Below are 72,089 nucleotides of genomic sequence, written 5' to 3'. Positions count from 1 at the left end.
GTAAATACTTGTTACCGGAAAAGCATTGGTATGGCGTAGAAGTAGTCGAGTCCTGTCTTGACTCTAATTTCTTCATGACGAGCACCATCTTCTTCTGAGAATAAGTCAAGATAGCAATACTTCTCCAAAGTACCTAAACCACCAATTAAGCACAATATGGTCCCCAAACTTATTGGGTCCGAAGTAGTTAGTCCAACTACAATATATATAGGTTAAGATCACTCAATTATGTGCAAATAGATATAAGTTTTACTTTCAAGCACACCTTAACCTTTTAATGGATACGCCTGATTTACCATATACATATATTGGATCAAAGATACGATATACACGGCATGTGCATCTACACATAGTAGATATGCCTACACAAGCCTATCAAAATCCAAGGATATACAATTTGGACAAATGAACACATAATTTTCTATTACAGAACATTCATGTTGTCCAATAATGGATCAGGGTGACAAATCAACATATGGTAGCACCCCAAGTTCAACACATGAGCCGGTCAAGGCATCAAACCATGTAAGGTATGCATTTTGCACAACCTTACATGCATGTCTCACCCTAGTAGATGTATAAGTGTAGGTAATATGATTATAACTCCCACAACATTATGAAATAAATAGTGAGAGCTCAAAGACATGCATGCGAGATTACCGGGTGAGACATGAATTTCTCGGCAAGTTAAGTAGGTCAAATGAAGACAAGGCCGAAATAAAATGACCATGGAAAACACTACCAAGCCAGAGATACCATGTGTGAGAGAACACAATGGCATTTAGAATTATCAGTGGTGGTAGGTGCCACACGAGCACAAAGGTCGTTTTATACTCACACAAGTGTGATATGGGAGTTCAACCATAAGCATAATGTTTAGATGTCATACATTAACATCCCAATTATTTAGATCATAGTGTGGAGAAATAATTCGAAAGGCATGCATCAACCATGCCCTTCGTTTAGATACGATCTAGTGGCTAGGCCATGAGTATTAGTGTAGTAGGACATCATACTCACGCACATCTAAGGGATTTAGACGCCAACAGGATTATAATGCGAATTAAGACATGTGGAGCATGACACGCCACACAGTTATAGAATAACCCCATGTGGTAGATTCTGAGTGGCATACATCGAATGTTTTATCTTACCAGGGGATGTGACGTGCACAAAGCATATCACACTCCCATAATGTGATAATCCATGTATCTATCATACAAGGCAATCAATCATCCAACTAAGCTGATAAGAGGATGCCAATTTGACCTTCGGATGGCTTTGACATCAAACGAAATGATTGGATAATCTTGCACCGTGAATACCAGATGGAGTCCAATACAGATATACACATTTTGGGTTAGTGACGTGCGTAGAGCAGAACACTCCCCCTTAATGTGATGAGCTATTAACATCTCAAAAGACCCACACATCGGTGCAGCTAGGATGCAAGTAATGATCAGGACTACACACAACTATATGACATACATAACAACCTACACATGATAGATAACACATAACAATCATACTAGTAGGCGCAACATGTCAAAGTACATGCTAGGTACCAAACCTACACATCAGAAGGAGTGAGGCAGGCAACTTACAATGTAAACAATTTAAGTACAAGTTACCGCAAAGAGGCACATTGGATATGGGATATGGGCTCGATAATCCAAATGACTTGGCTTGAGATAATACGAATGATGAAGAGTCCTTAAATCTTCATTGTGTATCCAAGTCTCCAATGTCCTCCAAAGCCACCTATTGATCAAGTTTGAGCTTGTTGGTCCCCAACTACGTTGGGTCCTAATAGGTTAGTCACAATAGGCTTGGCAACCCAAATGGTTCTTTTCTTGACACCATTTTGAGTACCAACAAACTTGGAAAACACATTGCCAACTTTATCCTTCCCAAGGGAATAGCTATCATCAATAGTGATTGGGTTGGATAAGTTACCTTTCGTGCAAGACGAAGTGACGTGGCCCTTCTCACGACATAAGTAGCAACATCTACCCTTTGTTTTCTTCCCAGTTGATTTCTCACCTCGGGGAGTGTTGGCTTGGGTCTTATTGGGAAGAGGCATTCCTTCAACTTTTAGCTGAGTGTGTGATTGAGTTTGTGGCCGCTTCCCTTGTTGCTTGTGACTTTGAGACTTCGTCTTCAGAGGGCAAGATCTAACATGGTGCCCTTTAACTTTGCACTTGAAGCAAATGATTTTGGCAGAATTCTTAACTTGTTCTAGGCCACTCTTGTTCTTGTTTGAGTTTACTCCAACATCATTTTTGTCATTCGGAGATGTTTTCTCACACAGGACATTGTTGAGTGTGGACATCCCTTCATGACACTGCTCCAAGTCTTTCTTCAAAGAAGTGACTTGGGCCTTGAGCTCTTCGATTTCCTCTGCACAGTTAGTGTCAATGCAAGTACTAGAGGAAGTGTAAGCTTCAATGTTAGAGCAACAAGACAAGGAAAGTAATTCATCACACGAGGTAGCAACATTATGAGTAGACGAATTACGAGGACTAGCACATGGAAATGTAGTACTTTGACTAGAAGTAGTGCCATTGTCCACATGAGGCTCACTTGATGTTACCTTGGTGATGTTAGCCTCATGAGCTAACTTTTGCACATTATGGGATGTTAGAAGATTGGCATGAGAGCTTGTGAGCATTACATGGTTTTCTTCCAACTTCCCATAATTGCTAGTTAGTAAAGCAAGTTGAGCACGTAGCTCAACATTCTCCTTCAATGTTGATACTTCAAAAGATATAGGGTTAGATGTACAAGTATCATCAACAATATGAGAGGAGTAAGTAGCGATTAGAGACTTCTCATGAGTAGATTGAAGCTCCTCATAGATCTTAGAGGTTTTGATGAGCTCTCCCTTGACATTCTTGCATTCAAGGAGAAGGACCTCAAAATCCTTTTTAAGTTTATCATGAGGAACTTCCATCTCTCCTTTTGAAGATCTTAAGTCTCTACATGCTTGATGACTCTTCTCAAGTTCATGTTCAAGTTGTTCACTTTCAGCTTGTTCATGATTAAGTGAATCATTACAATTTTCAGAGTAAGCAAGAAAATCTTGGAACCTTTGAAGAGCGTTATTTTTAGCTTTATGAAGAACTTTACTCATCACATAGATATTTTCAGTCAAGTCATCATCATCATCCTCATCACAAATATCATCGTTATTGCACAGGGAAGATGATACCTCATTATTACCTCTTGCCATGAGGCACATGTGAACTGGATGAGTTGATGATGATTCTTTTGGTGAATCAGATTCTTCATTAGTCAAAAGTACTTCATATTTCTTTATTTCCCCTAAATGATTAGTCATAGAACAACTAGGGAGAAACAAGATATTTTGATCAAGAGGACACGGGAGAGCAGGCATATCACCACAGACATTTGTCGAGGGATCTTTAGGTGAAATGCATGACCTATCAGCACAATAATTTACACTATGTGTGGTGCTAGATATGCTCGTGTCCATAGAGGCTATGACATTTTCATCAACATGTATTTCTTCACTCACCATGTCATTACCTTGTGAGATTGAAGATGCTGAGGTGTGCAAGCAATTGGATATGGAAGTAGTGGTGGACTCTTTATGATCGAAAAGAGTGAAGAGCTCATGCACCAACTCCTTCATCTAATATCATCTTCATCTAGATTGGACCCACCATATATATCTTCAAGTTTAGTCCAAACTTCATGAGCTGACTTGCAAGTCGAGATAGACTTAAACACTTCACGACTTATGGTTCGATGAATGGCAAGAAAAGCCTCACAATCAAGATACATTTCATTAGTAGATGAAGATGCATCATCCTTTTTGTCGGCAATCCCTACAAGAACAATTCGTAAAGTATTTGGGCCCATGGCCCGAAAGTGACGAAGCATACGAATTCTCCATAGGGTATAATTTGTGCCATCAAAGTCAAAGGTGTCATTGTGCACTAATCCAATAGTCGACATCGATACTCTCTAGGTCGTGAAACCTAATTAAAGAGAGACCGTCCCCTGATACCAATTGAAAAGACCTCGATGAGGCCTAGAGGGGGGTGAATAGGCTATTTAAAAACTTCTTCGGATTTGGCTTAAATCTAATGCGGAAATAAACTAAGACGATACTTGTCAAGCACAAATCCTAAATGCACTAGGCACTGCAACGTGTATCAACAACACGATCTACCAAGATGGAACAATACAGTTACTAACCAACCCAAGTAAGTTACACAAACTTACTTGAGCTATATCACACGATAAGTAGGTGAACCACACAAGATACTAGATCACACTATAGCACACGATATATCAAAAGCTGCAAGTGTGAACGTGTAGATATAGAGGGTATGCTTCAATGATTAATCTTGTACAAGAAATAGCCAACACAATATAATGAGCACAAACAATATGCGATGTATGTATGCTCAAGTAACACAAGTAAACCACAAGTAAGGAGTTAGGGTTAAGGATAACCAAGGTCACTGAGACGAAGATGTATCCCGATGTTCACTTCCTTGGAGGGAAGCTAGTCACCGTTAGAGAGGTGGATGTTACCACGAAGGCACCAACGCCACGAAGGCTCACCCTATTATCCCTTTGAGATAACACCACGAAGGCGTTTCTCAACCACTAGTGGTAAGCCTTTGAGGTGGCTTCCAAACCCTCACAAACTTTTCCGGAGGTAATCACACGGATTGATTCCTCTACGAAGAACTCCTACCGCCTAGGAGTCTCCAACATCCAAGAGTAACAAGATCACGGGGAATGCTCAAAACTTGCTCAAATATCAAATAGCTTGGGTTGAGAGAAGGAGAGGGAGACGATCTATCTTTTGATTGGAACAACTCTCAAGGGGGCTCACAAATGCTCTTGGGATCTAAGATTTGGTGTGAGCAAATGTATGTGGGGTAGAAATGTGTTCTTATGAGGATATGGCTGTGTTGGGCACCCAAACACGAAGTGGGAGGGGGGTATATATAGTGGGGAGAGTAAAACAGCCGTTGGGGACACTTTAAGTCAGACAGGGGTCGGACATCCGACAGTTTCTCGGATGTCCGGACGCCCACAAGGTGTCGGATGTCCGACAGTGGTCGGTCGTCCGAGAGATGTATATATATCTGGAGTCACTGTGTAGTTGAACAGGAACCGGACGTCCGGAGGAGGCCGGAAATCCGAGTTATATAACTCAAGTTTCTCTGGTGCAAAGTTCCGGATTTCCGAAGCTGGTCGGACGTCCGGCCCTCGGATGTCCGGAGGGAGCCGGAAGTCCGAGTTATATGGCTCAAGTTTCTCTGGTGCATAGTTCCGGATTTCCGAAGCTGGTCAGACGTCCGGGCCTCGGACGTTCGGAGGAAGCCGGAAGTCTGAGTTATATGGCTCTGATTTCTCTGGTATAGGATTTTGGATTTCCGAAGCAGTCGGCTGTCCGGCCCTCGGACGTCCGGAGGAAGCCGGATGTCCAAGGCACTGGTTCTGTTTTCTGATAACAGCAGAGCAATGGAGATGTGGTATGAGCAGAACAGTGGATATCTGGTTTGAGCAAGTTCATCACAAAACCTGCGATCCCCTCTTAATAGTGCAGGATACCTAAAGACTCAAGAATTATAAAAGGGGTACCGATGATCCATACTTGAGTGTATACTTTTATTCCCTGATCATCACTCCGCACCACTAACGTCAAAGGGACTGACACCTTTGAGTTAGCCCTTTCACTTGAGCTTGATGTTGTTGTTCCTTCTTGGCTCAAGTTGAAAGCAAGACATGATGAAGTCTTCAAGTAGCTCTCCCATACACAATGTGGAAAGCCTAGCTTATGTATTTATCTTCATTTGTCCACCATGTGAACATCCACAAGAATCAAACATGTAGTGCTCAGGAATGCTTATCTTGATCTTGTCCTTGTTAGCACATGAGCTTGTCCTTATCAACACATGATCATTCACAATAGCTTATAGGGGATTAGTGATTAGTTATCTATATGTGTGTTGTCAGCAACACCAAAACACGATTAAGGGCATGACTGCACTTTCAAGCGTGTGTGAAGAAGTACACCCCTACAGGGTTATGATATATTCGAATAGTCGCGTCCGCGGATATGAACTACATGGAAACATAAGTTGTTCATAGACAACTATAATGGCTACTCATAAAAATGTCAAGATAAGTGTGAGTGTCGTGGATGGCATTTCCGTAGGATGACGAAATGATTCCATGATGGTGTATTGTTGTGGAGTTAGTGGACTCGTGTGCGAGAAAACAAAGTTGTTAAAATTGTTTAAAATTGAAGTTTGTCTAGCCAAGAGTCAAAGCTGGCTTTCTGCATGGAACCCCACAACTCCCTGTTGATACATTGCATGAGTAGATAGATTATAGTAAAGTCTTGTTGAGTACTTTTGTACTCACTTTTGCTTCATAATTTGTTGCAGAGGTTGCTAATGACTCTAATGGTGGGTTCTATCTAGACGTTGACGACGACGTGTAGCTAGTGTCCCAGCTATGATCTGGCCCTAGGTTGGGTCTGTACATAGTCAGGCCATGTGCCTTTTACCTTTCCCTCTGTCTGTACTCAGACAGTTTTAATCTTCCGCTGGCTTGTAAGATTTGTTTGAATAACTTGTGATGATGGGTCGTGAGACCCCTATCTGTGTAATATTATGTGTGGGGCTCTTCCGAGCCTTCTAAATAAAGTTTGTATGTTTATGGTTGTGTTGTGATGCCATCGATGTATCTATGCATAACGGTATGCCATGCGTACATGTGTTGTACTTGATATGCATGGGGTTCGAACACCTAGTCGTATACCCTAGTAGCACTTCTTACGGGGAAATGCCCCTTTGTGATTCCACCGAGCCATGGTAGTTCGCTACTGCTCCAGACACATTGGTTGACCGGCATGTGCCCTTCTTAGTTGTTTTGTCTGTCCCTTTGGGGAAATGTCACGCGGTGTAATGGAGTCCTTGTAGCTTGCTACGACTCGTCTACACTCACTGATGACCGACACCTGCTTTGCTGGGTCATGTATGCATGTCCCTGTACGGAACTACCACTTAAGTTTATGACTAGACATGTCGATCCGGGTTCTTTGACATCGGAATGCTAGCAACACAATTGCATACGCGAGTCAAAAGGCGCAAACTGTCCCGGCTGAGGTAAGGCTGCAGTCGTGGGGATAACCGTGCATGAGACCACAAAGCGATGTGATGTGTTACAGGCTGGATTCCTATGGCTTAGGATCGGGGTCTCGGCAACGTTGGTATCAGAGCCTGACTGACTGTAGGATTACTAAGCCAAACTGGCCGAAGTTGAGTCTAGAATTGCTTTAGTTATATATAAGGGAATTGTTTGTGGAAGGGAACGTAAGATTCTTGCTTCTCTTCTCAGGTCATTCTATTCTAGTCATCCTCGTCTTTTCTGCGGGGATTAAGAACTAGGTTACTTATCTTTCTCTCAGGATCGTGTATTGCTGATCGGTAGATTATAGGACAATGAGTCGAGAGTTACTCCGGGTTTCTTTTATTCCAAGGAAAAGAAAGTAAGTTTTGATGACCATGGAATTGTACTTGATAGTTAAGTGGTTATGCCATCCTATCTTTTGTGGGTTGCCTCAAAATTGATTTTGAGCATTTACAGCCGTTATGCTGCCCAATTTTGTCTTCAGAGCTCTAATGCCTTTGCATTACGCTCTATTTTCATATGCATGGCCGTCCTTCTCGTCAGGTGGTCCGTCTGACCAGGTGCATTGATGTGCCGGGTCACACGGCCATGCTAGTCAGAATGATGTCAGTACCCGGTTACCACTGGTACCCAGAGTATACAGTGGAGGAGCAGTACCGGGATTTTAATCAGATTCAGTATCTTTGCACTGTTAGGGTATTCCCAGATTACCCTGGAGCCGAGGAGCCGATCCATTGGTCTTATGGATTGGAGGTTACTGTTGACATGGCAATACAAGATGCTGCCTATTCAATGTTGACCATTATGAGGGCCAGACATGCAATGCTGCAGAATTCAGAGTTCTGCTATGTTCCTGCCTCTCAGCTAAGAGAAGAAGGATACCTCAGTGGGGTCTACTTTGATTCCTCTGTGGAGGATCCGTTGCTGCAGTCCACCGCTGAGATGCTAGAGAATAGAGACAGGGATGCTCGTGCCCTTCGTATGGAGCTCTATGCTGCACTTGCCCGCCTGTGGACGGCTTTGACACAAGTCGCACCTGTAGTCCAGACAGGGTATGGAGATATGGAGATGTTGAACCATGTTAGGGCCCATCTTCTAGCTCATGTTGTCTGGCCTGCTATAGGAGGAGTCACCCCTCTTCGGGGACCTCTACTACCACCAGTCAGAGGACCAAGGCCACACCCGTGTCCTTATGGTTCCGAGGGGTCTCGGGCTCGAGTATTTCCTGATCCGCAGGTTGAGCTCCCAGGCCATGGAGGCAACCTTTATGAGATGTTCTATGTGGATGCCTGAACCCGTGAGTGGAAGAGTAGTATGGTAGTAGCTGTACTTCCACAGTCCTGTGCGTCTTGTGGAGTATGCTTATGACGTCAGATGAATTCCGGAGGCATAGATAAATAATGTATAGGAAGCTTGGAAAGCCTCTTATGAGTAGTATCATCTTTTTTAGTAGTTTGCTCTTCGGGTTGAGGTTGTACTAAACTATGTAATGGTGTGCATGAACCCTGGTGTATATGTAACAGTTGCTTGTTACCATGTTGTTCGGATGTTCATTTCCGCATTCCATGTGTTCAGTGCATTCTTAATCCATAGGTGGTATTGATGTTGATATTGGTCTAAGCTGTGAGTTTGTTTGTCAGGATGGTGTTCACCAGGCTGAACCGCGCCCCTGCTCATGAGCAGGGAGAGGGTAGTCAAGCACCGCAGGAGGAATTGCCTCACCCGCCTTCCCTGGCGGAAGTTATGCTTGAGGCGGAAAGAAACAAAAGGGAGACCAACCGTCTGCTAGAGCGTATTGAGCAAAATACGGCTCGTCAGCCGAGCAATGATGCAGTGTCCCTCAATGACTTCGTGAAGCTGAATCCTCCGAAGTTCCATCACTCCATCGATCCCCTCGACGCTGATGACTGGTTGTGCAGTATATCGCGCAAGATTTTCTGTGCAAATATTTCTGAGGCCGACAAGGTGACCTTTGCGGCGTACTTTCTGGAAAGACCCGCCAATCTGTGGTGGGAGAACTTTGAAGCTATGTGTCCTGCCGGACCAGCAGCCACATGGGCGGACTGTAGTGCAGCCTTCCGTCTGCACCATATTCCAGAGGGTCTGATGGGCAGAAAGAGAGAGAAGTTATGTGCCTTCACCCAGGGAAAATTGACCGTGGATGCTTATAGCCGCGAGTTTGGTAACCTCGCCCGCTATGCAACTGAAGAGGTGTCAACTGATGCCAAGAAGCAAGCAAGATTCCGCAAGGGTCTAAGCCCTGAACTTCGTCGTGACCTGCACCTCCACGAATGTACAAGCTTTCAAGCTCTTGTCAACAAGACGATCATTGCCGAGACTGGTCATACCGACTATGAAGCCACTATGTGAAGCCAACTCCTACATGTGGCCGCGTGAACTATGTTTCAGCAGAAGAAGCTGCAGAGGATCCCCATGTTATATTGGGTACGCTCCTTGTCAATCATCACCTAGTGTCTGCTCTTTTTGACACCGGGTCATTTCATTCCTTCATTTCACAAAGTTATGCATAGTTGCATAACATGTCCTTTTGTGATATGCCAATCCCATTGGTTTTCCAAACCCCTGGTCGTAAGTGGAAAACCTCGAGGATAACCTATTACAATGAAATTCTAGTAGATAGGCTAGTTTTTCTAGCATCTTTGATAGCCTTAAAATCTTCGGATATCAATATCATCTTGGGTATGGACTGGATGTCAGCCCATTATGCCAAGATTGATACTCATTCTAGAAATGTTCAGCTTACCCATTCCTCAGGTGAGATAGTTAATGTCTCTACTCGAGTTGCCAAATGCCAACTCTATTCCCTCAATGCAAATCCTCTTCCAAAACTTGAAGACATTCCGGTAGTCCGTGACTTTCCGGATGTTTTTCCAGAAGAACTGCCACGAATTCCACCTGACAGGGATGTAGAGTTTGTGATAGACCTTGTTCCGGGAACTGTTCCAATAGCCAGAAGACCTTATAAGATGGCACCCCTGGAGCTAGCCGAACTTAAGAAGCAACTAGATGAGGCGTTGAATAAAGGTTTCATTCGTCCTAGCTCTTCCCCTTGGGCTAGCCCCGTCCTCTTCGTCAAGAAGAAACACAGAACAGATCGGATGGTTGTAGATTATCGACCAGTTAACCTCGTCACCATAAAGAACAAGTATCCGCTCCCCAGGATCAACGATCTGTATGATCAGCTCGCTGGATCCTCAGTCTTCTCTAAAATGGATTTGAGGTTGGGTTACCATCAAATCAAGATCAAGAACGGGGACATTCCAAAAATGGCTTTTGTCACTCGTTATGGCCCATACGAGTACACCGTCATGTCCTTCGGTTTAACCAATGCCCCAGCCACCTTCTCTCTCTTGATGAATTCAATCTTCATGGAGTATTTGGATAAGTTCGTCGTAGTATACCTCGATGATATTCTCATCTACTCGAAGAACGAACAAGAACATGCCGAGCATCTAAGGCTGGTATTGATGAAACTTCGAGAGCACCACCTTTATGCCAAGTTTTCAAAATGTGAATTCTGGTTACCAGAAGTGACATATCTAGGCCACGTAATCTCTGGTAAGGGTATTGCTGTCAATCCCGAGAACGTTCAAGCCGTCCTTGATTGGACTCAACCTGAATCGGTTTAGCAAGTTAGGAGTTTCCTTGGCCTAGCGAGCTATTGTTGCCGCTTTGTCGAGAATTTCTCCAAGGTTGCAAAGCCTCTAACTGAACTCCTCAAGAAAGAAAAAAAGTTCGAGTGGACACCACAGTGTGAGCATAGTTTTTAGGAACTGAAAAGACGCCTGACTTCCGCACGTGTGTTGCTACCACAAGATTTTTCTAAGGACTTTGTTATCTATTGCGACGCCTCGCGACAAGGATTAGGTTGCATTCTCATGCAGGATCGTCATGTGATTGCATACGCATCTCGATAGTTGCATCCGCATGAGGATAATTATCCCACACAGGATCTTGAGCTTGCAGCTGTAGTCCATGCACTTAAAACCTGGCGACATTGTCTTCTTGGTAATCGTTGCAAAATATTCACTCATCACCAAAGTCTGAAATATATCTTCACCCAGCCGGATTTGAATCTCAGGCAAAGACGGTGAGTTGAGTTTATCACAGATTACGACTTAGGGATAACTTACACCCCGGGGAAGGCCAATGTTATGGATGATGCACTAAGTCGTAAGTCTTATTGTAACAATCTGATGTTACAACGAGGTCAACCACATCTCTATGAGGAATTTCGAAAGTTAAATCTTCACATTGTTCCTCAAGGATTCTTTTCTAACCTGGTGGCGAAACCTACTCTTGGGGATGAAATCAGAGCCGTGCGGACTTATGATAAGGGTATATCCCGGATCAAGGAGAATATTGCTAGTGGAAACGCTAGGGATTTCTCTATCAATGCGCAAGGTGTCGTGTTCTTTCAGAACCGTCTGGTGGTTCCTAAGAGCAAACGTCTGCGGCAGTTGATACTCAAGGAGGCTCATGATTCTCCTCTCACCATTCATCCTGGTAGTACTAAGATGTATCAGGACCTACGCCAGAGGTTTTGGTGGACTAGGATGAAGAGAGAAATTGATGAGTTCATTGCTAAATGCAACGTTTGTCGTCGAGTTAAGGCAGAACATTAAAGGCCTGCTGGCACCCTTCAACCTTTAGCTATTCCTGAATGGAAATGGGATAAAGACAGTATGGATTTCATCACTGGATTTCCCAAGACCAAAAAAGGAAATAATGCTATCTTTGTGGTCATTGACCGTCTTTCCAAAGTAGTTCATTTTCTTCCAGTTCGTGAGAGTATAACAGCTAGCCAGCTAGCAGAGTTATATATCTCTCGAATAGTGTCTCTTCATGGTGTTCCTCTGGAGATTAACTCAGACCGTGGAAGTATTTTTACTTCTTGCTTCTGGGAAAGTTTTCAGAATGCCATGGGGACTCACTTATGTTTTAGCACTGCTTTCCGTCCTCAATCAAGTGGACAAGTAGAAAGAGTGAATCAAATTCCAGAAGATATGCTCTGAGCTTGTGTTATATCGTTCGGTATGAATTGGGAGAAATGCCTTCCATTCGCCGAATTTGCTTATAACAATAGTTATCAATCAAGCTTGGGCAAAGCCCCTTTTGAAGTTCTCTATGGACGAAGATGTCGAACACCTCTTAATTGGTCAGAAACCGGAGAGAGGCAACTCTTTGGTCCGGATATGATCCAGGATGCAGAAGAGCAAGTTCGCATTATTCGTGAAAAGTTGAAAACAGCCCAGTCTCGTCAAAATAGACAATATGATCGTCATCATAAGGTTGTGACCTTTGAAGTTGACGAGAAGGCTTACCTTCGGGTTACACCTCTGAAGGGTACCCATCGTTTCGGTATCAAGGGCAACTTCGCTCCTCGTTATATCGGTCCTTTTCGCATTCTTGCCAAACAAGGAGAAGTTGCCTACCAATTGGAACGTCCTCCGCATCTTTCCAAGGTTCATGATGTATTCCACGTCTCGCAACTCAGGCGTTGCTTTTCGGATCCTATCCGTGAAGTGGACCACGAAACGCTTGATCTCCAAGATAACCTTTCATACCGAGAATACCCTGTTCGTATTCTTGATCAAACTGAGCGTACCACTCGACGTCGAAGCCTCAAGTTGCTTAAAGTTCAATGGTCAAATCATTCTAGAAAAGAGAGGATCATCTATGACTTAAGTATCCCGTGCTATTCCCGACGACTTCCAAATCTCGGGAAGAGATTCTTTTGAGTGGGGGTGAGTTTTCACATCCCTGATCCCTAATAGAGTATAGCAAGTTTGTGCTCATGTCTTCTTCATTGCATCCAAGAAAATGAAATGAAATTAGAAGCAAAGCAAAGAAAAAAACAAACAATAGGAACTCTATATTCAAAAGCAATTCAAATTTGGTGGCAAATTAAAAATTCCAAAATAGCCATTAGAAAAGTTCATCATTTCTGATAAATGTTGAAAACAAAATATCAGGGGTGAAATATATTTTCAAAGTGCTTTTGGCATTGTAAATTAAAGATAAAAACTACTGAAATCAACTATATAATTGATATCAAATAATCCAAAGTTTTCAAAAATATTGAAAACTTTTATATATGTTTGGAAATATTCCAAATAACACTTCAGCATGTTTCAAACTATTTTAGGAATAGTTTGGAGCCAAAAATAAAACAAAACCATATCGGAAATGTTTTAACAGAAACAGAAAAGAGAAAAAAATGGAAAAAGGGTTATTAGACGCTTACCTTGGCCCAGGCCCATAACCTTCCCTTCTGTCATCTTCCTCCTTCGCCAGTCGGAGCAAGAGCTGGCCGCAGCTTCTCCCGGCGCGCGCATGCACTTGTGTGCATGCCTGGCTTGCCCGGATGAGCTGGAGGGGGTGGATAAGCCTCCCCGAGCTCGTTCCCATCCTCTCTCCCTCCTCATTCGCCCCCTGTCCTCTCCTCTCTCGGCCGCCATTGCTGCGAGCTTGAGCTCGAGCTAGACATTGCTCCGGTCGTCGATTCACCGAATCCAGTGCCTCCCCGAGCAGCCTGAGCATCCCCTCGTCACCGCAGTGAGCTCCGGAGTGATTCCCCCCATTTTCCCCCTCTCTTTCCCGAGCTCTAGGCCTAGATTAACCGGAGCCCGACGAGGACCGCCGCTGTAGCTCGTCGCCGGTGACCCTACGGTGACCGGTTGGTTCATCCGAGGCCTGCAACAGCTTCAGCTCGTCTCGTAGGTGCTTTAGGAGCCCATCCCCGTGCGTTTTGCCCCCATTTCCGATGACATCGATGATGGCCGAGCTTTGGCCGCTGCCAAGCTCGTTGCTGGCTTCGATTCTGGCCACCCCAGCCCCTGGGGTTTGCTCCATCGTGCGCGCCATCGAGTGGTCGTTCTTCCAGTGCCCTCCATCGTGCGTTTGGTCATCGGAGACGCGTTTTCGACGTCCTCCGCCGTCTCTGGTGCTGCTGGAGGCTCATCGCCGGCGAGATCGACCTTGTCGCCGGTGGGTTCAACCTCCTGAGCCTATGACAGGTGGGGCCAGCCCCTGAGTAGTTAAGTTTAAGTTAATGAAAATAAATAAATAATTAAATCCCTAACCAGCTACTGACATGTGGGTCCAGCCATGTTAATTAGCTAATTAAGTATAAACTTAATCTAAATCTGGCCAGAGTCACTGACCAGTGGGTCCCACTGGTCAGGTTTGACTTTTATCGGCCAGGTGACCTGCTGATGTCATGCTGATGCAATAAATCTAATTCTGATTTTAATATAATTCCAGAATATTTGCAAAACTTTGGAAATTCATAGAAATTTGAATATAACTCCAAATCAGACAACTAATATATGCAAATTGATCAGAAAAATTCAATAAACACAATGGTGCTACTTTCATGCATGAAAAACAAAGTTATGAAACAACATTAGGTCAAATCAATTAAATGATTAAGATGAATATGCCATTTCAAATGATATTTGGATTTGGATTTCAAACCAGATGCAAACTAAGGTTTCACCAACCACATTCAAACATATCACCTTTCATTTCATGCCATGTTCATGCATAATGACTGTTGCATATGATTGTTAATATTTGTATGTTGTTATTCTGTAGGCCTCGCCCCTTCGGACACGACTGATTATCCGACTGACGGATATCACCCCTCTGCTGAGCAACAAGGCAAGCAACCATTTTGATCATCCCAATAAATCCCATGTTCTCGCTCCTGCTCTTACTTATTGCATTATGTCAAAATGCTTTCAATGCTTTTACCATGTTAGTTGAACCCTCTCCTTTGCATGACCTGTCCTTGTCACAGTAATTAGCTGAACCTTGCAACCTACCATACCTGGTAGATGCTTGAGCCATGATGTGCCTTATCCTGCTATGCATGCTATGCTTAGAGTTGTGTATGGTCTGTCATCTGGGTGATGAAAAAGATCGTCAGAATGTGTTTGGTTAATAAAGGTTGTGTGTTGAACCTGATTTGGTAAAGGTACCGGTGAAAGGCTATGTAGGAGTACATGGCGGGTTGTTTCATCGGAACCGTCCATAGGAACTGAGTTCCGTGTATGTAATCCAAGACTAGATACTACCACACGTTGGGATACTTAATTGACCCTCTCGACTTATTAATCGCCTAGTACTCGGTCGAGGAGTTGCATGTAGTTTCGGGTGTTTATAGTCATGTTGGAGGCCGTGCATAGTGCTGACCTTAGAGGTGGGCTATGATGCGGTAGGCAGTGGCACGGTGTACCAAGTGGCACCCGAATGGTGGGCTTGGGAACCCTGCGCACATCGTTTGGGAGCCGTGGCAGAAACCTCGGCCGGACTTCCGTGCGGGTTACCCTCAGATAGGCAATAAACCTGGACTAGGTATTAGTGTGGTTAACAGTCGTGGCCGACTCCCTCACTGGGCTTCCGCCTTAAGGTTGCCGAGGTGCATGACGTGCACATAGCGATAAGTGGTGAGAGCGTGTGTGAAGAAGTACACCCCTGTAGGGTTATGATCTATTCGAATAGCCGCGTCCGCGCATATGGACTACTTGGAAACGTATGTTGTTCATAGACAAGTATAATGGCTACTCATAAAAATGTCAAGATAAGTGTGAGTGTCGTGGATGTTATTTCCGTAGGGTGACGAAATGATTCCATGATGGTGTATTGTTGTGGAGTTAGTGGACTCGTGTGCGAGAAAACAAAGTTGTTAAAACTATTTAAAATTGTAGTTTGTCTAGCCAAGAGTCAAAGTTGGCTTTCTGCATGAAACCCCACAACTCCTTGTTGATACATTGCACGAGTAGATAGATTATCCTAAAGTCTTGTTGAGTACTTTTGTACTCACGTTTGCTTAATAATTTGTTGCAGAGGTTGTTAATGACTCTAATGGTGGGTTCTATCTAGACGTTGACGGCGACGAGTAGATGGTGTCCCAGCTACAATCTGGCCCTAGGTTGGGTCTGTAGATAGTAAGGCCATGTACCTTTTACCTTTCCATTTGTCTGTACTCAGACAATTTTAATCTTCCGCTGGCTTGTAAGACTTGTTTGAATGACTTGTGATGATGGGTTGTGAGACCCCTATGTGTGTAATATTATGTGCGAGGCTCTTCCGAGCCTTCTAAATAAAGTTTGTATGTTTATGGTTGTGTTGTGATGCCATCGATGTATCTATGCATATCGGTATGCCATGCGTACGCGTGTTGTACTTGATATGCATGGGGTTCGAACACCTAGTTGTATTCCCTAGTAGCACTCCTTACGGGAAATGCCCCTTTGTGATTCCACCGAGCCATGGTAGTTTGCTATTGCTCCAAACACATTGGTTGATCGGCATGTGTCCTTCTTAGCTACTATGTTTGTCCCTTTGGGGAAATGTCATGCGGTGTAATGGAGTCCTTGTAGCTTGCTACGACTCGTCTACACTCGCCGATGACCGACACCTGCTTTGCTGGATCGTGTATGCGTGTCCCTGTACGGAACTGCCACTTAAGTTTATGACTAGACATGTCGATCCGGGTTCTTTGACATCGGAATGCTAGCGACACAATTGCATATGCGAGTCAAAAGGCACAAACGGTCCCAGTTGATGTAAGGCTGCAGCCGTGGGGATAACCGTGCATGAGACCGCAAAGCGATGTGATGTGTTACACGCTGGATTCCTATGGCTTAGGATCGGGGTCCCGACACTATGAGAATAGAGCAAGCCTTTGTTTTCTGTTTTGTTCAGTCAGCGAGAGGTTTAGTTAGCACGCCACGAGCACACAGACTTGGCTGCCTTCGGATGAAGCTGGTTCCTTTTAGACAGTTGAGCATGTCGCCCAGGGATATGTTGTGGAACCGTGAGATTGTTGGTGTTGTTTTATTTTGGTCACCGCCACACCGAGTTTCTTGGGGACCACCAAGACCGCATGTACCAGTACCATCGCCGAAGACCCGTGTACCACTACGCCAAATGTACGACTACCGTCGACAAGATCGCGAGTATCACAATTTCCACGGCGACCCATGTACAACTACACCACTATGACTCGACCCGCTCCGAGAGGCATGCTTCAAAGGTATACCGTCGAGATGATACCCGTGGATGAATGCATTGTTGTATGAGAGGCGATGTTGTCTGTTTCGTAGATGCCATGCTAGTTGCATGTTGTCCCTCTTTTGTAGTGCCCCCAACATGGGAACCCGATAACTGGGATCACCCCATCAATCGTGGCATGACACGCTCACGCTCACAAGTCATTGGCACCGGTACCTCATCGGGTTATCAGGACCGGAACGTTGTCGTGGCATCGTTTCCGTTTTGCCACCATGGTTCCCTTTTGTTCGCCATGGCGACATATGCTTCATATCATTCTTGCCAGTGTTTTCATTAAATTGCATACAAGTTGCATTCATGGTACGATATCTTGTGGTGCACGTATGTTTTAACCGTAGCTTCCTTAGAGATGACCTATATGTGTAAACCGACTAGAATGAAGTGTACAATCATATGCTTCACCTCTTGCCATGTGAACAACATTTTAAAATTGTCGGGTACCTAAATGGGAGTGAATTAAATATATAAACGTGGAGTTTCGTCTTCTTAACTTAATGTGTAGTGTGTGATTGTTGTGAATTGCCATGCCATACCTTGCATAATTGAAATGGACATGCGTCATGTTAGGTTGTACATCATGACATGCATATGAGCGGTGAATATCGTGTGTTCATTCTTGTTTCCAATTTTCTTCGTCTCGATAGAGTTTCGCAAGCATGTCAGAATGTGAGGATCCATTCGACTACGTCGGTTCGTCTTCTTCACGAAGTCGTTCTTCTTACAAGCGGGATCACATGCAAGATGATCATTTCCCTAGTAATGGTATCTACGGAAATGGTCATCTTGCCTTTGATCCGGCTTGGAAGAAGAATGAATCCGTGAAGTAGATGAACCAACGTAGTCGAACGGATCCTCACATTCCGACACGCTTGCGGAACTCTATCAAGAAGAAGCCAACCAGAAACAAGAATCAACACACGGTATTCACCATGACGCATGCACGATATGATGCACATCACATATAATGCATGATGGCTTTCAATTATGCAAGGCATGGCATGGCAATTCACAACAATCAAGCACTACACATTAGGTGAAGCTCGATATGCAACGAGTTACATATTGCATACGAATTATTTAGTTCACTCCCGTTTAGGTACACGACAATATTAATTGTTTTTTTAAACATGGCAAGAGGTGAAGCACAAATAAACTACCTATCTAGGCATTTTAAATGAGGTCGGAAACGTCATATAGCATCAACGAAACGTACCCATGCATTAATTAAGAAATCTGTCCAGATCTCAACTAACATGTTTTAATGTTTGTTAAACAGTAGAATAAAGAGGTTCACGTGATTCTACATGTCATTCTAGTCTATTTATTTATATATATCTCAACTCCAACGGAGTTATGATCTAAAAGATACGTGCAACGCATAATGTTATGCTATGAATGCTACATGCATGCAATGACAGCCACGACACGTCCCTGTTCTAACAACCTATGTCGGTGCAAAAGAATAAATGTGCGGATGTGTGGAACATGCAAAAAATTGTCGAGGAACAAATATGAGTGTGTGCAAAATAAAAGGAAAAATAGATGAAAAAAATTGGGGACCCTGGGAATTGAACCCAAGACCTCCTAGATGTGGATCAACAGGATTACGAGTGTGACATGTACATGCTAGTGATTACAAAGGATCGTGGTTGTAGATAAAAGATATGCACTACTTGATACGCTGAAAATACAAATAAATGCAGTCGTGGGGATATGATCCCAAGACCTCCAGGATGTAGCACTGCTGAGCTAACCATCTCGCTAACGCACTATTTACGGAAGATATCAGCGGGGACAGAATATAACATCACCATGGCAAAACGGATCTAGGACAAAACTGAATTTCAGTTACATAGGAGTTGGATCACATTGGGCAAGCAGAGAGGCCAGAGGCCATGGCAAAGAGAAGCTAAGAGGGGCCAGGGTTTTGATGGATCCGGGCATGGGGGTCGAGGCCGGAGGTCGGGGATGGGGCGCCGGACCCATTCCTTGTCGCACCTAGCTCCGGTTCGAGGCGGCCACGAAATGAGCCCCTGCTCTGATCGTTCCTGATCTCTTACGAAAATACAGAGACATCATAGGTTAGAGAGGCGGAGGGAAAATGGAGAGAGGAGAAGAGAGGGCAAGGGGGAGGCGCGGCCAGGACCTGCTGCGCTCCTCTGTTGTGCTCGCCGGTGCGGTGGTGAGTCAGCAGATCAAGGGGAGGCGGACCTCCACGACAACGGCCATGGATCCTATAGCTACAAAAAAACAGAGAGAGGGAGAGCTCTAAATTAGAGAAAACGAAAGCAGAGAGGAGGAAGAGAGAGAGAGGAGCGGGGGAGCTCCGGCATGGGACGACGGCCATCTCCGGTGAGGCTCGAGGCGACGCTGCTCCAAATAATGGTGATGGATGCACCTGCTGCTAAGCGAGAGAGAAAAGAGAGAGGTGTGAGGTTGAGAGAACAGAAGAAACAAAGATGGGAGACCAGAGGAAGAGCACGGGGCAACCTGCTGACTTCGGCCTGCGCGCAACGGACGCGTCCGCACATGCTGCTGCTGCTGCAAGGAGGAGGAGAAGATCGAGCTCCCCGGGTGCGTGCTTGCCCGAGGAAGTAGGAGCATCTCAGGAGGTTCTGGCCATAGACAGGTAGCAGGGGAGGGCGAACTCGGGCGCCTCGGCCTCTCGATTTGGTGGAGCGGGAGCTCGGTTGTGGCTATGGGCTAGCTCTGGTTGGATAAAGTCACACAACAAGGAGGAGGGGTAGGTCGGGAGGAGATACCGAGGGAGAGGGTGGCGGCGGCGCTGAGACAAACAGAGGGAAGCCCTAGAAATTAGGGATGGTCACACGTCTATATATAGGTAAAGGAGGGGAGGCTAGGGGCGTTTTTGGACCCTCGGATCTCGATCGGACGGCTCCGCTTGCGTCCTACGATCGGGTAGGCTAGATGGGTGGTGTTGCGCTGTGTAGAATAGGTTGGGCTGAAAAGAGAAGGAGATTTGCGGCCCGGCAACGATATTTTAAACACTGAAAAACGTCCTACGAAACACCAATGACGGTGCCGCTACGGTCGACCGTTTGGGTATCAAACGGACTCTGATTGCGACGAAATTTGACAACCAGTCTTGCTACACTATAACAAGACCGCACGCCAAGTTTCAACCCAATCCGAGAATATTTTTCATGCACTTTTAAAAACAATAATTAAATGATGACGCAGGCGCATGTGTGTGATTGGTCTCAAAATGGTCAACGACAATAAGGATGCATGTGTTCAAAACTGGCGGGAACAAAGTGCCGATTGATGTGATGATGAATGCGACAAACAAATAAATCACAAGGCGGCAATGGAATAAAAGGGGAATCTTCTAGAGCATCGGTTCCGGACTATTACAACTCTCCTACACTAACAAGAGATCTCGCCACGAGATCTAAGAATTAAAGGGGGAGAGGAAGACAAAGAGCAAAAGGTAAGCTTAGTTGCTTCTTGAAAAACGAGTGAAACCAACGATCCTTGAAGGTTGCAAAGGTGTTGAAGAATGACATGAAGAACAAGCAAGAATCAAACAAAATTTCGGCAGCACTTCGATAGGAAAGAGGGCCAAATTTGATAAGATGGAAAGATCTCGACAAGATTCAAAACAACCCAACTAAATTGATAAGCAAGGAAATAATATGATCTTGATGATACGAGACGATAGATTTAAAGAGAGCAACATCAGCACAACTCCAGAACAAGAGAATAGAAACTAGATCATTAGGAAGAAGAATGGACAAGAAAATGACAAGTTCTACCATAATTGAATTTGACGAACAAGCTGCAAGAAGAATTGAACGGATTTTTTGGCAAACCAACCAATAAAAGAAAAAGCTTATAGTGAGCTTATGAAAACCATCTCGAAATTATGAGGTGACAACCCACCACTAACAGAAACAAGGATTCTTGGGAGCAGCAAGAAATGCAAAACTTCTTACCCCAAGAGGATACATTGAGAACTTGGATTAAAGAGAAGTACCGCAATAGCTACAATCCTTAGGAAAAGCTTTAGGTGAAACCCAAACCAAGATAGCTCAATCAAGAAATCATGGGTTGAAAATATCTCATGATTGAAGGAATTGGTGGGTTTAAATATCTCATTCTTGAAATAAATTCACTTTGAGGTTGCTCATAAATAAAGAATGGTATAACAACACCTCAAAGGATAAAGGAGGAAGAATTGCACTTCGAAATGCAAGAGAAGGAATACTTGAGGTTCTCCAACAAAAATCTTGAAGAACACCTTGAGAATGGAATATACCCTAAACAAACCACCATGAAGAACCTCCGGAACAAAAGAATGAGGTAAGGAAATGAAGGATGAAAGAATAATATTATGGCCTTGCAAAGATTTAGATGGAACTTCGCGAAGAGAAACTTGAGAAAATACTTGGAACTCCGGAAAGGAAAAGATAAGCAAATTAGAATCAGTATTTGACATCATGAGCCACTTCAGAAGAAGAATTGAAATCACCTTGACGAAACAAGAATACGAATTATGTAATGCTTATCCTTCATCAAGTTAAATTGATGACAAGGAATGGATTTAGCATATCACTTATTCTTCTTCAAAAGACAAAAGAGCAATAGATAAGGCACACACTTGAAGAATTGTTGGAAGAAACACCGGTAAGAATTTGGAACGAAAGAGGATAACACAAATGAGCTGGGCTACACAAGGTCAAAGAGAGCATTATTCAATTAGAGAATGCTTGAACAAGCCACTCGTAATAATTCACAAATGAATGGGAAAAATTGAAGGCAACCAAGTCGCGACAGAAGAGCTATGCAGATTCTCACAGCTGAGAAGTGGAGTTCAATCCCGGTGACCTCGTGTACCTCCGCGTCACACGTGTCAAGGGAACCATGCGTTTCCACGTCAAGGGGAAACTTGCTCCAAGATTCATTGAACCTTTTAAGATCACGGCAAGGCGTGGAGAAGTTGCTTACCAGTTGGAGTTACCTTTGGAACATTTGGGTGTGCACAACGTCTTCCATGTGTCACAACTTTGGAAGTATCTGCAAGCATCGAACCGTCCAGATATTTATAAGGACATTGACCATCAAGCCATCGACTTCCAAATAGATCTCACTTATCGTGAGAGGCCGATCAGCATCATGGACGAAGCAGAGCGTTACACCTGAAGCCGCACCATCAAGTACTTCAAGGTTCAGTGGAGCAACCACACCAAAGCTGAAGCAACCTCGGAGAATGAAGACTATCTCCTTCCGAATTTCCGCACCTTTTTAGCACCTAGCTCAGGAATCTCGGGGACGAGATTCTTGTAAGGGGGATAGGTCTGTCACACCCTATTTTTACTTCACTTCAACTCTAGTTTTTAAATTTTGAATTTATCAAAACTTTTTAAATAAATGCTATGAGTGCCATGATTGTCACAGTTTGTATGTATGCTTGAATGAGTGGATCCAAAAACCATATTTTTATAGCATGTTATTTTCAAAATATTCCTTTTATCACTTTGACTATTTCAAAACCTTGCTTTGCGTTTGCACTACAAGTCCCTGATGCCAAGGGAGTGCCTTTACCCAAAGATGGTAATCTGGTTTTAGAACTATTTTTACTCTCCAATATCATAAAATAATTAATTTATAAAATATTTTCCTATTTTATTTGCATGTCCATTTCTGAGGCCAGAAATGATATTTCTATTAGAAAAATTACTTTTCTGCCATAGAAAAATCTGAGAAAATTTGGAGATACTCAGAGGACATATATTTTCCATACATAATATTTTCAACCCCTATTTATGTTCAAAGCATTTGAGCAAATCCAAAAAATCCTATTATGCCTGTCTTAACCTTTTGAAATATTTCCAATTAATTCCCATAATATTCCAGCATTCTCCCCAAGCTTTATCTGGTGGCCATGCCAAGTTCCACCTCATTTAAAGGTGGTTTGGTTCACCAAATAATCCTAAAACCCTCTTTGTTCATAATCAAGTTGGAGAAACTCTACATAGCAAAGATTGTTCAAATGGCTTGAATTTTTGCAGGAGTGCTCAACACCCCAAATAAGGAGCCTTTGCCAAAAATTGGATTTTTATTGATTAATTTATCTACATTCCCTTTGGAAGGGACATATGTGCCCATTTGGGGATGATTTCAAGTTTGCACCGCCAAACTTGTCCAATGAAGCTCGAATTTGGTGGAGCATCCTATATTTGCATCAAACTTAATCTTGTTAACTTTCATCACTATTGGTGAAGTGTAGCCACCCTAAACACGTGTCGAACACCTTCTGCCAGCTTAGTAAAACAACACTTACCTCACTCTACACCCATGCACTTTCCTTCAAACTCATAGACCAAGCAACCAACACCACTCCTCAAGTACAGACGAGTGGCCCCTCTCTGGTTCCAAGCAGAAGAGACAAAATCTCCATTTTAGTTCCTGGCTCAAGCCTGGCATCATCCCTTTAATCACTCCCTTTGACCCATAGTGAGTCTCTCGGCTCTCAAACGGCTAGGGATCATCTAATCCCACCCCAGGACACACCAGACATAGCCAAGGCACCCCAGAGCGTGATAGCATGCCGTGGCATGCCAAAACTGCGCTCTCGGCACGTTATATGGCACACCCGAGGCAAAGGTGGCCAGCCCCGGCCGGTTCAAGCCTCCCCTCGATGCCTTTCCACGCCTCGGACAACCTTCCTGCATCATGGCAGCCTCAAGGCCCCTCCTCCCCCGCTCTGTTGGCCGGAGCGACGCATGCCCGCGCACGCCAGATTCGGCCAAAAGAACGCGGCCACGCATGCACACGCACTCCATGCTCTCTCTCCCTCTCAGTGAGTCACAGGGGTCATAAACCGCGTCCGCAATACCGTGGTTTCGACCCTCAGCTCTCTGCGCCTCTCCTGTGAGCCATGGTGAAACCACCGGTGCTTCCCACTTGGTGAAGCGTCGAGGGCCTATAAATAGGCCTCCCCCTCGCTCATGCACCCTCACTAGACTCCTCCAGAGCCTAAACCGAGCCCCTAGCCACCCCATTCGAGCACGGCGAGCTCCGGTGCTCGAGATCGACTGAGGCCCCGCCGCTTCGGAGCTCCATCGATCTCGAGCTATAGGCCCGCTCACGCGCTCCTCTCACCTCCTTCGTGACTGTAGTGAGCTCAGGGAGCTTCCCCACCTCTTCCATGAGCTAATCCCTGCCCGTAGCACCCACTTCATCCACCTCCCGAATCGGCTCCGACGCTGCCACCTCATCCCGCTCCGCCGCTGCCACCTCATCGCCGGTGAACCAGAGCTTCCCCGTCGACCTTTCGACCACCAACAGGTAGGCGGCGACGTGCTAGTTCCGTTTATGCCGTCCTTGGTGCTTGAGGGCGTCGGTGTCACCGCCGGCGTGCCTCCCCTCCCCTTTGTCCAGAGGTCGAAGACCACCCCGACAGGTGTGCCCCACCTGTCGGTGGCTCATCTCTCTCCCTCTCTCCTCTCTCACCCGCTGACCGCAGGGGCCCGCACGTCAGGTTTGAACCTGACGGCGCGCGCACCTGGGCTGGCTGGCTAGCTTGCCAGCTGGGCTGGGCCGACCACAGGCCAATGCTGAGCCCTTTTTCATATTTTTTAATTATGTTTTAAAAGATATTTGTAGAATTTGTTATTCAACTAAATTTAATTATTTTTCCACCACAATTCTTCTAAAAATGAGTAGAATTTAATGAAGCTATTAGGAAAATATTTATCACAACTTTCCTGTATAGCTATGATTAAAAGGGCTTATTTTGAATACTTCAGCTTCTGTTAAATTGATTTTAAAAATAATCTTTTCACCAAAACCAGAGACAAATATTTTTAAAACTATAATATAGAATTATCAGAATAGAATAACATTTTAAAAGTGAGTTTGTGTTCTGTTTTTGAGTGAGCTACTTATTATTCTATTATTTACTATGATGATAGATTCCATGTTTGACGAAGGAGTTAGACTCGAAGAGGATCCGAAGACCCAGGATACTTAGCAGATCAAGGCGAGCAGCCCTTTGACCATGTTTGAGCAAAATATTATTTGCATGCTAGTAGAGCAATTATTCCCATTGCATATGATCATGAGTATTCGGTAAATCATCGGTATGATGTTACCGATGGCTCTTCCGGAGCACTTGCATTTGAGCATGATCCTACCACCTATGAGGGTCATGCTAATATTATAATGACAAGTAGAGCTAAGCATAGCAGAAGCATGAGCATGATGATGGTAAATATCAAAGGTTTATGAAAACCCCGTCGGGTGCCACTAATGCCCGAGGGCGATGATGAGTTAGGTGGCCACTTGTGAAGAAGTGGTGCACGGGGTATATTTGGTGTGAGTGGTTTCGGAAACAGGATTAGATTTATGATATGTTGATCGTCCCAACCTTACATGTGCGACCACGTTACCCCTTTGTGGGACGGGGCTTTGTTGATTACTTTGGTCGATGCTAGCAAAGAGTCACATTACTAGTGGCGGGAGTGATATGTGGTCACTCTCGTGACGGGGTCATACCAGGTAGGTCCCGGATGGATGATACTATCCAGAGTCGGTGCTCATAAGCCGTACATCACGTGGGCTCGATACCAACCGAGTGGATTTCTTTGTCTAGTATCGTCAGGGGAAAGGCAATGATCGGGTACTTACATCGGGTATGTTATATAACGTGAGTCGTGGATGACACGGAAGTTTCCCGGATCTCGGGGGTACAGCGTAAAACCTCTACAAAGTGTTAAATTATTCAAATAGTCGTGTCCAGGGTCAAGGACAGTTGGGTGGTGCTGCTTAAACTACGTCCAGTCGTTTCCGCATAAACCAAGTGTGTGTGTGTGTGTGTGTGTGTGTGTGTGTGTGTGTGTGTTCAAGGAGTTGTCTGAGTAAGAGTTGATATGACCAAGTTTGGTGAATTGGCATATTGGGTGATCCCGAAGTGTTCCTCCTACGACAAACATGTTGATATCTGTAACTTGTTCTTCTAAATACCATCTAGGTTATGTTGCACATCCAACTATGATCATGTTTATTTACAATGAAGTTGCTATCCACCAATACTGCATATTACTTGTTATCATACCAACTAAGTTATCCCTATCATGGGATGTTGGCGTGTACATTCAAAGTACTCACTGGCTTGCCACTGCTTATGTTATTGACCAGACATGGAAGGATCGGAGTTTGGAGAAGAATTCGTCATCGGAGACAGACTTGCGAACTAGGACGTTTCCAGTCAGAATGCCTGTTGGGGTATGCTGATGGCATGGGTACCCGCCTAGCCCCAAGATTTCCGCTAGTAGATGTATCGGTGTGATTTGGACTTATAGGCCCTACCTATGTGAACTTGACCTTGATGGTCATTTGATGTACTATTTTGGTATGTTGGATGAAAGACTCTTAATATTCAGTATCTGTGTGTTCGGTGAGCATTGATCCATGGGATCACTGAGCACGTTTATTCGGTGATCTCGACTTGTAAGTCGGGGTCCCCGCAAAACTAGTATCAAAGCCATCTTGACTATAGAAAGCCTTAGGTAGCATGGACGATAGCCGAGACGAGTAGTAGACTCAGCCCTTACACTTGAGATTTTCTACACCCTACTACCATTTCATACCACCCTCAAAAATTTCTAGCCCTCTCCTACAACCTTGTAAATGGCCGCCGTACCTGAGATGCTTCTGGAGACGGCCTTTCCCCTACTCTTGGGAGACAACCCTGAGAAGTGTCAAGTACGCCGCACGCCCATTTTTCTCTACCACGAGCACTGGGTCAACGCCGACACAAAAGAATATCACATGGACGTGATAGTGAAGGATAACGACTCCCCAACTAGTTGGTTCTTTGAAGGACCACAGATGGAGAATCTGATGTTGGCAGTGGAGATAGTCGCACCAGAGGCGCTCGTGCGTCTCCGGGACATCCATCCCGAGATGACCAACAAGCCGGCTACTCGTCACCTGCCTTTTATTATGGAAGGGATTGATGGGAGCTGGATGCTTAACCCATCCTCGGAGGACGGGACGCCACTCAGGTTTCAGACCTACCTCAGCCTCTCCGCCGACACATTGACTCACCTTATGATCAAGGAGTCCGTGACGCTTCGCCAAGAACTGCACCAAGTCAAGGACCTACTTCACGTGGAAGGAGCACCCGAAGGGCAGTCAGCCATTGCCTTCCGAGGGGGAATACCGTCGCTCCAGGCCACTCCTATTCAGAGTTGCCGTCTGACCATAGAAGAGCTCCTCACCGCTTCGCCAACAAAGAGACGTCGTGATGGACCGCTCCCATCTCCCACACCTCTGAAGGAGGAAGGTACCGATGAGGATGAAGACGGAGATCCTGCTGAGGCTGCATATAAGACCGAGCAGTACGCTGCTTAGAGGAACGTCTTAGGCAATTAGGAGTCTCCCCATGCGTAGTTGAGTCCGTGTATCGGTTCATGAGAACCATGAGTGTGTGATCATGTTTGATGCAAGCCGCATCTCTGCCTTAGGCAGCTTGTAAGCGGCTACATCACTTGCTTTAATTCAATGCATTAGTTTTCTCAAAACCATTATTCGACTCGCACACTAGCAGAGTACAAAACACCCTTATCTAGGAGCATCATCCCTTATGATTCCCCGACCACTTCGGCATATTGACCTCTCTGCTCCCCAAACAAGATGGTGATTTCAACTCGCACCAGCACCTTCGGCAACCCCAGCACTGCCACTTCTGGCCAGCAGCAGGGAACCGGTATGACCGCTCAAGCTGGAGATCACCTCGACCAGCAGCAAGGCGACATTCCCCCACCACCGCCTCCTCCGGAGAGCCTGACAGTAGCTCAGTTCCTCCAAGCTCTCCGAGAGGAACATCAAGCCAACAATGTTGCCATACAACAGCTGGCTCAAGTCTTAGTGAACAATCCGCCACAGAACGGAAATGGCAACAGTCGCTCTACTCTGTTTGAGTTTATGAGAACTACACCTCCTATATTCATGGAGACAACTGAACCATTGGATGCCGATGACTGGATCCGCACCATCAAAGACCTCCTCGCGTTGGTCAAGTGCACCGATGACTGCGAGTAAGTCCTTTATGCTTCTCACTATCTCGGAAGCACGGCCAGAGCTTGGTGGAACAGATTCCAGATCATGAGAGAAGGGCAGCTATCACTTGAGATGTATTCAAGGAAGGATTCCGCGCCGCTCACATTCCCCCTGAAATGATGACCATTAAGAAGCGGGTATTCCGAGCCTTGAGGCAAGGCAGTGGAACAGTCAAGGAATACCTGCAAAAGTTTAACCTACTGTCAAGATATGCACCGGATGACGTCAACACTATAGCCGCAAAGGTGGAACGCTTTATGGAAGGACTGCAGTAGTCGCTTCAGTATCAGCTGGTTGTTTGTGAATGTTGGACCTTCTGCGATCTGGTGAACAAGGCCCTCATGCTGGAGGATAAGCGTCGTGCAATGGATTGTACCCGTAAGCACAAGCTGATGGGTAATGGAGGACTTAGTAACCAGAAGCCACGCCCATGGCAGTCAACCCCAGCAAGACCCAACTATCAGCAACAACAGTCCAAGGCACCAACGTTCCGCCAAACTACCAGCCCCGGCAGCAAGTCAACACCAAGCGAGCAATCATCCCTCCCAATAATAGTGGAGTCAAGCCCAACATCCCAGGGCAGGTTACCTGCTTCGGATGTGGACAGACTGGCACTACTCTAGGCAGTGCCCCAACAAGAAGCCCGATGCACCGCGCCCCAATGCGCCTAATCAAGGACAAGGTCAAGGAGCGCCAGGCAGCAACCAAGCTCCCCGCAACCAGCAGTACCATAGCAGGGGACACATTAATCACATTTGTGCAGAAGAAGCACAAGAAGACCCGGACTGCATTCTGGGTACGTTTCTCCTCAACTCCACCCCAGCAACAGTATTGTTTGATTGTGGTGCTTCGCATTCTTTTGTTACTCGAAATTTTGCGGAAAAGTGTGGTTTCAAGCCTACCCTCCTTAATGGGCAATTTACAGTACATACCCCGGGAGCAGTGCTAAGGACCAACCTAGGATGTAGAGGAGTCCGGATCAACATTAATGGGATAAGCTTCACATGAGATCTCATCGCCATTAAGTCGCAAGGCTTGGACGTGATCCTTGGAATGGATTGGTTTGACAAGCACCAAAGCATATTGGACTGTGCCAAAAGGGATATTACCATGATGAGCGACCAAGGGGTCAGAGTCAAGTATGTCCCTGAGCCTACATCCACTCAAGTTCCTCAGGTAAATTGCCTATCGGAAGAAGAGTTGGACCGAGTGCCAATAGTCTGTGAGTACGTGGATGTCTTTCCTAGTGAGCTGCCAGGGATGCCTCCTGACCGAGACATCGAGTTCATCATTGAGCTCATGCTCGGATCAAGGCCTATCTATAAGAAGCCTTATAGGATGAGGTCCGAAGAACTAGCACAGTTGAAGAAGCAGTTGGATGAGCAACTCAAGAAGGGATTCATCCGTTCGAGTGCATCACCTTGGGGATCACCTGTTCTGTTCGTGTCTTAGAAGGATGGGACTATCAGACTCTGCATCGATTACCATTCTCTCAATGAAGTCACGACCAAGAACAAGTACCCACTCCCCAAGATTGAAGACCTATTTGACCAGTTGAATGGTGACACGGTATTTTCCAAGATCAACCTCAGATCTGGATATTACCAACTGAAGATCCGACCCGAGGACATACCTAAGACGGCAATCGTAATCCGGTACGGTCTGTACGAGTGCAGAGTCATATCATTTGGGTTGACCAATGCCCCAGCATACTTCATGTACCTCATGAACAAAGACTTCATGGAATACCTGGATAAGTTTGTCGTCGTCTTCATCGATGACATATTAATCTTCTCCAAGTCCGAAGAAGAACATGAGCAACACTTGAGGCTAGTGTTGGAAAAGCTTGAGAGCACCAGCTTTATGCCAAGTTTAGCAAATGCAAATTTTGGTTGCATGAAGTTGGATTCTTGGGTCATACCATGACGGCAAACGTATTAGCGGTCGATCCTTCCAAGATTACCACGTTAACCAACTGGGAGTCGCCAATCGATGTGAAGGAAGTCAAAAGCTTCCTCGGACTCACGGGATACTACCTCAAGTTCTTGGAAGGATTCTCCCGCATCGCCCGGCCAATGACTCACCTCTTGAAGAAGGGTAAAAAGTTCAAATGGACGTCGGAGTGCGAAGAAAGCTTCCATGAGTTGAAGAAGAGATTGACTACCGCCCCGGTATTGGCTACTCCGGATATCAACAAGGATTTTGTGATATACTGTGATGCCTTTAGAACCGGGCTCGATAGAGTCCTAATGCAAGACGGCAGGGTCGTGGCTTACCTGTCACGGCAACTGCGCCCGCATGAGGAGAACTACGCCATGCATGATCTCTAGTTGGCAGTCATAGTGCATGCCCTAAAGACATGGCGACATTACCTTCTGGGGAAGCGATGTGAAATATATACCGACCACAAGAGTCTGAAGTATATCTTTACTCAAAGGGAATTGAATATGAGGCAGCGAAGGTGGTTGGAGCTAATCGAAGACTACGACCTCAACATTCAATACCACCTCGGTAAGGCCAAATGGTGGCCGATGCCTTAAGGCAGAAGGCCAGCACCTTGAATGTTATGCTCCAGGAAAGGCTACCTGCCTTATATGAAGAGCTGGAAAGCTTCAGATTGGAGCTAGTTGAACCGGGATTCCTAGCTAACCTCGAAGTCAAAAACACTCTAGCAGACGACATGAAGGAGGCCCAGAAGGGCACAAGAGCATTGAAGGAATCAAGAAGAAGATCCAGGAAGGCAAGGCACGAGAATTCGTAGTGGATGAACAAGGAGTAGTGTGGTTTGGGAAACATTTATGCGTACCCGACAGGGCTGAACTCAAGGATTTGATCCTGCAAGAAGCCCATGACACAGCCTACTCTATTCACCCCGGTGGCACCAAGATGTATCAAGACCTCCGGGAAAGATTCTGGTGGCATGGCATGAAGAGGGAAATAGTGTCCTATATCACCAAGTGTGACGTGTGCGAGCAAGTCAAGGCTAAGCACCAACGACCTGCTGGATTGCTACAACCTCTCCATGTGCCCGAATGGAAGTGGGACAAAGTCGGCATGGACTTCATCACCGGTCTGCCCATATCAAGCAAATGGCACAACTCCATATGGGTCATTGTCGACCACCTAACCAAGGTGGCCATTTTATTCCGGTCAACACCACTTACGATGGTAGCCAATTGGCTAGCCTGTATATCCATCGTATTGTGAGCCTCCATGGAGTTCCCAAGGAAATTGTATCTGACAGAGGCACGCAATTCACCTCAAGTTTCTGGCAGAAGTTCCAAGAGGCTCTCGGAAACAAGCTCTCTTTCAGCACCGCCTTGCACTCGCGGACGGGCGGACAGACAGAGCGAGTGAATCAAATACTTGAGGATATGCTTCGCGCTTGTGTATTAGCACATGGGATCAAATGGGAAGACCGTCTGCCGTTTGCTGAGTTCTCATACAACAACAGCTACTAGTCCAGTCTCCAGATGGCCCCATTTGAAGTGCTATATGGACGGAAGTGCCGCAGCCTGCTCAGCTGGTCAGAAACTGGTGAATGGTTGATTTTCGGGCCGGAAGTTCTTCGTGAAGCAGAAGTGAAAGTGCAACTTGTCCGGGAAAACTTGAAGGCAACCAAGTCGCGATAGAAGAGCTATGTGGATTCTCACCGCAGAGAAGTGGAGTTCAATCCCGGAGACCAGGTGTACCTCCGCGTCACACCTCTCAAGGGAACCAAGTGTTTCCATGTTAAAGGGAAACTTGCTCCAAGGTTCACTGGACACTTTAAGATCATGGCAAGGCATGGAGAAGTCGCTTACCGGTTGGAGCTAGCTCCGGAACTTTCGGGTGTGCACAATGTCTTCCACGTGTCACAACTTCGGAAGTGTCCGCAAGCACCGAACCGTCCAGATCTTTGTAAGAACATTGACCATCAAGCCATTGACCTCCAACCAGATCTCACTTATCGTGAGAGGACGATCCGCATCCTGGACAAAGCAAAGCATTGCACCAGAAGCCGCACCATCAAGTACTTCAAGGTTCAGTGGAGCAACCACACCGAAGCCGGAGCAACCTCGGAGCGTGAAGACTATCTGCGATCTGAATTTCCGCAACTTTTTAGCACCTAGCTTAGGAATCTCGGGAACGAGATTCTTGTAAGGGGGATAGGTCTGTCACACCCTGTTTTTACTTCACTTCAACTGTAGTTTTCAAAATCTGAATTTATTAATACTTTATAAACAAATGATATGAGTGCCATGATTGTCATTTTTTGTATGTATACTTGAATGAGTGGATCCAAAAACCATATTTTTATAGCATGTTATTTTCAAAAGATTCCTTTTCTCATTTTGACTATTTCAAAACCTTGCTTTGGGTTTGCACTACAAGTCTCTCATGTCAAGGGAGTGCCTTTACCCAAAGATGGTAATCTAGTTTTAGAACTATTTTTACTCTCCAACATCATAAAATAATTATTTTATAAAATATGTTCCTATTTTATTTGCATGTCCATTTCTGAGGCCAGAAATGATATTTCTGTATGAAAAATTACTTTTCTACCTTAGAAAAATCTGAGAAAATTTGGAGATACTCACAGGACATATATTTTCCACACATAAGATTTTAAACCCCTATTTATGTTCAAAATATTTGAGCAAATCCTGAAAGCCTATACTTTCTATCTTAACCTTTTGAAATTATTTCCAATTAATTCCCATAAAATTCCAGCATTCTCCCAAGCTATATCTGGTGGCCATGCCAAGTTTCACCTCATTTCAAGGTGGTTTGGTTCACCAAATAATCCTAAAACCCTCTTTGTCCAGAATCAAGTTGGAGCAACTCTACATAGCAAAGTTTGTTCAAATGGCTTGAAATTTGCAAGACTGCTCAACACCCCCAAATAAGGAGCCTCTGCCAAAAATGGGATTTGTAGGGATTAATTTACCCATATTCCCTTTGGAAGGGACACATCTGCCCATTTGGGGATGATTTCAAGTTTGCATTGCCAAACTTGTCCAATGAAGCTCAAATTTGGTGGAGCATCCTATTTTTGCATCAAACTTAATCCTCTTAACTTTCATCACCAGTGGTGAAGTGTAGATACCCCAAACACCTGTCGAACACCTTCTGCCAGCTTAGTAAAACAACACTTACCTCACTCTACACCCATGCACTTTACTTCAAACTCATAGACCAAGCAACCAGCACCACTCCTCAACTGCAGACGAGTGGCCCCTCTCTGGTTCCAAGCAGAAGAGCCAAAATCTCCATTTTAGTTCCTGGCTCAAGCGTGTCATCATCTCTTTAATCACTCCCTTTGACCCACGGTGATTCTCTCGGCTCGCAAACGGCTAGGGATCATCTAACCCCACCCCAGGACACACCAGACACAGCCAAGGCACCCAAGAGCGTGACAGCATGCCATGGCATGCCAAAACTATGCTCTGGGTGCGCCAGAGGGCGCACCAGAGGCAAAGGTGGCCAACCCCGTCTGGTTGAAGCCTCCCCTCGATGCCTCTCCACATCCCCGATAACCTTCCTGCATCAGGGCACCCTCACGGCCCCTCCTCCCCCACTCTATTGGCCGGAGAGAAGCATGCCCGCGCGTGCCAGATTCGGCCAGAAGAACGCGGCGACGCATGCACGTGCACTCCTCACTCTCTCTCTCCCTCTCAGTGAGTCACAGGGGTCCTAAACCGCGTCCGCAAATACCGTGGTTTCGACCCCGAGCTCTCTCTCCCTCTCCTGCGAGCCATGGTGAAACCACTGGCGCTTCCCGCTTGGTGCACCGTCGAGGTCCTATAAATAGGCATTCCCCCTTGCTCCTGCACCCTCACTCCACTCCTCTAGAGCCTAACTTGAGCCCCTAACCACCCCATTCGAGCACAGTGAGCTCCATTGCTCGAGATCGACCCAGGCCCCACTGCTTCGGAGCTCCGTCGATCTCGAGCTACAGGCCAGGGCTCGCGCTCCTCTCACCTCCCCCATGACCGTAGTGAGCTCGGGGAGCTTCCCCACCTCTTCCTCGAGCTAATCCCACCCAGTAGCACCCACTTCATCCACCTCCCAAATCGGCTCCGCCACTGCCACCTCGTCATCGGTGAACCAGAGCATCCCCATTGACCTTTCAACCACGAGCAAGTAGGAGGCGACGTGCTGGTTCCATTTCTGCCATTGTTGGGGCATGAGGGCATCGGTATCGCTGCCGGCGTGCCTTCCCTCCCCTCTGTCCAGGGGTGGAAGACGACCCCGACAGGTGTGCCCCACCTGTCGGTGGCTCATCTCTCTCCCTCTCTCCTTTCTCAGCCGCTTACTGCAGGGGCCCGCGCGCCTAAGCTGGCTGGCTGGCTGGCCAGCTGGGCTGGCCCAGCCACAGGCCGAGCCTGGCCAGGGCTGAGCCCTTTTTCATTTTTGTTTTAATTCTGTTTTAAAAGATTTTTGTAGAATTTGTTATTCAACTAAATTAGTTATTTTTCCACTACAATTCTTGTACAAATGAGTAGGATTTAATAGAGCTGTTAGGCAAATTTCTATGACAACTTTCCTGTAGAGCTATGATTAAAAGGGCTTATTTTGAATACTTTAGCTTCTGTTAAATTGATTTTAAAAATAATCTTTTCACCAAAACCAGAGATAAATATTTTTTAAACTATAATATAGAATTATCAAAATAGAATATTTTAAAAGTGAGTTTGTGTTCTGTTTTTGAGCGAGCTACTTATTATTTTATTATTTACTATGATGATAGATTCCACGTTTGACGAAGGAGCCACGTTTGATGAAGGAGTTGGACTCGAGGACCCCGAAGACCCCGGATACTTAGCTGATCAAGGCAAGCACCCCTTTGACCATGTTTGAGCAAAATATTATTTGCATGCTAGTACAGCAATTATTCCCATTGCATATGATCATGAGTATTTGATAAATCATCGGTATGATGTTACCGATGACTCCTCCGGAGCACTTGCATTTGAGCATGATCCTACGACCTATGAGGGTCACGCTAATATTATGTTGAAAAGTAGAGCTAAGCATAGCAGAAGCATGAGCATGATGATGGTAAATGTCAAAGGTTTACGAAAACCCCGTCGGGTGCCACTAATGCCCGAGTGCAATGATGAGTTAGGTGGCCACTTGTGAAGAAGTGGTGCACCGGGTATATTTGGTGTGAGTGGTTTCGAAAACAGGATTAGACTTATGATCTGTCGAACGTCCCAACCTTACGTGTGCGACCATCTTACCCCTTTATGGGATAGGGATTTGTTGATTACTTTGGTCGGTGCTAGCAAAGAGCCACATTACTAGTGGCGGGAGTGATATGTGGTCACTCTCATGACGGGGTCGTACCAAGTAGGTCGACTATGCCATTTTTACGTGTTCCGGGCACAGCGTTGGTCCCCGCGTGGATGATACTGTCCAGAGTCGGTGCTCGTAAGACGTACATCATGTGGGCTGGGTACCAATCGAGTGGAACTCTTTGTCTAGTATCGTCAGGGGAAAGACAATGATCGGTTACTTACCTCAGGTATGTTATATACCGGGAGTCATGGATGACATGGAAGATTCCCGGATCTCGTGCGTACAGCGTACAACCCTTGCAGAGTGTTAAACAATTTGAATAGTCGTGTCCACGGTCAAGGACAGTTGGGTGGTGCTGCTTAAACTACTTCAAGTCGTTTCCGCATAAACCAAGTGTGTGTGTGTGTGTGTGTGTGTGTATTTTCAAGGAGTTATCTGAGTAAGAGTTGATATGACCAAGTTTGGTGACTTGGCATATTGGGTGAACCCGAAGTGTTCCGCCCACGACACACATGTTGATATCTGTAACTTGTTGTTCTAAATACCATCTAGCTTATGTTGCACATCCATCTACGATCATGTTTATTTACAATCAAGTTGCTACCCACCAATACTACATATTACTTGTTATCATACCAACTGCATTATCCATATCATGGATTGTTTGCGAGTAGATTCAAAGTACTCACTGGCTTGCCACTGGTTATGTTATTGACCAGACATGGAAGGACCGGAGTTTGGAGAAGAATTCGTCATCGGAGACGGACTTGCGAACTAGGACGCTTCCCAGTCAGAATGCATGTTGGTGTAGGCTGATGGCATGGGCACCTGCTTAGCCCCAAGATTTCTGCTATTAGATGTATCGGTGTGATTTGGCCTTATAGGCCCTACCTATGTGAACTTGACCTTGATGGTCATTTTATGTACTACTTCGGTATGTTGGATGAAAGACTCTTAATATTCAGTATTTGTGTGTTTGTGAGTATTGATCCGTGGGATCACTGAGCGCGTTCATTCGGCAATCTCGACTTGTAAGTCGGGGTCCCCACAATGATACATGAGAACGAAGAGATCATGATCAACCCGAAGAATTTAGAACATATGGGGATATTAGAAATGGATGGAATACATGAGAAAAAATGAATGGAATACATGAGAATGAAGAGATCTTGAGCCGCCTAACGGAAAACTTGGATGAGGCACCAGAATAATTGAGAGTCGAACGAAGAGACAACAATTGAGAAGAATTTGAGAACGAAACATAAAAGCTAAGAATGAAGATATCTTCTGAAATGATGGCCTTCGGAGGATCAAGGAATTAAAACAACTCTGAAACGCATTGGATAGATATGAAAAGAATTCTCATGATTAAGACAATTGAGATGATAACATGAAACTTAGATGACAATCTTCAAAAGCATGGACCAAGATTTAAGAGAAACAATCCTTCGGTCTTCCAAGCTGAGAATGATGACAAGAAACAACACCATGAATTACTGAGACACTCCGGAACAATGAATAAGGAAAAGTTGAACCAATTATGAAAATAATTGAATAGATCTTGAAGAAGGAATATGTCTAATGGAATCCATACTTATAACATATTTGAAAAGAATTAGAGATCTCTGGAAAAGATTAGAAGAGCCAGGAAAGATCCTGGGAAAGAACATGTGGGTGATAGGCCCACTCAAAAGAAACCACCATTAAAACAATTGCTAAGAGAGAGAGATATTGCACCGGTACAAATGAAAACTTGATGAGGTGAGAACCTTAAAATAATTGAAAGGATTGAAAACAAGAAACTCTAAGATATTTCCAACACTCCGGGTCGAATAGAGAGGATAGAAGGAGAATTTCCAACACGAGAAAGCACTAGCGAATGAAAAGGATAAGATGAACATTGAAAGCTTGAATTGAATCCATCGGAGAAGAAAACAAGAATTAGGAACGATGAACTTGAAACTCCAAATAATTTTCACAATGAATCACCAGCTACGACATGGAAGAGAAGATAGCGGAAGCAACAATCAAATGAAATGAACTTGGATGATAATTGAATCATCGAAGAAAAAGGGCGGGAGGGCGGGAAAAACAAGACAACTTGGGACAGATGAGATAAAATCCGGAAAGAAATGAGAGATTGATCTTGAAAATATTTGGACAAGATTGAAATAACTTGAAGAGGAACACTCCAGTTGAAAAGAATCGACATGATGACTCCGGTTGACAACAATTGATAAGACAATTTGATTGAGCAAAAGAATTAGCACTCTCATAGAAATGTGAGAATTTCACTTAGAAATGATATGAAATCACCACTTGACATAGAAGAAACTCGAATTACCGTACTCCAACAAAACAAAGGATGAGGCTTATGAAACAAGCCGGAACAAATTCATGACAGAGATTTCGTTCGATATTTTCGTGGTAAGGTTCCCACGGGCTCGATCATACATTGGATTGTCATATTGAAATGACGCTTGAATATGCTCCCTAGGCATAGAGAACTACAAGGCTTGTCGAAGCATACTGATGACATATATCGAGACTATCCTCTTTAAAAAATGACCGTGAACAAACGAATCCACTAGATGTCGAACCCCAACCTCAAATAATGCATCTATTGGAAGATTGTCCTATAAGTAACTACTTGAATTCCCACCTAAGAACTCCCGAACTTTTTTGGTCATGCAATTGGGTCCATGGATACAAGGAGTAAAATACATCACTCAACTCCTAGCAATAACACTACCCGTCCATCCTTGCTATCCCAGGCTGCCGGCCTCGAACCCATCCTAGATCGATGATGAAGAAGAAGAAGAAACTCCAAATAGAACAATCATCGCGCTCACATCAGATTATCGATTTACGTGTACCTACAACTGGTGTTGTTGTAATCTATGAGCCATAGGGACTCAGCAGACTCATTTTCAAAGGTATCATGACTAGCAAAGCTTCATGGGTGAGGGATGGTTAAGTGGTGAGGCTGCAGCAAGCGACTAAGCATTTATTTGAGGTGGCTAACTTACGAGTACAAGAATAAAGAGGGGGAGTGATCTACGCATAATCGGACGTGAACAAATGATGATCAAATGAATGATCGTGAACACCTACTTACGTCAGACATAACCCCAGCGTGTCCTCAATCGAGGAAGCAGCTCTCAAAAGAAACAATCACGGTTACGCACACATTTGGCATATTTTTAATTAAGCTTACTTCAATTTATCTAGAACCAGATGTTAAACAAAGTTTCCAAGTCCGCCACATAACGCAGGCACGGATTTCTGAAAGATCTAACCTTGCAGGGCTGCTCCAACTAGTCCATCAGAAATTACCACAAGCCGCATAGAAAGCCTCGATCACGAAACTCGTGATCTCCTTGATTCCTTAGTGGAAAACCTCAACTCTGAGATAGCCCAAAGCATCACCGGAATCCCTATGCACAAGATATTTCGTAGAAGGTAAATCAAGTCCAACAAGGACACCCAACATGTTGACGAACCCGATAGGAGCCACGTACCTCGTTCTCAGAACACGACCGGATGGGAAAGCCTACGAGTAAAACCAAACCTCGATTTGCCCCATGGTGGCCATTCAGTTTGCCCTTTTTGGACCAACACTCATGAGGAACACTGGCTCGGGGGTTAATTAATTACTTTGTGGGTACCGACGGCTCCCTATGCTTTTTTATTAGTTATTAGGCAAATGTAGTACCAAAGTTGGGCCTTGCCACACAAGCTTTAACTAAGACGGATTATCAAGGGGGTCCTCATAACAACCCCGAGCGTGTTAGGACCGCTAAATTATGGAATATAACACCAGTATCCAAAACTAAGGCGGAAAAGGTTTAACAAAACATCAGCCTAGAAGGCCAAGCCTTCCACCTTTTACCAAGTATATAGGTGCATTACATTAAGTACCTATTATAGGATGATACAACAAAGAACACATGTTTTCACATGGAAGCAACTACACCTGCAACTAGCAACGCCATCAGAAGGCTGAGCAAGCAGCAACATAGCCAAACAGTGGTTTGCTAGGTTGTAGAAAGGTTAAAGGTTTTCATGGCAATGTTGAGAGGCTGGCATTTAAGTGGTAGGCGACAAGACATATCGATAGAAACGACACAACTAGTATGCCATTGATAGTAATGGTATCTAGGGAAATAGTCATCTTGCATGTGATCCTTCTTGGAAGAAGAATGGATCCGTGAAGCAGATGAACCAACTTAGTCAGACGGATCCTCAAATTCCGACACGCTTGCGGAACTCTATCGAGACAAAGCCAACCAAAAACAAGAATCAACACACGATATTCACCATGGCACATGCACGATATGATGCACAACACATATGATGCATGATGGGTTTCAATTATGCAAGGCATGGCATGGAAATTCACAACAATCAAGCAATTCACATTAAATGAAGCTCAATATGCAACGAGTTACATATTAACGAAACTCCACATACAAATTATTTAGTTCACTCCCGTTAGGTGCACGTCACTATTAAATGGTGTTTTAAACATAGCAAGAGGTGAAGCACAAATAAAGTACCTATCTTGTCATTTTAAATGAGGTAGGAAACGACATATAGCATCTCTGAAATGACCCCATACATTAATTAAGAAATCTGTCTTGATCTGAACTAACATGATTTAATGTTTGTTAAGCAGCAGAATAAAGAGGTTCATGTGATGCTACACGTCATTCTAGTCGATTTATATATAGCTCAACTCCAACGGAGTTACAGTCCAAAAGATATGTGCAACACATGATGTTATGCCATGAATGCAACATGCATGCAATGATAGCCCTGACACGTCCCGGTTCTAACAACTCATGTCGGTGCAAAAGAATAAAGGCGCAGATGTGCACAACAAGCGTAAAAATGTCGGGGAACAAATATGAGTGTGTGCAAAATAAAAGGAAAATAAATGACAAAATTTGGGCACCCTCGGAATTGATCCCAAGACCTCCGCGATGTCGATCAACATGATAACCAGTGTAACATGTACATGCTAGTGATTAGAAATGGTCGTGGATGTAGATAAAACAGATGCACTACTTGATACTCTGAAAACACAAATAAATGCAGAAGTAAAAAAACGCAACCATGGGGATTTGATCCAAAGATCTCCAGGATGTAGCACTGTTGTGCTAACCATCATGGCTAACGTACTATTTACGGAGGATATCAGCGACGACAGAATATAACATCACCATGGAAAAACAGATCTACGACAAAACTGAATTTGAGTTACTCGGGAGCTGGCTCACATCGGGTAAGCAGAGAGGTCGGAGGCCATGGCGAAGAGAAGTTGAGAGGTGCCGGGGTTTTGATGGATCCAGGCATGAGGGTCGAGGCCGGAGGTCGGGGATGGGGTGCCTGACCCATTCCTTGTGGCAGCTAGCTCCGGTTCGAGGCGGCCATGAAAGGAGCCCCTGCTTTGTTTGTTCCTGATCTCTTATGAAAAGAGAGAGACAACAGAGGTTAGAGAGGCAGAGGGAAATGAAGAGAGGAGAAGAGAGGGGAAGGGGGAGGCGTGGCCAGGACCTGCTGCGCTCCTGCGTTGTGCTCGCCGATGCGATGGTGAGGCAGCAGATCGGGCGGGAGGCGGAGCTCCACAACGACGGCCATGGCTCATGTAGCTGCAAAAAAAACAGAGAGAGGGAGAGCTCTGAGAGAGAGAAAAACGAGAGCAGGGAGGAGGAAGAGAGAGAGGAGTGAGGGAGCTCTGTCCTGGGACGATGGGCATCTACGGCGAGGCTCGAGGCGGCGCTGCTCCAAACAATGGCGACGGATGCACCTGCTGCTGAGTGAGAGAGAAAAGAGAGAGATGTGAGGTTTAGAGAAGAGAAGAAACAGAGATGGAAGAGCAGAGGAAAAGCACGGGGCCACCTGCCAGCTTTGGCCTGCACGCGACGGCGCGTCTGCAGATGTTGTTGCTGCTGATGTCTACGCACGCTTCTATTCTTGTAGACTTTGTTGGGCCTCCAAGCGCACAGGTTTGTAGGACAGCAGCAATTTCCCTCAAGTGGATTACCTAAGGTTTATCGAACTCAGGGAAGTAGAGGTTGAAGATGGTCTCTCTCAAGAAACCCTGCAATTAAGATACAAGAAGTCTCTTGTGTCCCCAACACACCTAATACAATTGTCAGTTGTATAGGTGCACTAGTTCGGCAAAGAGATGTTAAAAGGCAAGTGATATGGATGGTAAAACAAGGTATTGTAAATCTGAAATAAAAAATGGCAGCAAGGTAGCAAGTGACAAAAGTGAGCATAAACAGTGTAACAATGGTGAGAAACAAGGCATAGGCTTCATACTTTCACTAGTGGCAACTCCCAACAACATTAACATAGTCTAATCACATGATATTTCCACTAAAACATGCAATGGAGACGTAGTCGGAGGTCATTCCTTTGTGATCAAGAGAGGACGAGAATTATGTAGGGCTACAAAGCACACCTTAGAGTTCATAGTTCTCATCTATGGATTTCTCAATGTCACCGCGGCCATCCAAAGAGAGTACCACAATCACCACAACGTATCTCAAGGATAGTCAAAGACAAGCACCAAGAGACTCTCAATCTTCAATCAATTCACAAAAGAGGAAATCACTCATGAAAATATTCTTCTAATCCATGTCCAATAGACCGCTATCACCTTGGTCTCGGGGATTCTACTAGATAAGATCAAGTGAGTACATCAATCCAATACATAGAAGAAGGGGAAACATCATGGGATGACCCTTGGTTAACATAGCTTATGATCACAATCAAGATCACATCATGGGAGAGAGAATTAACCACCTAGCTATTGTAGAAGACCTCAGCCCCGAGGACGAACTACTCCCGCTTCATGGAGGGAGGAGGCAACGTCGATGGAGATGAATCTGGGGGCACTTCCCCATCCAGGCAGGGCACCGACACAGGATTTCTGGTCCCCCGAAACTTGTTGGCGATGGCGGCAGAGATCAGAATTTCTTCTGGAGAAAAGGGTTCCGGAATCAGGGTTTCCTCCACGGGGGTAAAAATAGGAGCCAAGGTACGGCACGAGAGGGGGTGGGACCCACCTAGACAACCTCCCTGCGTAGCCAGGGGCACGCCGCACCACCAGGGATCCTGGGGGCCTAGTGACCCCCCTCTGGCCCTCCTTCGGCCGTGTGGAGTCTTCTGGAACGCTGATTTTTTATATATTTTTGTGGAATTTTTCGAGCACTTTAAATATGGGTATAAACCTTCAATTCACATACATAAACAGATAGAAACTAGCACTGGGTGCACTAATTTAGTAGGTTAGTCCAAATATGTTGAAAAAGGTATGGAAGTGTACAAAACACATAGCAATATCACCCAAAACTTGCATGGAGCAAGCAGAAATTATAGATACATTTGGGACGTATTAGCTGTTGCAAGGAGGAGGAGGAGATCGAGCTCCTCGGATGCATGCTCGCGCGAGGAGGCAGGAGTATGTCGGGTGGTTCTCGCCGCAGACGGATAGGAGGGGAGGGCGAACTCGGGTGCCTCAGCCTCTCGATTGGGTGGAGCGGGAGCTCGGCTGTGGCTGCGGGCTAGCTCTGGTTGGATGCGGTCGCACAATGAGGAGGAGGGGTTGGTCGGGAGGAGATCCGGAGGGAGAGGGTGGTGGCGGCGCTAAGACAAAAAGAGGGAATCCCTAGAAATTAGGGATGGTCACACGTCTATATATAGGTAAAGGAGGGGAGGCTAGGGGCATTTTCGGACCCTCCAATCTTGATCGGACGGCTCCGGTTGCATCCTAGGATTGGGTAGGCTAGATGGGTGGTGTTGGGCTGTGTAGAATAGGTTGGGCTGAGAAGAGAGGGAGATTTTGCGGCCCGGCAACAAAATTTTGAACACTCGAAAATGTCCGACGATACACCGGTGATGGTGCCGCTACAATCGACCGTTCGGTATCAAACGGACTCCGATTGCGACGAAATTTAACAGGAGGTCTAGCTACACTATAATAAGACCGCACGCCACTTTCAACCCAATCCGAGAATATTTTTCACACACTTTTATAATAAATAATTAAATGATGCCGCGGGCGCGCGTGTGTGTGCTTGGTCAAAATGGCCAACGACGAAAACGGAGAGAACCGGCAACTAATAACGGATGCAAGTTTTGAAAACTGGTGGCAACAAAGTGCCGATGCAATGAGGATGATGCGAATGATGCCATGATGAATGCGACAAACAAATAAATCACAAGGCAACAATGGAATGAAACGGGAATCTTCTGGAGCGTCGGTTCCGGGTTGTTCCAGTGAGGCACTGAGGCAAGAGGAAATATGGATCCGTTAGCGCTCTCGTGTCCCTTGGCTTCGTTAAGGGGATCGGAATATGGCATACTACCATGCACAAGGAGCGCAACGGTAGCATATTAATAGAATTGCCAATCTTCTCGTTCAGATGGGTCTTTTTGTGCGTCTGAAGATGAAGACAAGGCATAGGTGCAGGTGTTCTATCAGAACTTATATATGACGCGAAGGTTTCATGATATGAACGAGCTGCCTCAGTTTATTCCAGAGCGAGTTAACGGCAATATGAATGTGTTCTTGGATAAACATTTCGTGCCGAAGGAGGTTCATACTGCTTTATTCCAGATGTCACCCTCCAAAGCTTCGGGTATTGATGGTTTTACTACAGGTCCAACGGCATTGGGACCTGATTAAAGGTGACCTTGTGTCGGCTAGTCTTGGGTTTCTGAATGGTGGTAACTTACCGGTGGGGTTTAATGATACATCTATCACTCTTATTTCGAAGGTAAGAAGTCCACAATCTATAAGTCAATACCGGCCCATCTCTCTATGTCCAGTGTTCCATAAGATTGCGGCCAAGATGATCACTAATCGATTGAAGGAGATCATGGATGCAGTGGTGGGAGAGGAACAAAGTGCATTTGTCCTTGGCCACTAGATTATCTATAATGTGGTAGTTTCTTTTGTAAGTGGTCATACTATGAGGAGGTGGAAAAAGGGAAGAATTATACATGTGATGTGAAGTTGGATATGATGAAAGCTTATGACTGTGTTGAATGGCACAATTTGGATGCAATCATGTTGAAACTCGGTTTTTGCGGTCAGTTTGTGAACCTGGTGATGCGTTGTGTGTCCTCGGTCAGGTTCACGATGAGAGTGAATGGGGAGCTCCTACCAACTTTAATACCTTCATGCGGATTGCGGCAAGGAGATCCCATGTCACCCTTCCTCTTTATGTTGTGTGCTGAAGGGCTTACTTCTCTACTCAGTTATTATCCCAATATTGACAGAGGTATAAGAGTATCCTTCCGAGCACCGTGTGTGGGTCATTTATTATTTACTGATGATTGTCTTATCTTTATTAGTGCAACACAGAAGAGTGTTGACAAGTCGGATGAAATCTTATTCATATATGCGATGTGTTCCGATCAGTCTGTGAACAGAGATAAGAGTGCAGTTTTTTCTCGCCCAATACTCCTACCGATCGAAGACAATCTCTAAAACTTGTCCTCGTTATCTAGGTCGAGGCGTTCAGTGATAAATACCTTGGTTGGCCAACCACGGTGGGACGGATTACTAGTGATACATTTGATCATATTGGAGAGAAATCCAGGAGGAAGATGTGTGGTTGGGCTGAAAGACTTCTGGCATGCGTAGGGAGAGAGACACTGATTAAGTCGGTTATTTAAGCAAACCTAAACTTTAGCATGACCTAATTTAGGTTAACAAAAAAGGTTTATAAAATCCTCACTGCCAGCATGGCAAAATTTTGGTGGAGCGGTTCCCTTGATCGCAGATCGTTGCATTGGATAGCGTCGGGCAAGCTTGCATTGTCTAACGGCCGTGGTGGCATGGGTTTTCGTGACCTTGAATTGTTCAATTTGGCGCTTTTAGGCAAGCACGGCTGGAGGTTTCTTACTATCCCAAACTCGTTGTGTGCAAGGGTCATGAAGGGGCTCTCCTTCCCGACTATGAGTTCATGCAAGCTCCTGTTCCGCGGTCAGCATCGGCGATCTGGCGAGCCATTGTCGCGGGCAGGGAAGCACTCACAGTAGGATTGACTAAAAGGGTGGGTGATGGCAGTACTATTTCTATGTGGGAGGATCATGAAGAGTCCCCCTGGTCTACCCACCTTGTTACCCTCGGTCATACTAGGGGGGCACTACACTCAGTACAGTTGATCATCTCATTGATTCTTAAAAGTGGACATGGAGGCAAGAGGTCATTCGTCATTTTTTCATCTTGCCGGAAGCTGAAGCCATTTTGAATATCCCACTACACTCTGGCGGTGGTGATGATTTCCTTGCCTGGGCCTATGAAAGGAGTGGCATCTATTCTATCAAATATGCATACCATGCTCTCGTGACTCGGAAATAGCATATTGATCTAGAGGAAGGAACGGTTACCAACACCTCACAGACTCACGAACAGATGTGGAAGTTGTTCTGGAAGCTCAAGGTTTTACCGAAGGTGCATGTATTCTAGTGGAGAGTTGTTCGTGGTATCCTTCCAGATGATTGCACTCTTCGATGTCGTCATATCGAAGTCATCAGTAGATGCAATGTATGCTTTGCGATGGATGAGGATCTGATGCACGCCCTAGTGCATTGCTCTCATGCCACTTTGTTCTGGGAACAAGCACATGCGCTATTTGGCATACGAAGGCCTCACTTGCACCCAGATACATGGACTCGGGATATTCTATGCGATGGGAAGTTTTCTGATGTCTAGAGGGCTCAGATGATCTCGGTCATGTGGTCTATTTGGCATTCAAGAAATAGGGTTACTCATGATGACGAGCAGCTCGACACTCTTACTTCTGTCAAGCGTATATGGGAGGATCTGGCAGTACTAGACATACCCCAGTCCCATGCTTCTATTCTTTCAGGACATGGCTGGGAATCTCCTGGTGCACGGGTGGTCAAGATCAACACAGACGCGGCTATAAGCATGGATTCTGGCAAGGTTGTGTTGGGGAACATTGCATGGGAAACAAAAAATTTCCTAGGCACACATAAGATCTATCCATGATGATGATCATCTACAAGAGGAGAGATCGGATGCACACACCCTTGTAGATCGCTATGCGGGAAGCGTTAAGAAATGCGGTTGATGTAGTCGAACGTATTCGCGATCCAAATCGCAAGCCGTCTCGTGATCCAATCATGATCTAGTGTCGAACGGACGACACCTCTGTGTTCTGCACACGTGCAGCTCAATAATGATCTCCGCCTTCTTGATCCAGCAAGAGGGGCAAAGAGGTAGCTGAGTTCTCTGACAGCACGACGGTGTGGCGGCTGTATTGGAGAAGTTGATCCGGGAGGGCTACGTCGTGCACCACCAAATCAACCTACGGGATATGACGAACTAGTGGAGGGAGAGGGCCTATCATGGCTTGTGTGCTCAGCTAGGCCATATCCCCTCCACTATATATTGGAGGGAGGGAGGGGTGGCACCCTAGGGAAAAAGCCCAAGGGTTGGCCGGCGGCACAAGGGGGAGGAGTCCTCCTCCAATTCGGTTTGGTGGAGGACGACTCCCCTCCCTAGTGGGATTACCCCTTCCCCTTTTGTATTTTGGCCGAATAAGCCTATTGGGTTGGCCGCCCAGCCCACCAGGGGCTGGTGCGCCACCATTAGGCCTACTTGGTCCCCCTTCAGATGGGTGGCCCCTCTCGGTGAAAATCCTAGAACCCATTCGTCACTCCCGGTACTTTACTAGTAATGCCTGAAATCTTTCCGGAAGCCAAATACACCTTTCCTATATATCAATCTTCATCTCCGGACCATTCTGGAACTCCTCATGATGTCTTAGATCTCATCCTAGACTCCAAACAATATTCGGTCACCAACATACATAACTCAACTATACCGAAACGTCACCGAACCTTAAGTGTGCAGACCCTGTGGGTTCGAGAACTATTTAGAAATGACCAAGACACTCTCCGGTCAATTACCAATAGCACGACCTGGATGTCCATATTGGCTCCTACATATTCGACGAAGATCTTTATCGGTGGAACCTCTATGTCAAGGATTCAATTAATCAAGTATATTATTCCCTTTGTCCTTCGGTAAGTTACTTGCCCAAGATACGATCATCAGTATCCCTATACCTTGTTCAATCTCGTTACCGGCAAGTCTCTTTACTCATTCCATAATACAAAATCCCATGGCTAACTCTTTAGTCACATTGCTTGCAAGGCTTGTTGTGATGTTGTATTACCGAGTGGGCCCCGAGATACCTCTCTGTCATACGGAGTGAAAAATCCCAGTCTTGATCCATGCTAACTCAACAGACACCTTCGGAGATACCTGTAGAACACCTTTATAGTCACCCAGTTACGTTGCAACGTTTGATACACATAAGGTATTCTTCCGTTGTCAATGAGTTAAATGATCTCATGGTCATAGGAACATATACTTGACATGCAGAAAAACAATAGCAATAAAACCACACGATCACATGCTACATTCGTAGTTTGGGTCTTCTCTATCATATCATTCTCCTAATGATGTGATCCCGGCAACAAAAGACCTTCCCTGGCAACGGCGCCAGAAACCCTTCTGCTACGGGCTACGCCTATAGAGACTTCCTTGGAAAATATGCAAAGGATTCCCCCGCGGCCTTGGAGCCTTGCGTTGATGTTCCCTTGAAGAGGAAAGGGTGATGGAGCACAGCGGCGGTAAGTATTTCCCTCAGTTTGAGAACCAAGGTATGAATCCAGTAGGAGGATCGCGTCAAGTCACAAGTACCTGCACAAACACAAAGAGCATGCACCCAACGCTATGAAGGGGTTGTCAATCCCTTATAGATTGTTTGGAAAGAGAGAACTGAAAGCAAAAAGTAAACAAATCAAAGTAAAAGTAAAAGTGGAGATGGTAGTTGTCAATACACCTGGGGGGCGTAGTGTTCACTAGTGGCTTCTCTCATGAAAGCAAGTAGACGGTGGGTGAACGAATTACTTTCGAGCAATTGATAGAACCGTGCAAAGTCATGACGTTATCTATGGCAATGATCATATCTATAGGCATCACGTCCAAAACAAGTAGACCGATACTTTCTGCATCTACTACTATTACTCCACACGTCGACCGCTATCCAGCATGCATCTAGTGTATTGAGTTCATCAGAACAGAGTAACGCCTTAAGCAAGATGACATGATGTAGATGGACAATCTCAAATCTATGATGAAAGCCCATCTTGTTACCCTTGATGGCAACAACATGATGCGTGCCTTGCTGCCCCTTCTGTCACTGGGAAAGGTCACCGCACGGTATGAACCCAAAACCAAGCACTTCTCCCATTGCAAGAATCATAGATCTAGTTGGCCAAACAAAACCCAAGACTCGGAGAGACTTACAAGGATATCAAATCATGCATATAAGAAATAAGCAAAGACTCAAATATTATTCATAGATAATCTGATCACAAATCCACAATTCAACGGATCTCAACAAACACACCGCCAAAGAGGATTACATCGGATAGATCTCCATGAAGATCATGGAGACCTTTGTATTGAAGATCCAAGAGAGAGAAGAAGCCATCTAGCTACTAACTACGGACCCTTAGGTCTGAAGTGGACTACTCACGAGTCATTGGAGAGGCGATGATGTTGATGTAGAAGCCCTCCAGCTCCAAAGTTCCCTCCGGCAGGGCACCGGGAAGGGTCTCCAGATGAGATCTCGCGAAAAAGGAACCTTGCGACGGCGGAAAAGTGTTTTCGTGGATGCCCTGATTTTTTCTGGGATTTTAGGGAATATATAGGCGAAAGAGCTAGGACAGGGGAGTGTCAGGGAGGCCACAAGCCTGGTCGCCGCGGGCCCCCCCTGGCCGCGGCGTCAGGGCTTGTGGGCTCCCTGTGGGCCTCCTTCCTTGGCCCTCAAGTCCCCCGATCTCCTTCTATTCTGGAAAATTTTATTTCGGGGATTTTATTCCATTTGGACTCCGTTCCAAAATCAGATCTGAAAAGAGTCAAAAACACAGAAAAAACAGGAATTGGCACTTGGCACTGAATTAATAAGTTAGTCCCAAAAAAGATATGAAAGGTATATAAAACATCCAAAGTTGACAACATAACAGGATGAAACCATCAAAAATTATTGATATGTTTGAGACGTATCAAGCATCCCCAAGCTTAACTCCTACTCGTCCTCGAGTAGGGAAGTGATAAAGAATGAATTTTTGATGCTTTCATGCTACCTAGCATAGATGTCCTTTGTAACTCCTCTTATGTGACGTGAATGTTCAGATCCGTTAGATTCAAAACAATAGTTTCCTATTGACGTGGAGACAATAATACTTCAAGCAAACTAGCAAGGTAATCATGAACTTTCAAAATAACAAGGCCAAAAGAAAGTTATCCCTACAAAATCATATAGTCTGGCTATGCTCTATCATCCTTGCACAACGAATTTAAATCATGCACAACCTCGGTATTGGCCAAGTAATTGTTTTCACATTTTACTTTCTCAAAGTTTTTCAACTCTCACGCAATACATGAGTGTGAGCCATGGTTTTAGCACTATAAGTGGAATGGAGTGTGGTGGAGGTTGCAAGGCAAACAAGGAGAAGATGGTCACATTGACTAGGCATATCAATGAGCTATGGGGATGCTCATCAATAGATATCAATGTGAATGAGTAGGGATTGCCATACAAATGATGCACTAGAGCTAAGAGTATGTGAAAGCTCTTAAAGAAAACTAGTGGGTGTGCATCCAACTTGCTTGCTCACGAAGACCTAAGGCAATTTTTAGGAAGCCTATCATTGGAATATACAAGCCAAGTTATATAATGAAAATTTCCCACTAGCTATATGGTGGTGAAAAAACGAGAGACTCTCAATCATGAAGATCATGGTGCTTAATAAGCACAAGAGTGGAAAGGAGATAGTAGCACTGTCCCTTCTCTCTTTTTCTCTCATTTTTTGTGGGCTCTTTGGCCTCTCTTTTTTTGTGGGCATCTTTGGCCTCTTTTTGTAAATGGGCTTCACTGGCCTCTTTTATTTCCTCACATGGGACAATTCTCCATCAATGATGATCATCACACTTACAACTCAAAACTTAGAGCAATGATGACTCTATATGGAATGCCTTCGGTAGTGTACCGTGACAATGATCTAGCATGGCATAGACATCAATGGAAACATCATGCTAGCTATCTTATGATCATGCAATGGCAATGTAGAAGTGGTGGCACATGTCATGGTGGTAGTTGCTAGGCAATATATCTCGGAATGGCTTTGAAAAAGCCATAGTAGGTAGGTATGGTGGCTGTTTTGAGGGAGGCTATATGGTGGGTTTTATGCACCGGCGAAAGTTGCACGACACTAAAGAAGATAGTGATGATGGAAGGTGAAAATGCATCTAAACCATGGACTCAACATTAGTCACGAAGAACTCATATACTTGTTGCCAAAGTTTTAGTAGTAATCGGAACAAAGCATTCAACGCATACTCCTAGGGGAAGGGTTGGTAGGTATAAACCATCACGCGATCCCGACCGCCACACAAAGGATGACAATCAATAGACTAATCATGCTCAGACTTCATCACATAGCGGTTCACCATACGTTCATGCTACGGGAATCACTAACTTCAACACAAGTATTTCTAGATCCACAACACCTTACAAATATAACTTCAATATTACCACAACCACAACTCAAAACTAATTGAGATGAAACAAACTTCTCTAACTACTCAATGCACATGAAGGTGGAAGTTTTCATATCCCTTTGGATAACTACGCCTTTTGAGAGTACTTACATAGCATAACCCAACTACCACACCACACGCTTCCGGGCTCTAAAATATAGAAGTGTAACACACAGAGCAAAATCAACTAGCTCAAAAGATATAAGTGAAACACATGTGAGCTGAATTGTCTAACCAAAGGATATAAGTGAAGCTCCACAAAATCACGGTGAGTGCATGTCTCTCTCTCTAGGTGTGCAGCAAGGAAGATTGTGACACAACAAAAATAAAAGACTCCTACAATACAAGACGCTCCAAGCAAAACACATAACATGTGGTGAATAAAAATATAGCCCCAAGTAACGTTACCAATAGATTGAAGACGAAAGAGGGGATGCCTTCCCGGGGCATCCCCAAGCTTAGGCTTTTTGTCACATCCCTAACCCTTAAGCAAGTTAGCCTTGTGCTCATGTCTTCTTTGCATTTGCATCTAAGAAGTTTCAACAAGAACAAGAAAGTGGCAAAAGAAAAACTCAAAACCCTAGTCACTACTTTAAATAAAGAAAATCTCAAACTAGTTAAAATCAATGAACCCAAAATGGCCTCAAGAAATGTTCAAACTTTCTGATAAATCATGAAAGTAAATGAGCATTGGAGAAAACTATTTTCTTGACACTTTAAGCATTTTAAATTAATGCAAAAGCCACTGGTTTCAAACTTTAAATTTGAAATCAGAAGCTATAAATTTTCAAAAATGTTGAAAACTTTGGAAATGGTTGGGAATATTATAACAAATATTCAGGTGTGTTTAAAATAATTTTTACCACCCTTTTGGAGCTGAAATAAATAGCAAATCAATGTCAGAAATTAAAACAGAAATAAAACAAAAGGAAATGGAAAAGAGCTCACCTGTCGCCTAGCCTGGCCCGGCCCATCCCAGCTCCTGTCGTCTCCCTCGCGCCAGTAGGAGCAGGAGGTGGCCGCCGCCTCCTCCGACGCGGCCACGCACCTGTGCGCCTGCCTGGCCGCCGCCTCGCGCTGGCAAGGCCAGGGATAAGCTCCCCGAGGCCTCACCTATCCATTCCTAGCGTCGGCTCTCTCCCTCCTCCCGGATCTCTTCCTCCTTCTTGCTGCCGCCATTGGAGCCGAGCAAAGCTCGAGCTGCCCGTGCCCCTAGCCTTAGCCTCCTCTTGCTGAGCATGCCGTTAGCTCCGCCTCATTGAGCCGGTCCTCCCTGCAGAAGCCGAAGTCTCCCCGAGCTCTGCATCGCCCCAACGCCATCGTCTTCCACCTCCAGCCGCCGGACCTCTCCCGTCGATTCGCTCCCTCCGGCGCACCCCCGAGCCCCTCAGCAGCACCATCGGAACCGCCGTGAGCTCGTCTTCATTTCCCCTCTCGCCCCACGCTCTTCCGTGCATCGTAGCCCCGTTCCCCACCAAGGCCGAGAGCTCCTCGCCGTCGGTCATGTCGTCGTCGTTGCTATGGTGTCTGATCCACGCGCTCGAGCTAGGGTTCGAGCTCCTGGAGCCTCCAGGAGTGTGATGAGCCCTCCAGCTGCCCTCCCCGTGCCCTAGAGCCATCTCTCTTAGAAGGCCGAGCTTCGGCCGCCGCTTCGGCTCGTCACCGGCGCCCCTCCCGGCGACCCTAGCTTCTCCCTGATGCCCCCGCTAGATGCGGTGTTGCACCAGCTACCCGTAGCTGCTTTCTGCGCCCAAAACCGATGGCCGATGCGCAGTCTAGCTTCCTCCGGCGAGCCCTCCGCCGCGCCCGTGGTCGCCGCCGGCCATGCTCCGGTGGGGGTCGACGTGGCAAAGCTAATCCAGCAGATTAGGAGCTTAATCTCTCACTGACAGTGGGCCCAAGGCCAAGTCAACTCAGTTTAGGGGCTGGTCAGCGCGGGATTAGTCCCAGAGAGGCTGACCAGTGGGCCCCCCTGTCAGGTTTGACCTGAACAGGTCGGCTGACCTACTGACGTCAGTCTGATGCAATAAAGAGAATTATCAGTATAGAAATAATTCCAGGAAATTGCTAAAACTTGTAAAAATCATAGAAATTAATCTGTAACTCCAATGAAAATAATTTATATATGAAAAAGTATCAGAAAAATTCAAGGATTCTGATTACGCTATTTTCAACCATGTTTGAAAAAGTTACAGAACCCTAACATGTATAATAAGAAATAATTCAATTCTTATAATCACTTTATAAATGGAATTTGGAAAATATTCAAATTACAATATGGTTGCCATGATCACACACTGTCCTAATTACAAATCAGTACATTAACATGACTTTTCATGCATGCTAAAATCAAGTTGATCTGAGCATCAGGTCGAATCAATTAAACCGGTATCCGAGAATACCCCGTTGAATTGCTATTCGAATGTGATTCAAATCAACTCTAAACCTAATACATGTTGAAAATAATAACTTATCACTTTGCATTCTCATGCCATGCTCATGCATCATTTTGATTGCATATGATTGTTATTGAATGTTACCATTGTTTTCGGTAGGCTCCGCACCCCCGGATTCCATCGAGTATCCGTCTGACGGATATCGTTCCTCCTCTGAGAAACAAGGCAAGCAACCCTTTTGATCATCCCGATAATTCCCATGTTCTTGCTCCTGCACTTATTCATTGCATTAGGATCAAATGCTTTAACTGCTTTTGCCACATTAGTTGAACCCACTTCCTTTGCATGACCTAACCTTGTCACAGTAAATAGCCGAACCTTGCAACCTAGCATACCTGATAGTTGCTTGAGCTATGATGTGCCTTATCCTGCTATGCATGCTATGCTTAGAGTTGTGTATGGTCTGTCATCTGGGAGATGAACAGAATTGTGAGAATGTGTTCGGTGAGCAAAGGTTGTGTGTTGAACTTGATTTGGTAAAGGTACCGGTGAAAGGCTGTGTAGGAGTACATGGCGGGTTGTTTCATTGGAACCGTCCTTAGGAACTGAGTTCCGTGTATGTAATCCAAGACTAGATATTACCACATGCTGGGCCCTGAAATATGACCCCGCTCGGCCTATTAATCGCGTAGTACTCGGTCCAGGAGTTGCAAGTAGTTTCTGGTGTTTATAGTAATGCTGGAGGCCGTGCATGGTGCTGACCTGAGAGGTGGGCCGTGATGCGGTAGGCAGTGGCACGGTGTACCAAGTGGCACCCGGATGGTGGGCTTGGGAACCCTGCGCACATCGTTTGAGGCTGTGGCGGAAACCTCGGCCGGACTTCCGTACGGGTTAATCTCAGATAGGCGATAAACCTGGACTAGTTACTAGTGTGGTTAACGGTCGTGGCCGACTCCCTCACTGGGCTTCCGCTTGAAGGTTGCCGAGGTGCATGACGTGCACATGGCGATAAGTGGCAAGAGCGTGTGTGACGAAGTACACCCCTACAGGGTTATGATCTATTCGAATAGCCGCGTCCGCGGATATGGACTACTTGGAGACATATGTTGTTCATAGATAACTTCAATGGCTACTCATAAAATTGCCAAGATAAGCGTGAGTGTCGTGGACGGCATTTCCGTATGGAGACGGAATGATTCCACGATAGAGTATTGTTGTGGTGTTAGTGGACTCGTGTGCGAGAAATCAAGTTGTCAAAATTATTTAAAAATGCAAATTGTCTAGCCACGAGTCAAATGCTGGCTTTCCGCATGAAACCCCACAATACCTTTTGATACCTTGCATGAGTAGTTAGTTGTCCTAAAAGTCTTGCTGAGTACCTTCGTACTCATGTTTGATTAATACCTGTTGCAGAGGTTGCTAATGACCCTAATGGAGGGTTCTTCGTAGACATCGACGACGACGAGTAGCTGGTGTCCCAGCTACGATCTGGCCCTACGTTGGATCTGTAGTATAGTCAGGCCATGTGCCTTCTAGTTGCCCTGTCTGTACTCAGACAGTTTAAACTCTTTCGCTGGCTTGTAACTGAATGACTGCTATTATGGGTCGTGAGACCCTTAATGTGTAATATTATATGTGTGGCTCTTCCGAGCCTTTTAAATAAAGCTTGTATGTTTATGGTTATGTTGTGATGCCATAGATGTATCTATACATATCGGTATGCCATGCGTACGTGTGTCATACTTGATATGTATGGGGTTCGATTACTTAGTCGTGAACTTTAGTAGCACTCCTTACAACGAAATGCCCCTTTGTGATCCAATGAGCCTTGGTAGTTCGCTACTGCTCCGGACACATTGGTTGACCGGCATGTGTCCTTCTTAGCTGTTGTGTCTGTCCCCTTTGGGGAAATGTCACGCGATGTAATGGAGTCCTTGTAGCATGCTACGACTCGTCTACATTCGCTGATGACCGACACCTGCTTTGTTGGGTCATGTATGCCTGTCCTTGTGCGGTACTGCCACTTTGGTTTATGACTAGACATGTCGATCCGGGTTCTTTGACATTGGATTGCTAGCGACACTATCGCATACGTGAGTCAAAAGACGCGAACGGTCCCGGCTAAGGTAAGGCTGCAGCCGTGGAGTTAACCGTGCGTGAGACCACAAAGGGATGCGATGTGTTACAGGCTGGATTCCTATGGCTTAGGATCGGGGTCCCGACAGCGTTGGTATCAGAGCCTGACTGACTGTAGGATTACTAAGCCAAACTGGTCGAAGTTGAGTCTAGAATTGCTTTAGTTATATATAAGGGAATTGTTTGTGGAAGGGAACGTAAGATTCTTGTTCTCTTCTCAAGTTATTCTATTCTGGTCATCCTCGTCTTTTCTGCGGGAATTAAGGACTAGGTTACTCATGTTCTTCTAGGCTCGTGTTCTGATCGGTAGATTATAGGACTACGGGTCAAGAGACATTGGGTTTCTTCTATTCCTAGGAAAAAGGAAGTAAGTTGATGATCAGAGAGTTGAACTTGATAGTTGAGTGGTTACGCTATTCCATTTTGGGTTGTCTCAAAATTTGTTTTTTGAGCATTTACAGCCGTTATGCTGCCCAATTTTTGCATTCAGAGCTCTAATGCTTTTGCATTACTCCCTATTGACAGATGCCTGGCCGTCCTTCTCGTCAGGTGGTACGTCTGACCAGGTGCATTGATGTGCCGGGTCATACGGCCATGCTGGTCAGGGTGATGTCGGTGTGCGGTTACCGCTGGTACCCCGAGTACACAGTAGAGGAACAGTACCGAGACTTCAACCAGAGCCAGTACATCTGCACTGTTAGGGTATTTCCAGACTACCCTGGAGCTGAGAAGCCAATCCATTGGTCCTATGGGTTGGGGGTCACCGTTGACATGGCAGTACAGGATGCTGCCTATTCAATGCTGACCATTATGAGAGCGAGACATGCACTGCTGCAGAATTCAGAGTTCTGCTATGTTCCGGCCTCTCAGCCTGGTGAAGAGGGATACCTCAGTGGAGTCTATTTGATTCTTCTATGGAGGATCCACTACTGCAGTCCACTGTTGAGATGCTAGAGAACAGAGACAGGGATGCTCGTGCTCTCCGCATGGAGCTTTATGCTACCCATGCCCGTCTGTGGACAACTTTGACGCAGCTGGCACCGGTAGTCCAGACAGGGTATGGAGAGATGGAGATGTTGAACCTTGTTAGGACCCATCTTCCGGCCCACGTTGACTGGCCAGCTATAGGAGGAGTCACACCTCTTCGGGGACCCCTCTTACCACCAGTCGGGGGACCAAGGCCACATCCGTGTCCTTATGGATCCCAGGGATCTCAGGCTAGAGTGTTTCCTGATCCGCGTGTTGAGCTTCCAGGTCATGGAGGTAATCTCTATGAGATGTTCTATGCGGATGCCTGAGCTGTGAGCGGAAGGATAGTGCCGCTAGAATAACACCGCACACCAAGTTTCAACCCAATCAGAGAATATTTGATACACACTTTTAAAACCAATATTTTAATGATGTCGCGGGCGCGGGCGAGTGTGGTTGGTCTCAAAACGGTCAACGGCAAGAACGGAGAGAACCGACAACTAATAATGGATGCAAGTTTTGAAAACTGGCGGAAACGGAGTGCCGGTGCAATGCAGATGATGCGCATGATGTTATGATGAATGCGATAGACAATCTAATCGTACGGTAGCAATGGAATAAAAGGGGAATCTTCTGGAGCGTCGATCTCGGGCTGTTACAACTCTCCTACACTAACAAGAGATCTTGCCCCGAGATGTAAGAATGAAAGGGGAAGAGGAAGAGAAATAGAGGTAAAACTTAGTCGCTTCTTTGACAAACGAGTGAAACCAATGAATCTTGAAGGTTGGAAGAGATGAGGAATGATATGAGAAACAAACAAGAATTCAAACAAAATTTTGCGAGCACTTCGGTAGGAAAGAGGGCAAGAAATTTGATAAGATGGAAGGATCTTCAGAAGATTCACAACAAACCAACTAAATTGATATGCAAGGAAATAACATGAAATAAGACACAACACTCCAGTTAAATGAATAAGAAAGGAAAGAACATCATCTTGACAAACTAGAAAATGGATATAAGAGAGCAACAAGACAACAACTCCGGAACAAGAGAATATAAACTAGATCATTGGAATGAACAGAACACAACAGAAAGGACACTTGCAACACAATTGGATTGAAGAGCATCCTAAGAAGAAGAATTGAACGTAGTTGTTGGAAAAACAACAACGAAAAAAGCAAGCTTGTTGTGGGCTTATGGAAACCATTTCAAAATAATGAGGTGACAACCGGCTACTAACATAAACAAGGATTGATTGGGAGAAACAAGATATGCAGAACTTCTTACACCACAAGGATACATTAAGAACTTGGATCAATGATAATCACCATAATAGCCGCAACCCTTAGGAAAAGCTTTAGGTGAAATCCAAATCCTCATAGCTTCAATGAGGAATCATGGGTTGAAAATATCTCATGATCAAAGAATTGGTGGATTTAAATATCTCATTCTTGAAACAAATTCTCTTCGTGACTCCTCCACTAACAAGAATGCTATAACACCACCTTAAAAGCAAAAAAGGAGGAAGAATTGCACTTCGCAATGCAAGACAAGGAATAGTTGAGGTTCTCCAACAAGAATCTTGAAGAACACATTGAGAATGAATAGATCATGATACACATAGAAGAAACTTGAACAAAGCACCAAAATAATTGAGAGACGAACGAGACAACAATTGAGAAGAGTTTGAGAATGAAAGCTAAAAGCTGAGAACGAAGAAATCTTCTGCAATGGTGGCCTTCGGAGGATCAAGAATGAAAACCAATCTTAAATGCACCGGATAGCAAGAAAGGGATTACTCATGATTGGAAACAATTCAAGATGATAAGATAAAGCTGAAATGATGAATATTCAAGAGAATGGACCAAGATTTGAGAGAAACACTTATTCGGTCTTGCAAGCTGGAAATGATGAGGAGAACACCACCAAGAATAACTGAGACACTTCGAATAACGAAGAATGAAAGGTTGATCCAAAGATAAGAATTAATTTTGAAGTAATCTTGGAGAAGGAATATGACTCATGAAATTCCTACTTACGTCAAAATTGAAAAGAATAAGAGATCTCCGGGAAAAGATTAGAAGAGCCAAATAAGATCCTGGGAGAAACCTGTGGGTTATGGGGCCACTAAAAGAAAACACCATTGAAACAATTGATTGGAAAAGAGAGATTACACAGGTATAAATGAAAACTTGATGAGTTGAGACCCTCGAAATAATTGAAAGGATTGAAAACAAGAAACTTATGAGTATCTTCATAATGAATCACCGGATACAATATGGAAGAAAAGATAGCAGAAGCATCAATGAATTGAAATGCACTTGGATGATAATTATAACATTGAAGAAAAAAGGTGGGAGGGCGGGGAAAACAAAGACAACTTGGGACGGATGAGATGAACTCCGGAAAGAAATGAGATATTGATCTTGCAAATCTTGAAAAGGATAGAATTGACTTGAAGAGAAGCACACCGGATGAAAAAGAGTTGACATGACGACTTCGGTTGAAAAGAATTGAAAACATCACTTGATTGAGAAAAAGAACTTGCATACCCATAAAAATATGGGAACACTTCTATGAAAGATATGAATTCACCACTTGACATCGAAGCAACTCGAATTACCATACTCCAAGAAAACAAAGGATGAGGCTTACTAACAAGCTAGAACAAATTCATGACAGAGATTGCATTCGATATTTTCGTGGATAGATTCGCACGGATCTATCCTACATTAGCCATCATGTACAAGGCAGTGCACACGACATAAGAAGCATCCCCGAGTTGTAGTAAGCTACCAGGACTCTTTAAGACACGGCGATAACCGATGTAAGACGGCTGTGAACAAACAAATCCACTAGATCTCGAACCCCAACCTCACATCATACATTTGTTGGAAGATTGTCCTATAAGTAACTACTGGAATTCCCACCTAAGAACTTCCAAAATTTTCTGGTCATGCAATCAGGTCCACGGATACAAGCAGTAAAATCCATCACTCAACTCCTAGCAGTAACACTACCCGTCCAGTGTATCATATCCGTCAAAACATAACGAGAGATCTCGGAAAATCATCTTTCGCACACCCTTGAAAACACAACAATACTAAGTATGGCGGTACCGCCGAACTCTCTACATCAGTACTCATGATGCCGAGCTTATCTCGCCACTACTAGTATTGAAGCAATTTCAAACATCCTTCTCCTGAGATATTAAGAAATCTGAATGATAACGATGTGCTCAAGAATCCCCTGGAGCTCAACTCCCGGGAATAAAATCAACACAACAAGAGGCACCAATACAGAACTCAGTCACATCGACATCATATAGATTCCAAAAATATCCGCGTGATCCTAATTTTTGAAGTGAGAAGAGGAGTATAACTAAAATCATTACGTCAAGATTCCTCACCAGAGCATAGAAGAGGAGAAAAAAGAACCCTACTCTCTGATATATAACTAGACTCAAAGCAGTTTTCACTAGACTCGACCTGGCCAAGTTAGATCAATCTAGGGGCTCCTAGGTCGGTACTGCTCTGATACCAACTTGTAACGTCCAAGATGCGGTTATATCCTTATTTTGGCATGAGGGCCTCGACGGGGATAGAAACGCATCTCGTTGTTTCACAAGAATGGATATCGTTACAAGTACATGTACTGAAAAGATGAGTACAAAGAGTTGGCTTACACTCGCCACAAGCTACGTCAAGGTCACATCAAGACAGCAATATCCACTCATCATGAAGAAAAGGAGGGTCCATCTACAGACGAAAACAAACGATAAAATAACGGCGTCCATCCTTGCTATCCCAGGTTGCCAGCCCGAAACCATCCTAGATCGATGAAGAAGAAGAAGAAGAAACTCCAAATGACACAATCAGCGCGCTCACGTCAAAGTAACTCTTTACCTCTACCTACAACTAGTGTTGTAGTAATCTGTGAGCCACATGGGACTCGACAATCTCATTACCAAAGGTATCAAGACTAGCCAAGCATAATGGGTGACGTATGATTAAGTGGTGAGGCTACAGCAAGCGACTAAGCATTTATTTGAGGTGGCTAACTTACAAGTACAAGAATAAGAGAGGGGGATGATCTACGCATAGCGGACGCGAACTACTAATGATCAAATGAATGATCCTAACACAAACTTACATCAGACATAACCCCACCATGTCCTCGACCGGAGAAGGAGCTCACGAAAGACACAGTCACGGTCACGCACTTAGTTGGCAAGTTTTAATTAAGTTTACTTCAAGTTATCTAGAACTGGATGTTAAACAAAGTTTCCACGTTGCCACATAACCACGGACACAACTTTCCGAAAGAACTAACCCTGCAGGGGTGCTCCAACTTGTCCATCACAAACTACCACACGCTGTGACGGAATGACCTCAAACAGGGAAACATGTGATCTCCTCGGGTTCCTATTGGAAAACCTCAACCTCGCAATAGCCCAAAGTACACTCGGAATCCCACGCACGATACGCTCGAGAAAGGTAAAACAAGCCCAGCAAGGCCGCCCGCGTGTCGACGATCCCGATAGGAGCCGCGTATCTCGCTCTCAGGACACGACGAATGAGCAATACGTACGGTGGCCGGATAGACATCCCCCAAGTTGCCCGAGGTGGCCCCGCAAGTGGCTCTGTTTAGGACCAACACCAGCAGCACTGCCCCCCTGTATTATGTTGAATTATTCCTCAGGTTCATGACGCCCTACGTTTTTTAGTATTAACAGAATTATTATGTTGGGCAAATATAGTACCAATCTTGGGCCTTGCGAGATGAGTTTTAGCCAAAAACAAAAATCTAGGGGGTCCTCATAACAACCCAAGCATGTTAGGAGCGCTCATTTATGGAACATAACACCGGTAGCGGAAACTAAGAAGCCAAAGGTGGAACAAAACACCAGGCTAGAAAGGTCGGGCCTTCCACCTTTTACCAAGTTTATAGGTGCATTGAATTAATTAGCAATAGTATGGTGATATAACAAGGAACCCATGTTTCACATGGAAGCAACTGCACCCGCAACTAGCAACGCTATTAAAAGGCTGAGCAAGCGGTAACATGGCCAAACAAGGTTTGTTGGGTAGTGGAAGGATTATAGGTTTTTCATGCCAATGTTGGGAGGTTGATATTTAACAGGTGGTAGGCACGGAGACATAACGAAAGAAACGAGACAACAAGCATGGCATTAATAGTAATGGTATCTAGGGAAATAATCATCTTGCATGTGATCCCGCTTGGAAGAAGAACGACTCCGTGAAGCAGACGAACCGACGTAGTCGAATGGATCCTCACATTCCGACATGCTTGCGAAACTCTATCGAAACGAAGCAAACCGGAAACAAGAATCAACACATGATATTCACCATACATATGCATGATATGATGCACAACCTAATATGACGCATGTCCATTTCAATTATGCAAGGCACGGCATGGCAATTCACAACAATCAAACACTACACATTAAGTGAAGCTCAATATGCAACGAGTTGCATATTGACGAAACTCCACATACAAATATTTAGTTCACTCCCGTTGAGGTACGTGATAAAATTAAATGTTGTTGAACATGGCAAGGGGTGAACCACAAATAATCTACCTATCTAGGCATTTTAAATGATGTCGGAAACGACTTATAGCATTTCCGAAACGACCCGACACATTAACATCAAAATCTGTCCAGATTTGTCCTAAACGTATTTTAAGTTTGTTAAACGACAATACAAGGTGGTTCATGTGAAACTACGCATCATTCTAGTCGGCCTGCGTATATAGCTCATCTCCAACGGAGCTACGGTTAACTAGTTACGAATTAGACTGTTTTTAACACGTTGTCACGCAAACCAATTCAAACAACATGTTAAATAGTTCTAAATATGCATGAGAAACGGAAAATATTAATCTGCGTGAAATTCTACATGTTCTACATAAATAAACTATTCTGATCTGACACACGGTTTAAAAGTTCCGAACGTTTTAAAAATATGCATGTTTTTTTTAAATTACTAAAACCTGGAATAATAGACAAATTGCGTGACACAAAAAAATTACTATTGGGCCAAATCTGGCTCTAGCCCAACAGATCAGTGGGCGCAACTTAACTAAGTTGCGCCTGGGCGGGCAATAGGGGCGCTCACCCTGGGCTCGGCCTTGGGGAGCTTCGGGAGGCTCGGGCCGGTTGGAGCCCTCATGGGCCGCGGGGCGCTGGCAAAGGTCCACGACCGGCCGCCGTGCGCTCAGTCGCCTCGTCCTCTCGAGCGGAAGCCATGGCGACAGCCAGGAATCGTGCCACGGCAAGGGCGGCGCTGCAGGTGCCGAGGCGGCTCGCGCGATGCAGGCCTCGGATCCGGCCGAATCGGGGACCAAGGGGCCCATTCCCGGCGGCAGAAGGGCCGGTGGCGAGCAGCAGCTCCATGCGGCGACGGGCGAGGTCGAGGCGAGCTGGGGCAGCGGCGGAGGTTGAGGCAACGGGGCTAGCTCGTCCGAGGCAGCTCCGACGAGCGAGGGGTGCTACAGCTCGGCTGGTATGGTGGCGTGTCGTGCTCTCGCGGGGCGACGAGCCGGTGGGGAGGCATGGGGCTGCGGCTCCAGGGGAGGCAGGGCCATGGAAATCGGGATCCTCCCGATACAGATCTGAGCGGGGCGGTAGCTCGGTTTCTGGGGCGGGGTGGGCCGGATCTGGACCTCAGCGGGCCTGGTGGCTGAGGGGAGGAGAGAGGCTGCGGCGGCTAGGGTTTGGGGGGCACGGAAATCGAGGAGAGGCTGGTTTGGTTGTCTATGTATAGACACGGGGCTAGGGTTAGCAGTTTTGCACCATTTTCGGGCCGTAAGATCTTGATCGGACGGTCCGAAAGGGAGGGGTAGGTTGGGCTGATGGTGTTGGGCTGTGTAGAATAAGCTAGGTGGGAATAGAGGGAGGTTTGCGGCCCCGCACAAGATTTTTGAACATGAAAAAAACATTCGATAATAATCCGATGATGGTGCCTCTACGGTCGACCGTTTGGTTACCAAACGGACTCCCACTGCGACGAAATTTGGTAGGCGGCCTACCTACATTAAAATAAGACCGCACGCCAAGTTTTGACCCAATCCGGGAATATTTTATACTCACTTTTAAAAACAATATTTTAATGATGTCGCGGGTGCGTGCGAGTGTGGTTGGTCTCAGTACGGGCAACGGCAAGAACGGAGAGAACCGACAATTAATAACGGATGCAAGTATTGAAAACTGGTGGCAACGGAGTGTCGATGCAATGCAGATGATGCGCATGATGCGATGATGAATGCGACACACAATCTAATCGCACAACGATAATGGAATAAAAGGGGAATCTTCTAGAGCGTCGGTCTCGGGCTGTTACACAACCGAACCGGTAACAAATACCCACGCACTACAACGAGAGTTGGTGAGGTACGCATCAATAACATGTATATCAAATATGCCTTGTTTGGCGTTGGCCGCATTCTTATCAGCCAGATACTTGGGGCAATTCTGCTTCCAGTGACCAGTCCCCTTGCAATGAAAGCACTCAGTTCCCGGCTTGGGTCCAGCCTTGGGTTTCTTCGTGGGAGGGGCACCTCCTTTGCCACTCTTCTTGGAGTTACCCTTCTTGCCCTTGCCGTTTTTCTTCAAACTAGCGGTTTTATTAACCATCAACACTTGATGTTCTTTCTGGATTTGTGACTCAGCAATCTTTAGCGTCGCAAATAGCTCGACGGCTAATCTATTCATCTCTTGCATGTTCTACTTCGACACAAAGCCTTTATAGCTAGGTGGAAATGATTGAAGAACTCTGTAAGTGATAGCCTCTGGCGGGAGAACAATTCCCAGTTCAGCCAGACGGTTAGAGTACCCAGACAATCTGAGTATGTGTTCACTTACACACTTGTTCTCGTCCATTTTGCAACCATAGAACTTATTAAAGGTTTCATACCTCTCGATCCGGGCATTCTTCTCAAAGATAAACTTCAATTCCTAGAACATCTCATATGCTCCATGACGTGCAAAACATATTTGAAGTCCCGGTTCTAAGCCATACAAAATTGCACATTGAACTACTGACTAGTCATCCAGACGCGATTGAGAGATGTTCATATCATCTTGGGTCGCCGATTGGGCTGGTGCATCACCTAATGGTGCATCAAGGACATAAGCATTTTGAGAAACCGTGAGAAAAATTCTCAGATTTTGGGCCCAGTCTATAAAGTTACTTCCATCATCTTTCACCTTGGCTTTCTCAAGGAACGCATTAAAATTCAAGGGTGCTACTACGCAAGCCATTGATCTACCACTATGGGAATTCAGTTATTTGCCGTCAGCCCCTTCTTTGTCGTCCGCTCGCTGATGGCAAAGACCCTATTTGCCGTCAGTCACCAGAAAACTGACGGCAAAGAGCAGACGGATGGCAAAGATACTCTTTGCCATAAGTCTTGTCTTTGTCGTCTGCTGGCAGACGGCAAAGAGCAGGAGGGCAGACGGTAAAGAGCCCACCGCACACCCCCTCCCACCCCATAACGGGCGCTTCCTTTGCCGTCTGCCCTCCTTCTCTTTGCCGTCGGGGGGCGTACGGCAAAGCGAGCCCCCCCCTAACGGCCGTCTCCCCACCCCGTCCCCCCTATCTCCTGCTCTTTGCCGTCGGGGGGCGGACGGCAAAGAGAGCCCCCCCCCACTAACGGTCGTCTCCCCACCCCAGTCTCCTCCGCTCCGACGGTACTCACTATTTCTCTCACCCGCTCGTCCCCCGCCCGCCGGCCGCCTCCTCCCCCGCCCCCTCCTCCCCTCCTGCGGCACCCCTCCTCCCCACCCGCCGGCCGCCTCCCCTCGCGCCCCCTCCTCCCCGCGGCCTCCTTCCCGCGCCCTCCTCCCCACACCCCTCCTCCCCGCCCGTTGGTCGCCTCTGCTCCCGCCTCCCGGCCACCTCCCCTCCCCCCCCCCCCCGTCGGCCGCCTCCCCTCCCGCCCGCAGGCCGCCTCCCCTCCCGCCCCCTCCTCCCCGCGCCCTCCTCCCCGCCCGCCGGCCGCCTCGCCTCCCGCCCCTCCTCCCCGCCCCCTCCTTCCCGGGTGCCCACCGCCCATAGGTGAGTTTTTTTTTTAATTAGATTTAGTTATTTGATTTAGTGGTAGTTTAGTTAGTTGTTTTAGTTAAATAGTAGATTTAGTCCTAGGTTTAGTTAATTAGTGCTAGGTTATTTGTTATTTGTTAATTTAGAGGTAGATTCTATTTTTTTAATTAGTGGTAGATTCTTTTTTAGTTAATGATTGGTAGATTCTGTTTTTGTTATTTTTTTTGCTGTTTAGTGCTATATAGGTTTAGCGATAGGTTTAGTGATAGGTTTAGATTCTACATAGTCATAATTGAAATAAGTAGAAAAAATATGAAGAATAGAAGAAGAATAAGTAGATAAGGGAAGAAGAATAAGAAGAGGAGGAGGAGGAGGATAAAAAGAAGAAGAAGAAGAAGAAGAAGAAAAAGAGGAGAGAGCAGAAGAATAAAGAAGACGAAAAAGGAAAAGTAGGAAGAAGAAGAAGAAGAAGAAGAAGAAGAAGAGGGAAATGGAAAAGAAGGAAGAAGAAGAATAAAGAGGAAGGAAGGAAGAAGAAGAAGAAGAGAAGGAAGAGGTGGGAAAAAAGAAGATGAAGAAGAAGAAGAAAATGACACCCTGACACCTCGACACCCCGACACGATGCCCGAAACCCCGACACGACATCGTGACGACACCCTGGCAGAATACGCCGCCCCCGATGCCACTGACCCCCAACCCCCGACCTCCGACACCTCTTGGGCCTCTTGTTGACCAAAAAGTCCCCCTACCACTGACCCCTGACGCCACTGACCCTGGACCCCCGACGACACTGACCCCCGACCACCGACGCCACTAACCCCCGAACCCCGACGTCACCGACACCCGACACCACCGACCCTCGATGGCACTGAGTCCCGACGCCACTAACCCCCGACCCCCGACAACTCTTCTGCCTCCGGTTGAACGAGAAGGTGCTTTTCGGCCTTCCACAAACCGACGGGGTCCTAGTTTTGTAAATTATAAGTTAGGTCACATATTTTCCGATTATGTTTTAAAAACATCATATTTGTGTTGATCGTGTGAATTTTAATGTGCAGTTGTTCGACGACCTCCACATGCGTTGGAAGAGCTACGCCCCTCCGTTTGTTGGTGAGCACAAATGACTTCTCCTCCTACCCCCTTAATTTGCTATGTTCAGGTCTTCGTGTCGATGAAACTTGCTAGATATAGGTTTATTCAATCATGAGTATGCGTGACTAGTATGTGTCTCCCGTTCGAAAGGGTGGCATCTATAATTATGCATGTCTTTGCATATTTATAATTGCCATCCTTTCGAATTGTCCAACGTTATCCATGGACAGCCTGACTATGTGTAGATTGGGTTCATTTTCCCGTATGCCGTGCTCTGGATCCGACGCAGAATTTTGTCAGTGCCTCCCTGTTGTTCTCCGGGTACACATCCTCTCTGCTTATTGCCGAGACGTGTATCAGGAGAACAGCGGGGAGGTGCTGCCGAAATTATGCGTTGCATCCGGAGCAGAGCATGGGAAAACGAACCCAATCTACACATACTCGGGTGGGATTAGGACCTATCTTTACCTATTAGCGTGTAGGTTGCATGGACGTAATAAAATTGACAAACTTGATTAGCGGATGAATATAGATGATGAATTATATATTTATTTCTTGTGCCCCCATAGGTAGCTAGGCAACATGAGTGATCGTGCTTGGATGTACACTCGTCACCCTAGTCAGAAAGACATGACCCATGAATGGTTAACAAAAACCAGGGGGTTTGTGAGAGCTACATTTGCAAATGCCCAGCAAAAACATGGTGCCCCTGTCCCAACTGCGACAACTGGAAAAAGCAGACAGAGTTTGAAATGGGTAAACACCTGCAGAAGTGGGGTTTTACGCCTAATTATATGGTGTGGACTTTTCATGGTGAGTTTGACCAACGTGCCAGAGCTGAGGTGATTCGTCATCGCACCGACGAGCATGGTACCGGGATTCAAGACATGGTGCAAGACTTTGATGATGCTCGGGATTCGGACGATGAGATGGAGGAATCTGCAAAGGCCTTCTATGAAATGTTGGAGTCTTCAAAACATCCTCTCCACGAGCAGACTAAGCTTTGTCAGCTGGATGTCATCGCGCAAGTAATGGCTCTGAAGGCTCAATTCAACCTAGGCAGAGAATGCTACGACGCGATGATGACGATATTTGGACGCTTTCTACCCAAAGGCCATGTACTGCCTGCAAACCTGTACCAGTCAGAGAAAATCCTCCGTGTACTTAAGATGCCCTATGAGAAGATACATGCCTGTGAGAATGGATGTGCCTTATTTAGGCTTGAGTATGCGGCCTTGAACTGTTGCCCCATTTGCAATTCTTCCAGGTATATTGTGGTAGACAACGGTATGGGTGAGAAGAATGAGACCAAAATACCCATTAGTGTTCTTCGGTATCTGCCAATCCTACCAAGACTTCAACGTCTTTTCATGGTCGAAGAGACGGCCAGACAGATGACATGGCACAAATTGGGCAAAAGAACCGAACTAGACGCGCATGGGAACAAGATGCTGGTACACACTTCAGATGGTTTTGCGTGGAGGCACTTCGATGCATTACATAAGGATAAATCGGAAGATCCAAGGCAACCTAGAGTTGGCATCACCACGGATGGGTCCAATGTGTATGGTATGACGGCAGCATAATACAGTTGTTGGCATGTATTTGTCATTCCACTAAATTTGCCACCTGGAGAGATTATGAAAAGAAAGAACATTTTCCTGACGTTGATAATTCCAGGGCCCAACTATCCGGGCAAGAATATGAATGTGTACATCCAACCGCTTAAGGATGAGTTGCAAGAAGCCTGGGATAATGGGATCAAGACCTACGACGCGGCTACCAAAACAAATTTCAAAATGCATGTGTGGTACATGTACTCAACGCATGATTATCCGGCGTTTGCGCTATTCGCTGGCTGGTGTGTGCATGGAAGGTTCCCGTGCACCACATGCAAGGCAGATCTTCAGATCCGTTGGCTGCAGGCTGGTCGCAAGTATTCTTGCTTCGACATGCATAGACAATTCCTGGATCCTGACCATAAGTTTAGAAAAGACAAGAAGAATTTCATCAAAGGTAGAGTTGTCAAAAAGACTGCACCAGCTGCATTGACAGGCCAATAGACCCTTGATCAGTTAAACGCTCTCGAGCCTGATACTTTGCGTCCAGGATACTTCAAAGGGTATAAGACAGAACACGCCTGGACTCACAAGTTGAAAGGACCATGATGACGCCTAGAGGGGGATGAATAGGCTATTTAAAAACTTCTCCGGATTTGGCTTAAACCTAATGCGGAAATAAACTAAGAGGATACTTTTCAAGCACAAATCCTAAATGCAATAGGCACCGCAACGTGCACCAACAACATGATCTAGCAAGATGGACACAACACGGTTACTAAAGCACAAGTAAGTTACACAAACTTACTTGAGCTATATCACACGACAAGTAGGTGAACGACACAAGATACTAGATCACACTATAGCACACGATATATCAAAAGCTGCAAGTGTGAACGTGTGGATATAGAGGGTATGCTTGAACGATTAATCTTGTACAAAGAAATAGCCAACACAATATAATGAGCATAAACAATATGCAATGTATGTATGCTCAAGTAAAACAAGTAAACCACAAGTAAGGAGTTAGGGTTAAGGATAACCAAGGTCACTGAGACAAAGATGTATCCCGATGTTCACTTCCTTGGAGGGAAGCTAGTCACCGTTAGAGAGGTGGATGTTACCACGAAGGCACACCAACGCCACGAAGGCTCACCCTATTCTCCCTTTGAGATAACACCACGAAGGCGTTTCTCAACCACTAGTGGTAAGCCTTTGAGGTGGCTTCCAAACCCTCACAAACTTTTCCGGCGGAAATCACACAGATTGATTCCTCTCCGAAGAACTCCAACCGCCTACGAGTCTCCAACCTCCAAGAGTAACAAGATCACGGGGAATGCTCAAAACTTGCTCAAATCTCAAATAGCTTGGGTTGAGAGGAGGAGAGGGAGACAGTCTATCTTTTGATTGGAATAACTCTCAAAGGGGCTCACAAATGCTCTTGGGATCTAAGATTTGGTGTGAGCAAATGTGTGTGAGGCAGAAATGTGTTCTTATGAGGATATGGCTGTGTTGGGCACCCTCTCACGAAGTGGGAGGGGGTATTTATAGTGGAGAAGGGAAAGTGACCGTTGGGGTCACTTCAGTCTGACAGTGGTCGGACATCCAGCAGTTCTCGGATGTCCGGACTCCCACAAGGGGTCGGACGTCCGACAGGGGTCGGTCGTCCGAGGGATGTAAATATATCAGGAACCACTGTGTAGTCGAACAGGGACCGGACGTCCAGAGGAAGTCGGACGTCCGGCCCTCGGACGACAGGAGGAGGCCGGAAGTCCGAGTTATTTGACTCAAATTTCTTCTGGTGCAAGGTTTCGGTTTTCCGAAGGGGGTCGGACGTCCGGAGAGAGCCGGACGTCCGGGCCTCGGACATCCAGAGAGAGCCGGACGTCCGGGCCTCAGACGTCCGGAGAGAGCCGGAAGTCCGAGTTATTTGACTCTGGATTTCTCTGGTATAAGGTTCCGGATTTCCGAAGTGGTCGGGCGTCCGTCCCTCGGACGTCCGGAGGAAGCCGGATGTCCGAGGCATTTGTTCTGTTTTCAGATAACAGCAGAGCAGTGGAGATGTGGTATGAGCAGAAAAGTAGAGATGTAGTTTGAGCAAGTTCATCGCAAAACCTATGATCCCCTCTTAATAGTGCGGGATCCCTAAAGACTCAAGAATCATAAAAGGGGTACTGATGATCCATACTTGAGTGTATACTTTTATTCGTTGATCATCACTCCGCACCACTAACGTCAAAGGAACTGATACCTTTGAGTTAGCCCTTTCACTTGATCTTGATGTTGTTGTTCCTTCTTGGCTCAAGTTGAAAGCAAGACATGATGAAGTCTTCAAGCAGCTCTCCCATACACAATGTGGAAAGCCCAGCTTATGTATTCATCTTCATTTGTCCACCATGTGAACATCCACAAGAATCAAGCATGTAGTGCTCAGGAATGCTTATCTTGATCTTGTCCTTGTTAGCACATGAGCTTGTCCTTATCAACACATGATCATTAACAATAGTTTCAATGATATATTCATGTTGATCCACTTGAACTTGCACACCACAATCTTGATGACGATCACCACTTGACGTCATCCTTCATGGGTTGTATGAGATCTTCCTTTTGATGCAAGCCCATGGAAGCACACCTAACCCCCACATAGGACTCTCACAAAGACCATGTGTTAGTACACAAACACGCAATGGACAATGCTTACCATACCATGGGATCACTTGATCCCTCTCGGTACATCTTATACGCTTTGTGTGTTGATCATCTTGATTTACTCTTTGTCTGAGATCTTGATCAACCTAGTGTCTCTATGACCATTCTTTGGATAATACCTTGAATACCATCTTGGTCATCATATAAACTCCTTGAACCCAATAGATGGACTTCAAGAAGTGCCTATGGACAAATCCTATAAATATAACTTAAGGCAACCATTAGTCCATAGGAATTGTCATCAATTACCAAAACCACATATGGAGATATATGCTCTTACACAAGTCATGCTTATGGGATCTGCCTTACTTCAAAGACCTCCTTTGCCAACACAACATCGACGTGATGCACACTGAAAAGAATATTGTGGAGGCCATTTTTGGTACATTGTTCGGCATAGAGGGGAAGTCAAAACGATATTTTACATATATTTCAACTAGATAGGTTGTTCGAAAACATAGATAGATAGTTCGGTGCTAGATAGTTCAAAAACAAAAAAACTAATCCTAGTCGCTCCAGTCATCTGCACCATCATCATCGTCGTTGGTGTCGTCAGAGGTTGACAGCCAGATGTCAAACCAACGCTCATCTTCTTTAGTGAAGAAGAACCTCCCGCCTGCATTGACGAGGTCGGCTTGCGCACACGCCAATGCCTTCCGACGACGCATGTCCAACCTCTCCTCACAGCGCCGGCGCGTGTCCTCCTCGCGGCGCCGTTCCCAATATTCCTGCTCGTAGGCGACGTCCTCCGGGTTGCGCCGGCGCCACTCCCCCATGACCCGCTCGTCCTCCTGGGCGACGAGAAGGCGGCGCTGCAGCGCAGTGTGCT

Source organism: Hordeum vulgare, chromosome 6H, assembly GCF_904849725.1.
Source record: "Hordeum vulgare subsp. vulgare chromosome 6H, MorexV3_pseudomolecules_assembly, whole genome shotgun sequence".
In the NCBI taxonomy this organism is placed as follows: domain Eukaryota; kingdom Viridiplantae; phylum Streptophyta; class Magnoliopsida; order Poales; family Poaceae; genus Hordeum; species Hordeum vulgare.
This window is presented reverse-complemented; position numbering follows the sequence as displayed.